We start from the raw sequence: 60,948 nt of genomic DNA on the forward strand, positions 1-60,948 counted from the left end.
TGAGGCAAAGATGACGGAGCAAATTACAGAGAGATCCTTGATGAAAAACTGCTCCAGAGCGCTCAGGACCTCAGACTGGGGCGAAGATTCCCCTTCCAACATGACAACGACCCTAAGCACACAGCCTAGACAACGCAGGAGTGGCTTCGGGACAAGTCTCTGAATGTCCTTGAGTGGCCAAGTCAGAGCCCGGACTTGAACCCGATCAAACGTCTCTGGAGAGACCTGAAAATAGCTCTTCCGCAACGCTCCCCATCCAATCTGACAGAGCTTTAGAGTATCTGCAGAGAAGAATGGGAGAAATTCCCCAAGCTTGTAACGTCATACCCAAGAAGACTTGAAGCTGTAATAATTTTCAAAGGTGCTTCAACAAAGTACTGAGTAAATGGTCTGAATACTAATGTGAATGTGATATTTCAGTTGAATTTTTTAAATAAATTAGCAAACATTTCTAAAAACTATTTTTTTCTTTGTCCTTATGGGGTATTGTGTGTAGACTGATGAGAGGAAAAAAACTATTTAATCAATTTTAGAATAAGCCTGTAACAAAATGTGGAAAAAGTCAACGGGTCTGAATACTTTCCGCATGTAGACACTGTTATGGTGCTGGAGATAATGAATAGGAGGTTGAAAAGTGGTGGAATTGCCCTTTAACTATGCAGTTCACCCTGTCTAGGTTATGAAAATAGATTAAGTCCAAGTTCCCGTGAGATACTGTGAGAATTTGCGGACTCACGGATACGGAGCCTCTGAAATAAATCCGGTCAAAGATCAGGAACTACTCCCTTCTTGGTAAAGTGAAATATCATTGAGTCTTAGCCTCACCCCGTCATCTCCTCTCCCAGAGTGGTGTTGGAAACAGGGAACGTGATGTCTAGAGCAGGAAAAGATGTGACAGTTAGACAGTTAAAGGGCAATTCCACCACTTTTCAACCTCATGTTCATTATCTCCAACACCAAACCAGTGTCTATATGTGAAAACAGCCTGTTTCTATGATCTGTGGTTAAAAAGACAAGAAGAAAGGTACTAAAAAAATAGTTATCTGTGACAAAAAACAGTGATTTTCAAAACCTGCAATGAGTTTCTAGCCAGAGGGTATTTTCTTGGTCCCCGCATCACCTCAAATCTCATATTGTTTGAAAATCACTGTTTTTTTAATGTTTTATCTTTTTATGATGTCATCAGGTATAACTATTTAACTTTATATTTTTTCCTATTTTTTTTTAGAAATGCGTCGTTTTCACATGTAGGCACTGGTATTGTGTTGGAGATGAAAATGAGGTTGAAAAGTGTTGGCGTTGTCCTTTAAGAGTGTGTGTGTGTGTGTGTGTGTGTGTGTGTGTGTGTGTGTGTGTGTGTGTGTGTGTGTGTGTGTGTGTGTGTGTGTGTGTGTGTGTGTGTGTGTGTGTGTGTGTGTGTGTGTGTGTGTGTAGGGACTGACTCACTGGTGAAGTTATTCTGTGTCTGTATGGAGTCTCCTATGAAGCTGTCAGTCATGTCCCCAAAGACGATACACATGAGAGGGAGGACCGTTCCATTAACCATAGCCATGATGGTCCCCAGCACAATCATCAACCTGTCCCAACCATCAGCAAACCTGAACTATAGAGGCATGGGGGAGGAGGAGCGAGAGTGAGGGGCAGGGTGGGGATATGAGGAAAGTGAGAGATTGGGAAGGAAAGAGAGAAAGGGAGTGAGAAGGGGCAGGGGAGAGGTAAGGGGATAAAGAATTAAAGGGGGGGAAGGATAAGTGGAGAGGAAAAGGGACAGAGATGGACAGATGCGCAGAGAGAGAAAGAGAACATATGAAGGTAATGAATATTCTGAGTCATTTTGTATGTAGAACTCCAGTACGTTTCTCCAGTGGTAGAGGCTCCTAACCAGAGGAAATTTAACCTTCAGCTATTCTACTGGCCCAACAGGGGACCAGAGGAAATGCAACCTTCAGCTATTCTACTGGCCCAGCAGGGGACCAGAGGAAATGCAACCTTCAGCTATTCTACTGGCCCAGCTGGTGACCAGAGGAAATGCAACCTTCAGCTATTCTACTGGCCCAGCAGGGGACCAGAGGAAATGCAACCTTCAGCTATTCTACTGGCCCAGCAGGGGACCAGAGGAAATGCAACCTTCAGCTATTCTACTGGCCCAGCTGGTGACCAGAGGAAATTCAACCTTCAGCTATTCTACTGGCCCAGCAGGGGACCAGAGGAAATGCAACCTTCAGCTATTCTACTGGCCCAGCAGGGGTCCAGAGGAAATTAAACCTTCAGCTATTCTACTGGTCCAGCAGGGGACCAGAGGAAATTCAACCTTCAGCTATTCTACTGGTCCAGCAGGGGACCAGAGGAAACTAAACCTTCAGCTATTCTACTGGCCCAGCAGGGGACCAGAGGAAATGCAACCTTCAGCTATTCTACTGGCCCAGCAGGGGACCAGAGGAAATGCAACCTTCAGCTATTCTACTGGCCCAGCTGGTGACCAGAGGAAATGCAACCTTCAGCTATTCTACTGGTCCAGCAGGGGAACAGAGGAAATTCAACCTTCAGCTATTCTACTGGCCCAGCAGGGGACCAGAGGAAATTAAACCTTCAGCTATTCTACTGGCCCAACAGGGGACCAGAGGAAATGCAACCTTCAGCTATTCTACTGGCCCAACAGGGGACCAGAGGAAATGCAACTTTCAGCTATTCTACTGGCCCAACAGGGGACCAGAGGAAATGCAACCTTCAGCTATTCTACTGGCTCAGCAGGGGACCAGAGGAAATGCAATCTTCAGCTAATCTACTGGCCCAGCAGGGGACCAGAGGAAATGCAACCTTCAGCTATTCTACTGGCCCAACAGGGGACCAGAGGAAATGCAACCTTCAGCTATTCTACTGGCCCAGCAGGGGGCCAGAGGAAATTCAACCCAACAGGGGACCAGAGGAAATGCAACTTTCAGCTATTCTACTGGCCCAGCAGGGGACCAGAGGAAATGCAACCTTCAGCTATTCTACTGGCCCAGCTGGTGACCAGAGGAAATGCAACCTTCAGCTATTCTACTGGCCCAGCAGGGGACCAGAGGAAATGCAACCTTCAGCTATTCTACTGGCCCAGCTGGTGACCAGAGGAAATGCAACCTTCAGCTATTCTACTGGCCCAGCAGGGGACCAGAGGAAATGCAACCTTCAGCTATTCTACTGGCCCAGCAGGGGACCAGAGGAAATGCAACCTTCAGCTATTCTACTGGCCCAACAGGGGACCAGAGGAAATGCAACCTTCAGCTATTCTACTGGCCCAGCAGGGGGCCAGAGGAAATTCAACCCAGCAGGGGACCAGAGGAAATGCAACCTTCAGCTATTCTACTGGCCCAGCAGGGGACCAGAGGAAATGCAACCTTCAGCTATTCTACTGGCCCAGCAGGGGACCAGAGGAAATTAAACCTTCAGCTATTCTACTGGCCCAACAGGGGACCAGAGGAAATGCAACCTTCAGCTATTCTACTGGCCCAACAGGGGACCAGAGGAAATGCAACCTTCAGCTATTCTACTGGCCCAGCTGGTGACCAGAGGAAATGCAACCTTCAGCTATTCTACTGGTCCAGCAGGGGAACAGAGGAAATTCAACCTTCAGCTATTCTACTGGCCCAGCAGGGGACCAGAGGAAATTAAACCTTCAGCTATTCTACTGGCCCAACAGGGGACCAGAGGAAATGCAACCTTCAGCTATTCTACTGGCCCAACAGGGGACCAGAGGAAATGCAACTTTCAGCTATTCTACTGGCCCAACAGGGGACCAGAGGAAATGCAACCTTCAGCTATTCTACTGGCTCAGCAGGGGACCAGAGGAAATGCAATCTTCAGCTAATCTACTGGCCCAGCAGGGGACCAGAGGAAATGCAACCTTCAGCTATTCTACTGGCCCAACAGGGGACCAGAGGAAATGCAACCTTCAGCTATTCTACTGGCCCAGCAGGGGGCCAGAGGAAATTCAACCCAACAGGGGACCAGAGGAAATGCAACTTTCAGCTATTCTACTGGCCCAGCAGGGGACCAGAGGAAATGCAACCTTCAGCTATTCTACTGGCCCAGCTGGTGACCAGAGGAAATGCAACCTTCAGCTATTCTACTGGCCCAGCAGGGGACCAGAGGAAATGCAACCTTCAGCTATTCTACTGGCCCAGCTGGTGACCAGAGGAAATGCAACCTTCAGCTATTCTACTGGCCCAGCAGGGGACCAGAGGAAATGCAACCTTCAGCTATTCTACTGGCCCAGCAGGGGACCAGAGGAAATGCAACCTTCAGCTATTCTACTGGCCCAACAGGGGACCAGAGGAAATGCAACCTTCAGCTATTCTACTGGCCCAGCAGGGGGCCAGAGGAAATTCAACCCAGCAGGGGACCAGAGGAAATGCAACCTTCAGCTATTCTACTGGCCCAGCAGGGGACCAGAGGAAATGCAACCTTCAGCTATTCTACTGGCCCAGCAGGGGACCAGAGGAAATTAAACCTTCAGCTATTCTACTGGCCCAACAGGGGACCAGAGGAAATGCAACCTTCAGCTATTCTACTGGCCCAACAGGGGACCAGAGGAAATGCAACCTTCAGCTATTCTACTGGCCCAGCAGGGGACCAGAGGAAAAGCAACCTTCAGCTATTCTACTGGCCCAGCAGGGGTCCAGAGGAAATTCAACTTTCAGCTATTCTACTGGCCCAACAGGGGACCAGAGGAAATGCAACCTTCAGCTATTCTACTGGCCCAGCAGGGGACCAGAGGAAATTCAACTTTCAGCTATTCTACTGGCCCAGCAGGGGACCAGAGGAAATTCAACCTTCAGCTATTCTACTGGCCCAGCAGGGGACCAGAGGAAATTCAACTTTCAGCTATTCTACTGGCCCAGCAGGGGACCAGAGGAAATTCAACTTTCAGCTATTCTACTGGCCCAGCAGGGGACCAGAGGAAATGCAACCTTCAGCTATTCTACTGGCCCAGCTGGTGACCAGAGGAAATATAACCTTCAGCTATTCTACTGGCCCAGCAGGGGACCAGAGGAAATGCAACCTTCAGCTATTCTACTGGCCCAGCAGGGGACCAGAGGAAATGCAACCTTCAGCTATTCTACTGGCCCAGCAGGGGACCAGAGGAAATTAAACCTTCTGCTATTCTACTGGCCCAACAGGGGACCAGAGGAAATGCAACCTTCAGCTATTCTACTGGCCCAGCAGGGGACCAGAGGAAATTCAACTTTCAGCTATTCTACTGGCCCAGCAGGGGACCAGAGGAAATTCAACTTTCAGCTATTCTACTGGCCCAGCAGGGGACCAGAGGAAATGCAACCTTCAGCTATTCTACTGGCCCAGCAGGGGACCAGAGGAAATGCAACCTTCAGCTACTCTACTGGCCCAGCAGGGGACCAGAGGAAATGCAACCTTCAGCTATTCTACTGGCCCAGCAGGGGACCAGAGGAAATTCAACCTTCAGCTATTCTACTGGCCCAGCTGGTGACCAGAGGAAATGCAACCTTCAGCTATTCTACTGGCCCAGCAGGGGTCCAGAGGAAATGCAACCTTCAGCTATTCTACTGGCCCAGCAGGGGACCAGAGGAAATTCAACTTTCAGCTATTCTACTGGCCCAGCAGGGGACCAGAGGAAATGCAACCTTCAGCTATTCTACTGGCCCAGCAGGGGACCAGAGGAAATAGAACCTTCAGCTATTCTACTGGCCCAGCAGGGGACCAGAGGAAATGCAACCTTCAGCTATTCTACTGGCCCAGCAGGGGGCCAGAGGAAATTCAACCTTCAGCTATTCTACTGGCCCAGCTGGTGACCAGAGGAAATGCAAACTTCAGCTATTCTACTGGCCCAGCAGGGGACCAGAGGAAATGCAACCTTCAGCTATTCTACTGGCCCAGCTGGTGACCAGAGGAAATGCAACCTTCAGCTATTCTACTGGCCCAGCAGGGGTCCAGAGGAAATGCAACCTTCAGCTATTCTACTGGCCCAGCAGGGGGCCAGAGGAAATTCAACCTTCAGCTATTCTACTGGCCCAGCTGGTGACCAGAGGAAATGCAACCTTCAGCTATTCTACTGGCCCAGCTGGTGACCAGAGGAAATGCAATCTTCAGCTATTCTACTGGCCCAACAGGGGACCAGAGGAAATGCAACCTTCAGCTATTCTACTGGCCCAGCTGGTGACCAGAGGAAATGCAACCTTCAGCTATTCTACTGGCCCAGCAGGGGACCAGAGGAAATGCAACCTTCAGCTATTCTACTGGCCCAGCTGGTGACCAGAGGAAATGCAACCTTCAGCTATTCTACTGGCCCAGCAGGGGGCCAGAGGAAATTCAACCTTCAGCTATTCTACTGGTCCAGCAGGGGACCAGAGGAAATTAAACCTTCAGCTATTCTACTGGCCCAGCTGGTGACCAGAGGAAATGCAACCTTCAGCTATTCTACTGGCCCAGGTGGTGACCAGAGGAAATGCAATCTTCAGCTATTCTACTGGCCCAACAGGGGACCAGAGGAAATGCAACCTTCAGCTATTCTACTGGCCCAGCTGGTGACCAGAGGAAATGCAATCTTCAGCTATTCTACTGGCCCAGCAGGGGACCAGAGGAAATGCAACCTTCCGCTATTCTACTGGCCCAGCTGGTGACCAGAGGAAATGCAACCTTCAGCTATTCTACTGGCCCAGCAGGGGGCCAGAGGAAATGCAACCTTCAGCTATTCTACTGGCCCAGCAGGGGACCAGAGGAAATGCAACCTTCAGCTATTCTACTGGCCCAGCTGGTGACCAGAGGAAATTCAACCTTCAGCTATTCTACTGGCCCAGCAGGGGACCAGAGGAAATGCAACCTTCAGCTATTCTACTGGCCCAGCAGGGGTCCAGAGGAAATTAAACCTTCAGCTATTCTACTGGTCCAGCAGGGGACCAGAGGAAATTCAACCTTCAGCTATTCTACTGGTCCAGCAGGGGACCAGAGGAAACTAAACCTTCAGCTATTCTACTGGCCCAGCAGGGGACCAGAGGAAATGCAACCTTCAGCTATTCTACTGGCCCAGCAGGGGACCAGATGAAATTCAACCTTCTGCTATTCTACTGGCCCAGCAGGGGACCAGATGAAATGCAACCTTCAGCTATTCTACTGGCCCAGTAGGGGACCAGAGGAAATGCAACCTTCAGCTATTCTACTGGCCCAGCAGGGGACCAGATGAATTTCAACCTTCTGCTATTCTACTGGCCCAGCAGGGGACCAGATGAAATGCAACCTTCAGCTATTCTACTGGCCCAGCAGGGGACCAGAGGAAATGCAACCTTCAGCTATTCTACTGGCCCAGCAGGGGACCAGATGAAATTCAACCTTCTGCTATTCTACTGGCCCAGCAGGGGACCAGATGAAATGCAACCTTCAGCTATTCTACTGGCCCAGCAGGGGACCAGAGGAAATGCAACCTTCAGCTATTCTACTGGCCCAGCAGGGGACCAGATGAAATTCAACCTTCAGCTATTCTACTGGCCCAACAGGGGACCAGAGGAAATGCAACCTTCAGCTATTCTACTGGCCCAGCAGGGGACCAGAGGAAATTCAACCTTCAGCTATTCTACTGGCCCAGCAGGGGTCCAGAGGAAATTAAACCTTCAGCTATTCTACTGGCCCAGCAGGGGACCAGAGGAAATGCAACCTTCAGCTATTCTACTGGCCCAGCTGGTGACCAGAGGAAATGCAACCTTCAGCTATTCTACTGGCCCAGCAGGGGACCAGAGGAAATGCAACCTTCAGCTATTCTACTGGCCCAGCTGGTGACCAGAGGAAATGCAACCTTCAGCTATTCTACTGGTCCAGCAGGGGAACAGAGGAAATTCAACCTTCAGCTATTCTACTGGCCCAACAGGGGACCAGAGGAAATGCAACCTTCAGCTATTCTACTGGCCCAACAGGGGACCAGAGGAAATGCAACTTTCAGCTATTCTACTGGCCCAACAGGGGACCAGAGGAAATGCAACTTTCAGCTATTCTACTGGCCCAACAGGGGACCAGAGGAAATGCAACCTTCAGCTATTCTACTGGCTCAGCAGGGGACCAGAGGAAATACAATCTTCAGCTAATCTACTGGCCCAGCAGGGGACCAGAGGAAATGCAACCTTCAGCTATTCTACTGGCCCAACAGGGGACCAGAGGAAATGCAACCTTCAGCTATTCTACTGGCCCAGCAGGGGGCCAGAGGAAATTCAACCCAACAGGGGACCAGAGGAAATGCAACTTTCAGCTATTCTACTGGCCCAGCAGGGGACCAGAGGAAATGCAACCTTCAGCTATTCTACTGGCCCAGCTGGTGACCAGAGGAAATGCAACCTTCAGCTATTCTACTGGCCCAGCAGGGGGCCAGAGGAAATTCAACCTTCAGCTATTCTACTGGCCCAGCAGGGGACCAGAGGAAATGCAACCTTCTGCTATTCTACTGGTCCAGCAGGGGACGAGAGGAAATTAAACCTTCAGCTATTCTACTGGCCCAGTAGGGGACCAGAGGAAATGCAACCTTCAGCTATTCTACTGGCCCAGCAGGGGACCAGAGGAAATGCAACCTTCAGCTATTCTACTGGCCCAGCAGGGGGCCAGAGGAAATACAACCTTCAGCTATTCTACTGGCCCAGCAGGGGGCCAGAGGAAATTCAACCCAGCAGGGGACCAGAGGAAATGCAACCTTCAGCTATTCTACTGGTCCAGCAGGGGACCAGAGGAAATTAAACCTTCAGCTATTCTACTGGCCCAGCAGGGGACCAGAGGAAATTAAACCTTCAGCTATTCTACTGGCCCAGCAGGGGACCAGAGGAAATTAAACCTTCAGCTATTCTACTGGCCCAGCAGGGGACCAGAGGAAATGCAACCTTCAGCTATTCTACTGGCCCAGCTGGTGACCAGAGGAAATATAACCTTCAGCTATTCTACTGGCCCAGCAGGGGACCAGAGGAAATGCAACCTTCAGCTATTCTACTGGCCCAGCAGGGGACCAGAGGAAATGCAACCTTCAGCTATTCTACTGGCCCAGCAGGGGACCAGAGGAAATTAAACCTTCTGCTATTCTACTGGCCCAACAGGGGACCAGAGGAAATGCAACCTTCAGCTATTCTACTGGCCCAGCAGGGGACCAGAGGAAATTCAACTTTCAGCTATTCTACTGGCCCAGCAGGGGACCAGAGGAAATTCAACTTTCAGCTATTCTACTGGCCCAGCAGGGGACCAGAGGAAATGCAACCTTCAGCTATTCTACTGGCCCAGCAGGGGACCAGAGGAAATGCAACCTTCAGCTATTCTACTGGCCCAGCAGGGGACCAGAGGAAATTCAACCTTCAGCTATTCTACTGGCCCAGCTGGTGACCAGAGGAAATGCAACCTTCAGCTATTCTACTGGCCCAGCAGGGGACCAGAGGAAATTCAACTTTCAGCTATTCTACTGGCCCAGCAGGGGACCAGAGGAAATGCAACCTTCAGCTATTCTACTGGCCCAGCAGGGGACCAGAGGAAATGCAACCTTCAGCTATTCTACTGGCCCAGCAGGGGACCAGAGGAAATTCAACCTTCAGCTATTCTACTGGCCCAGCTGGTGACCAGAGGAAATGCAACCTTCAGCTATTCTACTGGTCCAGCAGGGGACCAGAGGAAATTCAACCTTCAGCTATTCTACTGGCCCAGTAGGGGACCAGAGGAAATGCAACCTTCAGCTATTCTACTGGCCCAGCAGGGGACCAGATGAATTTCAACCTTCTGCTATTCTACTGGCCCAGCAGGGGACCAGATGAAATGCAACCTTCAGCTATTCTACTGGCCCAGCAGGGGACCAGAGGAAATGCAACCTTCAGCTATTCTACTGGCCCAGCAGGGGACCAGATGAAATTCAACCTTCTGCTATTCTACTGGCCCAGCAGGGGACCAGATGAAATGCAACCTTCAGCTATTCTACTGGCCCAGCAGGGGACCAGAGGAAATGCAACCTTCAGCTATTCTACTGGCCCAGCAGGGGACCAGATGAAATTCAACCTTCAGCTATTCTACTGGCCCAACAGGGGACCAGGGGAAATGCAACCTTCAGCTATTCTACTGGCCCAGCAGGGGACCAGAGGAAATTCAACCTTCAGCTATTCTACTGGCCCAGCAGGGGTCCAGAGGAAATTAAACCTTCAGCTATTCTACTGGCCCAGCAGGGGACCAGAGGAAATGCAACCTTCAGCTATTCTACTGGCCCAGCTGGTGACCAGAGGAAATGCAACCTTCAGCTATTCTACTGGCCCAGCAGGGGACCAGAGGAAATGCAACCTTCAGCTATTCTACTGGCCCAGCTGGTGACCAGAGGAAATGCAACCTTCAGCTATTCTACTGGTCCAGCAGGGGAACAGAGGAAATTCAACCTTCAGCTATTCTACTGGCCCAACAGGGGACCAGAGGAAATGCAACCTTCAGCTATTCTACTGGCCCAACAGGGGACCAGAGGAAATGCAACTTTCAGCTATTCTACTGGCCCAACAGGGGACCAGAGGAAATGCAACTTTCAGCTATTCTACTGGCCCAACAGGGGACCAGAGGAAATGCAACCTTCAGCTATTCTACTGGCTCAGCAGGGGACCAGAGGAAATGCAATCTTCAGCTAATCTACTGGCCCAGCAGGGGACCAGAGGAAATGCAACCTTCAGCTATTCTACTGGCCCAACAGGGGACCAGAGGAAATGCAACCTTCAGCTATTCTACTGGCCCAGCAGGGGGCCAGAGGAAATTCAACCCAACAGGGGACCAGAGGAAATGCAACTTTCAGCTATTCTACTGGCCCAGCAGGGGACCAGAGGAAATGCAACCTTCAGCTATTCTACTGGCCCAGCTGGTGACCAGAGGAAATGCAACCTTCAGCTATTCTACTGGCCCAGCAGGGGGCCAGAGGAAATTCAACCTTCAGCTATTCTACTGGCCCAGCAGGGGACCAGAGGAAATGCAACCTTCTGCTATTCTACTGGTCCAGCAGGGGACGAGAGGAAATTAAACCTTCAGCTATTCTACTGGCCCAGTAGGGGACCAGAGGAAATGCAACCTTCAGCTATTCTACTGGCCCAGCAGGGGACCAGAGGAAATGCAACCTTCAGCTATTCTACTGGCCCAGCAGGGGGCCAGAGGAAATACAACCTTCAGCTATTCTACTGGCCCAGCAGGGGGCCAGAGGAAATTCAACCCAGCAGGGGACCAGAGGAAATGCAACCTTCAGCTATTCTACTGGTCCAGCAGGGGACCAGAGGAAATTAAACCTTCAGCTATTCTACTGGCCCAGCAGGGGACCAGAGGAAATTAAACCTTCAGCTATTCTACTGGCCCAGCAGGGGACCAGAGGAAATTAAACCTTCAGCTATTCTACTGGCCCAGCAGGGGACCAGAGGAAATGCAACCTTCAGCTATTCTACTGGCCCAGCTGGTGACCAGAGGAAATATAACCTTCAGCTATTCTACTGGCCCAGCAGGGGACCAGAGGAAATGCAACCTTCAGCTATTCTACTGGCCCAGCAGGGGACCAGAGGAAATGCAACCTTCAGCTATTCTACTGGCCCAGCAGGGGACCAGAGGAAATTAAACCTTCTGCTATTCTACTGGCCCAACAGGGGACCAGAGGAAATGCAACCTTCAGCTATTCTACTGGCCCAGCAGGGGACCAGAGGAAATTCAACTTTCAGCTATTCTACTGGCCCAGCAGGGGACCAGAGGAAATTCAACTTTCAGCTATTCTACTGGCCCAGCAGGGGACCAGAGGAAATGCAACCTTCAGCTATTCTACTGGCCCAGCAGGGGACCAGAGGAAATGCAACCTTCAGCTACTCTACTGGCCCAGCAGGGGACCAGAGGAAATGCAACCTTCAGCTATTCTACTGGCCCAGCAGGGGACCAGAGGAAATTCAACCTTCAGCTATTCTACTGGCCCAGCTGGTGACCAGAGGAAATGCAACCTTCAGCTATTCTACTGGCCCAGCAGGGGTCCAGAGGAAATGCAACCTTCAGCTATTCTACTGGCCCAGCAGGGGACCAGAGGAAATTCAACTTTCAGCTATTCTACTGGCCCAGCAGGGGACCAGAGGAAATGCAACCTTCAGCTATTCTACTGGCCCAGCAGGGGACCAGAGGAAATAGAACCTTCAGCTATTCTACTGGCCCAGCAGGGGACCAGAGGAAATGCAACCTTCAGCTATTCTACTGGCCCAGCAGGGGGCCAGAGGAAATTCAACCTTCAGCTATTCTACTGGCCCAGCTGGTGACCAGAGGAAATGCAAACTTCAGCTATTCTACTGGCCCAGCAGGGGACCAGAGGAAATGCAACCTTCAGCTATTCTACTGGCCCAGCTGGTGACCAGAGGAAATGCAACCTTCAGCTATTCTACTGGCCCAGCAGGGGTCCAGAGGAAATGCAACCTTCAGCTATTCTACTGGCCCAGCAGGGGGCCAGAGGAAATTCAACCTTCAGCTATTCTACTGGCCCAGCTGGTGACCAGAGGAAATGCAACCTTCAGCTATTCTACTGGCCCAGCTGGTGACCAGAGGAAATGCAATCTTCAGCTATTCTACTGGCCCAACAGGGGACCAGAGGAAATGCAACCTTCAGCTATTCTACTGGCCCAGCTGGTGACCAGAGGAAATGCAACCTTCAGCTATTCTACTGGCCCAGCAGGGGACCAGAGGAAATGCAACCTTCAGCTATTCTACTGGCCCAGCTGGTGACCAGAGGAAATGCAACCTTCAGCTATTCTACTGGCCCAGCAGGGGGCCAGAGGAAATTCAACCTTCAGCTATTCTACTGGTCCAGCAGGGGACCAGAGGAAATTAAACCTTCAGCTATTCTACTGGCCCAGCTGGTGACCAGAGGAAATGCAACCTTCAGCTATTCTACTGGCCCAGGTGGTGACCAGAGGAAATGCAATCTTCAGCTATTCTACTGGCCCAACAGGGGACCAGAGGAAATGCAACCTTCAGCTATTCTACTGGCCCAGCTGGTGACCAGAGGAAATGCAATCTTCAGCTATTCTACTGGCCCAGCAGGGGACCAGAGGAAATGCAACCTTCCGCTATTCTACTGGCCCAGCTGGTGACCAGAGGAAATGCAACCTTCAGCTATTCTACTGGCCCAGCAGGGGGCCAGAGGAAATGCAACCTTCAGCTATTCTACTGGCCCAGCAGGGGACCAGAGGAAATGCAACCTTCAGCTATTCTACTGGCCCAGCTGGTGACCAGAGGAAATTCAACCTTCAGCTATTCTACTGGCCCAGCAGGGGACCAGAGGAAATGCAACCTTCAGCTATTCTACTGGCCCAGCAGGGGTCCAGAGGAAATTAAACCTTCAGCTATTCTACTGGTCCAGCAGGGGACCAGAGGAAATTCAACCTTCAGCTATTCTACTGGTCCAGCAGGGGACCAGAGGAAACTAAACCTTCAGCTATTCTACTGGCCCAGCAGGGGACCAGAGGAAATGCAACCTTCAGCTATTCTACTGGCCCAGCAGGGGACCAGATGAAATTCAACCTTCTGCTATTCTACTGGCCCAGCAGGGGACCAGATGAAATGCAACCTTCAGCTATTCTACTGGCCCAGTAGGGGACCAGAGGAAATGCAACCTTCAGCTATTCTACTGGCCCAGCAGGGGACCAGATGAATTTCAACCTTCTGCTATTCTACTGGCCCAGCAGGGGACCAGATGAAATGCAACCTTCAGCTATTCTACTGGCCCAGCAGGGGACCAGAGGAAATGCAACCTTCAGCTATTCTACTGGCCCAGCAGGGGACCAGATGAAATTCAACCTTCTGCTATTCTACTGGCCCAGCAGGGGACCAGATGAAATGCAACCTTCAGCTATTCTACTGGCCCAGCAGGGGACCAGAGGAAATGCAACCTTCAGCTATTCTACTGGCCCAGCAGGGGACCAGATGAAATTCAACCTTCAGCTATTCTACTGGCCCAACAGGGGACCAGAGGAAATGCAACCTTCAGCTATTCTACTGGCCCAGCAGGGGACCAGAGGAAATTCAACCTTCAGCTATTCTACTGGCCCAGCAGGGGTCCAGAGGAAATTAAACCTTCAGCTATTCTACTGGCCCAGCAGGGGACCAGAGGAAATGCAACCTTCAGCTATTCTACTGGCCCAGCTGGTGACCAGAGGAAATGCAACCTTCAGCTATTCTACTGGCCCAGCAGGGGACCAGAGGAAATGCAACCTTCAGCTATTCTACTGGCCCAGCTGGTGACCAGAGGAAATGCAACCTTCAGCTATTCTACTGGTCCAGCAGGGGAACAGAGGAAATTCAACCTTCAGCTATTCTACTGGCCCAACAGGGGACCAGAGGAAATGCAACCTTCAGCTATTCTACTGGCCCAACAGGGGACCAGAGGAAATGCAACTTTCAGCTATTCTACTGGCCCAACAGGGGACCAGAGGAAATGCAACTTTCAGCTATTCTACTGGCCCAACAGGGGACCAGAGGAAATGCAACCTTCAGCTATTCTACTGGCTCAGCAGGGGACCAGAGGAAATGCAATCTTCAGCTAATCTACTGGCCCAGCAGGGGACCAGAGGAAATGCAACCTTCAGCTATTCTACTGGCCCAACAGGGGACCAGAGGAAATGCAAACTTCAGCTATTCTACTGGCCCAGCAGGGGGCCAGAGGAAATTCAACCCAACAGGGGACCAGAGGAAATGCAACTTTCAGCTATTCTACTGGCCCAGCAGGGGACCAGAGGAAATGCAACCTTCAGCTATTCTACTGGCCCAGCTGGTGACCAGAGGAAATGCAACCTTCAGCTATTCTACTGGCCCAGCAGGGGGCCAGAGGAAATTCAACCTTCAGCTATTCTACTGGCCCAGCAGGGGACCAGAGGAAATGCAACCTTCTGCTATTCTACTGGTCCAGCAGGGGACGAGAGGAAATTAAACCTTCAGCTATTCTACTGGCCCAGTAGGGGACCAGAGGAAATGCAACCTTCAGCTATTCTACTGGCCCAGCAGGGGACCAGAGGAAATGCAACCTTCAGCTATTCTACTGGCCCAGCAGGGGGCCAGAGGAAATACAACCTTCAGCTATTCTACTGGCCCAGCAGGGGGCCAGAGGAAATTCAACCCAGCAGGGGACCAGAGGAAATGCAACCTTCAGCTATTCTACTGGTCCAGCAGGGGACCAGAGGAAATTAAACCTTCAGCTATTCTACTGGCCCAGCAGGGGACCAGAGGAAATTAAACCTTCAGCTATTCTACTGGCCCAGCAGGGGACCAGAGGAAATTAAACCTTCAGCTATTCTACTGGCCCAGCAGGGGACCAGAGGAAATGCAACCTTCAGCTATTCTACTGGCCCAGCAGGGGACCAGAGGAAATTAAACCTTCAGCTATTCTACTGGCCCAGCAGGGGACCAGAGGAAATTAAACCTTCAGCTATTCTACTGGCCCAGCAGGGGACCAGAGGAAACAGACCCCTCCCCAACCCCCCCTATTTCCACATTCATGTCTGATCTGGGTTCCAATTTTACACGCATGCAAGCACGTTGCACGCACACGTTCACATGCAGGCACACAGTCACATGCACACACCTTCGCAAAACCACACACACACACACACACACACACACACACACACACACACACACACACACACACAATACCTCAGGGCCCTGATAATAAATAGTCTACAGTGTGTAAAGCTGGAGAAGTATGTGACAGTTTGTCTCGGCTACTCACCAGAGCTATGGCGCCAATCATCGGCATCTTTGGCTCTTTCTCCTTTCCCCCCTTTTTCTCTTCATCTTTATCCTCTCTAGAAGAAACAGAATATCTACAACATCATTTTATAAATCAATTTTATATAATAATCTTTAAACTTTAAAAACGGCAGATAAAGTTATTAAGTTATTGAGTTTGTTAACTCAGGAACTAGACCGTAATTCCAATGAAGGAATAATAATACAAATCGATGTTATACCGACTATAGAAACAATTGTTGACAAAATACAAACACCCAAAGACAACATTCTCAGCACCTAAATATTTACCCAATGTCTCCGTTTTGCTCAATCTTGACTTTGGCCACGTCTATCTCGTCCTTCTTGCCCATGTCTGGGTCTTATGGCATGTAGGACACAATACAGACAGGTACAACCGTACAGGTGAGATCGCAAAGACGTATAACGGTAAGATATTTAAGCGTCCTCAAGAGTCTGGGGAAAGACAAACTTTGACACCTGCAATAAAGTATTTAAGGGGCTGAACTCATCATGGGCGTGCGTGTGAATTCATTGTTTAAACGATAACGAACTGGTTGCATGATACTGACTCCGGTTCATAATATCTTGACCACAGGACTAGAATGAGATTCTATATCTATGGTCTGGACTGGGTAGTGAATTAACACCCTCAATATGCCCCAGAAGTTTACTTCATATTTATTAAGCCTACTTTTGAAATAGTTTTGTAGTATAGGCTATAGTCTAGACTTGTCTTGTAGGCTGTTAGAAAAAGCAGTTGACATTACAAAGTGTAACGGAAGATCCGGTCGAGCGCATTAAAAATGCATAATGGTTGTTAGATAAACTCACCGCTTCTTTCCCGCCACCTCGCACAGGATCTCTCTCTTCCCTCGTTTCTATTTTTGACAATAGTTGGTCCACTCTCGGTGCTTACCCCCCAGCTCCGGTGCTGTCCTCTCTTTGTCTACCTCTGTTTCGTTCTCCCAATAGAGAAACAAGGGAGGCAGCAGCGCTTCTCTTATATCATAGTTACACAGGGGTGACATAATTTACTGCCGCGTGCCGCCCCTGCTCAAATCACACCTTCTGATGTCCACCAAACGTCTGTCTGTCCTTGACTTCGACGTCAGGAGCTGCTTTAAGGGAGGCCACAATGACCTATAGGGTAATGGCTGAGTGTGTGTCTTTGTTATTACATTAGATACCGAACATGCCCATCTCATGTTGCCGCTATTTGAGAGACAACCACCGCTACTCTACAAAAGTGATATTATTTTTCTCTCTCACAACATCGTGAACCAACAGTGGGCATCCATATAGCCAATGTCCAATCTCTTATAAAGAATGGAGAGCCTACCAGTTCAGCAAAATCAACATCTTATTGACTCTTTCATCTATTGACGTGCCTAGAACCAAGAGTGAACAATGACTATAAATGATCTAGGACTAGCCTATAGTAAAACTCCCGAGTGGCGCAGTGGTCAAAGGCACTGCATCTTAGTGCAAGAGGCTAGTCCTACTACAGTCCCTGGTTTGATTCCATGCTGTATCACATCCGGCCGTGATTGGGAGTCCCATAGGGCAGTGCACAATTGGCCCAGCATTGTCTGTGTTTGGCCAGTGTAGGCAGGCATTGTAAATAAGAATATGTTCTTAAATGACTTGCCTAGTTAAATAAAACATGTTTGAGTTACTATCACACTCCAATGCCCCTTACCTCTACTTGTAATTGTTCAGCTTTAGGCCAAAACAGTTTCTGTTATTAATTACATTGAGAACACACACTGTAAAAAAAAGAAACCCCACAAATCTATTGTTTCAACTAATTAAGTAACTGGTTCCACATACTATTTTTTTGTTTACTCAACTTTTGGGGCTAAGTGTTACCTGAACAACACCTTGGCCCAAACTTAGCTCCAACTTGAGAAAACATTGGCAAAAATGTAAATGTAAATGATGTGTTTTCTCAACTTGTTCATTCAACTATAAATGAACATTGATGATGTTATTTTTCCTCCAGTCTGAGTTAGTGCTTTGTCTTGTTCACTCTGTTCTAATGAGTTCTGTCAGCTTGTGTAGCATTGTAAAGGGATAAAGACTCCCACACTGCCATTTACCTCTCTACATTTGTTAATCATTGTCATCATCAGGGATTGGTACAGGGTTCACATACCCACAGACAGACAGTATGCTGGCCAGTGAGTTGCTCTTTTTGATAAAACCATTAACTTCCCCTCAGAATCTCTCTGGCCTTTCTTGGCCATTGATCAAGCTGGAATGACTGGACACCGGACAAAATATTCAACTACTGAAGGACAATGGAGTAAAAAAAAATGTATATCTCAATGACAAGCTAAACCAGAAAACATTTCTCTACTGAGATTCCAATCTCCATTGTCCTCCAAGACTGTCTGAATATAATTTATGGTTGGACTGGTAGATAATGTCAGTACACAGTGAAGGGACAGTAGACATCTTCCCTCGTGTTGGGCTGGTAGATAATGTCAGTACACAGTGAAGTGACAGTAGACATCTTCCCTCGTGTTGGGCTGGTAGATAATGTCAGTACACAGTGAAGTGACAGTAGACATCTTCCCTCGTGTTGGGCTGGTAGATAATGTCAGTACACAGTGAAGTGACAGTAGACATCTTCCCTCGTGTTGGGCTGGCTAAAAAGGCTAAAAGGAACAGGTGTGTGTTATTGTCCCTGAGTATGTGCATGTCAAAGACCAATTCAGATAACACATTACTGTTATACAACATTCAATAAAACACACACCAGTGTGTGGACCAAAGGTACCGTTAGTCAGGAGCTTCTCTACGCACACGCACACACACACACACACACACACACACACACACACACACACACACACACACACACACACACACACACACACACACACACACGGTTTATATGCTCAGCGATCATAATATGCTCTCCATCTTTGTCTCCTTTTCCTTCCACTTCTTTGTTTTATTGTTGATGTGATGAAGCACATGTTTACCATTAGTCTCAACCTGCAGGCCTATCCAGAGGTTGTTTTTTTTTTATTTATTTATTTTTTTATTTTATTTTTTTTATTTTTTTTTTAGGGGTGTATCAGAGGTTAAATCCAGAGGTTTTAGTCTCTTGGGTTATTTATGCCATACAATCAACTACCACTGTGTTCTCACGTTGAACCATGAAGTGTCACTCATTGACAATATCCTAATAAAAAAGGGTGTGTGTCACGTTCCTGACCTTATTTCCTTTGTTTAGTCTTGTTTAGTTGGTCAGGACGTGAGCTGGGTGGGCATTCTATGTTATGTGTTTCTATGTTGGGTTCATTCAACTAGCCTGATATGGTTCTCAATCAGGGGCAGGTGTTTTACGTTTCCTCTGATTGAGAACCATATTAAGGTAGACTGTTTCTCACTGTTTGTTTGTGGGTGATTGTTGCTGTGTCTGTGTTTGTTTCACCACACGGTACTGTTTCGTTTCGTTCGTTCGTTCATTTGTTCCTGTTCGTGCATTCATGTTTTGTGTTCTCAAGTTCAGGTCTGTTAACGTCGTTTATTATTTTGTAGTTTGTTTAAGTGTTTTTTCCGTCTTCATTTATAATAATAAATAAGTATGTATTCAACCCACGCTGCGTTTTGGTCCGATCCTTGCTCCTCTTCAGACGAGGAGGAAGACGAGCGTTACAGGGTGTCATACTGTGACATCACTTCTTGGGTTTCCGTCACACGCTGACTCAGTAGAAGTGGATGACATAAAAAGATGTCACCGGTTAATGAAGGATTGACCTAAAAACAACATATAGGCACTGGAGAAATATGAGTTAAAAGGTGTTAAGACAAAAAGCATGTTAGGATAGGTTAACTTCCTTGTTGTTGATGTCTTACTATAGGATGAATATATGAAGTATCCAGGTTTGTTCAGTCAATCTACAGACAGATCGAGGTTGTGTCTCACAAAAGTAGGTTAAGAATCCGTTACCAGTCAGTCAGATAAGGTCCCTCCTCCCTATCAAAACATCAGACACCAATTCATCCCAAAGACAATATACAATTTTTCTTCCTTTTTATCTCTGAATTGTTGGGAAAGGGCTCAAAGTAAGCATTTCACAGATCAAATCTACACCTGTTGCATTCGGCGCATGTGACAAAAAAAATGTGATTGGATTTGAATAATCTTCTATATCTATGAATCATTCACTGAAGCTCTTTCAACTGTTATTGTGGTACTTCAATAGGTTCAGATTTGTCCCTTTACTTGCTTTCTGAGAATCAGGAAGAGAGATCTGCTCTTTTTCTCTTGTTCTGATGTCAACCACAGAACTAGTGACTACACAGACAGGAGGTCAGAGATAGAAGCTGAGGTATGGAGCGCAAGTCTGTATTCTAGTCTTCAGGGTTCTTCTCAGGCTCAAACCAGTTCCAACCAGTTCTGAGGGACAGGGGAAGAAGAACAGGGTCAGAGATTCTGATTGGTAAAGACTGTTTAACCTTTATTCAATCAGAAAATACCCTTGAGGTTGAAAATCTATTTTGCAAGAGCAACCCACAGTGTGAGAAAAAATTGCAAAACTAGCCAGCAAGTGTTTTAGTAAGTTTGTAGGGAAAAAATGACATAATATATACTGTATATTCTTTTGGGGGGATTTTAGTTTTTGGTCAAAAAATGACTAAAATCACTAGGAATTCAGCTCAAAATTAGTTTGATTTAGGTAATCTGTTCACCTCATATTCCCATGAATAAAAGTAGACATATGTGATTGTGTCTCAATGTAATCAAGGTATGAAATTATTGTTATTTCCAAATACAATGGTATGAAATTATTGTTATTTTCAAATACAATCTAATTTTGGGCGTAGTTGTGGACAATTTGCAGTGTACAAATTATTATAATTATGTTCCAGCCCCCTGCCATCCACCATCCACCATCCAAAAATCGGGCCGCGGCTGAATCTAGTTGGCTACCCCTGCAGTAGGGGAACCTCTCGTTTAGTTAGAAAATAGTTTAACCCCTGAGATGAGGCATCTTGTTTCCACAGAGAAAAAAGTGACAACACAAAACACATCAAAACCGTTTTGATTGGTCTGTCTCAGTAGAGTTTTGATTGGTCTGTTTCAGTAGAGTTTTGATTGGTCTGTCTCAGTAGAGTTTTGATTGGTCTGTCTCAGTAGAGTTTTGATTGGTCTGTCTCAGTAGAGTTTTGATTGGTCTGTCTTAGTGGAGTTTTGATCGGTCTGTCTCAGTGGAGTTGTTGTCTTGGGGTAGATAAGTAGTCTATTGCATTTCATCAGTAGCCCAAAAACACTTTTTTCAATATCCATGAATCCCCTTAAACCTGGGGTGTCAAACCCATTCCAGGGCCTAGCGTCTGCTTCCTTTTCCTTTCAATTAACACCTAGACAACCAGGTGAGGGGAGTTCTTTGCTAATTAGTGACTTTAATTCATCGATCAAGGAGTGAAAACCCACGGAGTGAGTTTGACACATGTGCCTTAAACTCACCAAATGACCCTGTGGCTCTCCTCTGCTATAAACACCATACTGACTATTCCCACTGAGCGTGTGTCAGATCAGTGTCCAGGGCACTTCAGGAAAGGGGAGGAAGGATTCAGGTATTGGAACAGCTGCAGCTTACTCCATGGCCACTGGGGGTCCCCATCTACCTGAAAACTGACATTTCTAACACATTTATTTTTGTTTTATTCTCACATACACCAGATAGGTGTGGTTTTACTGGGTCAGCCATAGTAGTAGAGCACCCTTTGGGCAAATTAGGGTTAAGTGCCTTCCTCAAACGCAGAGCAACAGATTTTACCTTGTCAGCTCAGGTAATTGAACCAGCAACCTTTTAGTTACTAGCCCACCACTCTAACCACTAGGCTACCTGCCACCCTATCATATCATATCATAACAGAGAACACAGTTCGAACACGTTCAATGTGGCCTGTGGCCTGATTAAATGAATATAAAAAATCTTGCTTTGCTTTCTGTTTATTGTTGCAGCACCATTTCAGCGAGTCAAATTACTGTACATATAAATAGCCTATATTTGGCGAATAAAGGTTATTCTCATTCTGAACATCATCAATATATTACACAAAACAATAACCATATAGATTATATATACTGAACAAAAATATAAACGTGACATGTAAAGTGTTGGTCCCATGTTTCATGAGCTGAAATAAAAGATCAGAGAAATTGTACATATGTTACACCCCTGAAAAAGGGGGGAAAGAATCACAATTGTGATACGGAATGTTTACTCATTGAACTTGTAGTGCAATGAGAAAAAGACCGCGAATTCTCCGTGAACTTGAGTGGAGACCAGAGCAATCGATCTCAGGCTCATAGATTAAGAGCATTTAGTAGATCACAGATTAACACTTTTACCCACGACAACATAAAGTAATCAACATAACGTTTACACATTCCTCTCACAATTCGTACCCTTTGTATGCTTGATGGATTTTAACACAATTATATAAATGTTATCAATCTATCAACTAATACTGAATGCATGATCTTCTTAACCTTAGATGTTTTAAGATCCTCACATACTATGAACTTACTAATACTTTTTAATGTATAACAGGCTATTAGTATTTCCTTTAACCTGTCACACATACACAAAAAAATGATCTCAGATTTTGTGCACACATTAGTCTACATCCATGTTAGTGAGCATTTTTCCTTTGTCAAGATAATCCAACCACCTGACAGGTGTGGCATAACAAGAAGCTGATTAAACAGCATGATCATTACACAGGTGTACCTTATGCTGGGGACAATTAAAGGCCACTCTAAAACGTGCAGTTTTGTCACACAACGCAATGCCACAGATGTCTCACATTTTGAGGGAGCATGCTATTGGCATGCTGACTGCAGCAATGTCCACCAGAGCTGTTACCAGAGAATTGAACGTTAATTTCTCTACCATAAGCCTCCTCCAACGTCGTTTTAGAGAATTTTGCAGTACGTCCAACCGGCCTCACAACCACAGACCACGTGTAACCACGCCAACCCAGGACCTCCACATCCAGCTTCTTCACCTAGTCTGAGACCAGCCACCCGGACAGCTGATGAAACCGAGGAGTATTTCTGTCTGTAATAAAGCCCTTTTGTGGGGAAAAACTCATTCTGATTGGCTGGGCCTCCCCAGTGGGTGGCCTTGGCTCCCAAGTGGGTGGGCCTATGCCGTCCCAGGCCCACCCATGGCTGTGCCCCTGCCCAGTTATATCAAATCCATAGATTAAGGCCTAATGCATTTATTTCAATTGACTGATTTCCTTATATGAACTGTAACTCAGTAAAATCTTAAACATTGTTGCATTTTGCATTTATATTTTTGTTCTGTAAAGGTTGGACTTTAGACCTGCGGTGGCTTTTGTCTCACAAATAATGATAAAGGTAAACAAACCAGCAAATAGAGCTAGTAGCAGAGATCCAGATTCAGCACCATGGATAGCGGCCATCGGAACCACCCACGATCTGACATTTGAGAACCACAAGACTGGACAGCGGCTGATACCTCCTGGTGATCCTGTTGGAGTCATGTCCAACCTGGTCGTCAGGAAGGATCAGCCAGTCATGAAAAATAAAATGTACTACTTCAATATGGAGATATCCTCAATGGCGCTGCCCATGCTGCCACAGACACTATAATGGCACTGATACAAAGATGAGTCCTGAATCTATCTCTATGATTATTCTTCAAGTGATTCTCCCAGTAGCCATTGGCGTTGCTGCAGCTTCAGCCAGCCACTGTCCACAGTCTTGAAGTTGGAAGTCCCACCAAGTTAATTTAACAACATTAAAATGGCCCTCAATGGCGCTGCCCATGCTGATATAGCCTTTTGGCTACTAGAGTCCTCTTTCATTCTCTATGAAATAATAGGCAACTGGGCCTGTACAGGAAGTAGCCAAAACCTAAACGAACTCTCTTGTTTCAGCTAGCCTGGGTGCCAGTCTATTTCTACTCTCTTGTGAACTCTAAATGTCATAACTCCTTATTGAATTGGCATGCCAAGTGTTGGCTTAACAATGACAACACTGGAGTTGACATGAGCACAAACCAATCTGGGACCAGGGTATGTTTGGTGTGAAACATTTTCATTAAACCTTTTAGATGGGTGCAGATGTAGGAGAGAATAAAGTTATTTTTTATACTATTAGGATGCACACATAGAAAGTCTCTTTGTCTCCCAAGACCATCGAGGTTACCATCGGTAGCCTAATTCGCTCTAAACAGGAATTTAAACCGCTCAGACTTCCCGGCACTTGTTTTGGGCCTTTTAGCACAACCCCGTGACTGTTTCTCTCCCAAATTACTGGGTGATTTCTGTTCATCCACCTCCTTCTTGCCCTATACGTTGACTGTCAACGATCGAGCGTGCTGGTGTGACGCGGATAGAGCCCGCGGGCGGTGGCGTGCACTGTTGAACCCAACCTGCTGATTTAAAAGGAACAGGGACAGCAAATACTGCGCACCTACACCGGGGAGACAACTAACTGTGGCGAGGATGGCGTCACGTAGCCTGGGGCTGCATGTAGCTCGCAAACAGGACGCTGCCAGAAGCGGAGCTGTGGAGAGGAGGAATCTACTGACTGTCTGCAGGTAAAAGAATGCTCGGCTTGATTGTGTTAATTTACTAATTGGTGAGATGATAAATGACCGCATTCTCACGCGACTGGTGATTGTGTGTGGATGCTGTTGAAGACTAGGCTAATTGGTGGTATAGGCTATATTTCTAAATAGCGCACATAACCGACCATCCTTTGTCTTGCTTCAGTGGCATCGCGTTTACATTACAGTATTGATGGTGTTTAATCGACATGAACTGTAGCCTATAACGCCGCAGTAGTTCCGAGTGTTCGTCAATGGTCACACATACACACGCGCCGCCGCCACCACCACCTATGACCCTTAATCATTAATGGAATCACAGTTACCTTAATTCATTAATTAGGTGCCCAACTCCATACCGGTATAGTCTATAGATTTCACATGAACGAAGACAATTCAACACACCGCTATGAATTGGCACGGAACTGTGATGATTCTCTTAAATTATTAATCTGAAGTCTCATGCTCTTCGAACAGTATAAATAATAATCGTTTGGTGGGTGCTTATATTTGTCCTATTCCACACATGTATAAGTGTGTATTATACGAAAGTGTGTGTGTGTGTTTTTTAGATAGCTATAGTGATGTCGTTCTCTGTGGCTAACATCATGCTGTTGAACGCCCTATCAAGTATAGCTCCATCAGACCCAGCCGTATGTCCCCTGTGGTTCTAGTGAAGAGAGAGATTGGGTAGATGAGATATGCTACAATCAGTAGCCACATGAGCCCCTTTTTGCTGCTCCCACACATGACCACTGGTGTATCACCATTAAAGATCACTGGTGTCAGAAAGCAGGGAGTGGGCATTGTACTCACATGTCTCCAGGGCTGGGGTTTATTTTCATGGCCAGGTGGTGTATCTCATCTCCAAGCCATGGTTGGTGACAGGTGAGGAAACCACAACAGAAGAGTTATCAGGCTTTGTTTTCCCTTTCTGGAGTGGCTTTTCACAACCTCATTGTCAGTGTTTTCTCCAGGAATGTCACTTTTCTAAAACATTTAATGTGCAGTTCTTGTGATATTATTTAGTTGGTTTGGTGAACTATGCTCACGTGGTGAGTAACCTTGCCTGATTCCCGAAGACTCCTGTTAGCTCACTAAGCTAATGCCTAGGCTTTCTCAGTGAGCTAAATCAAGAGCTTGGGACTATAAGGTTCTATCTACATTTTGTCCAGATTGAGTTATTGACATAGCCTTGTTCTGTTCAATGTTCTCTACCTATACAGTAGTCTAAATACCCCAATTCATGTTAAGTGCAACAGAATACAAGATAAAAATCGCTGACACCTTTCAAACCAATGAGGGGTCGGGAACTTTAAAGCCAATTATCTCCGAATCATCATTTTGCAGATAGAACCTTAGAACCAAGCTCTCAAACTCTTAGTTGATGTATGCAGAGCACTTGGGTTCAATATATGTTAGTTTATAGTGAGCAACTGCTCTAGTCTTAATAATCGCTTTGGGTCATCAGGACCGACTCCACCTAAACCAATGATCTGAATAATGAAAATATAAATCCTGTGGAATGAGTTCAGATCCAATCAACCACTGCTGCAGAACATGAATAGATACAGTTTATTGGTATCATTGATTTAATATGCAGACAAGGCTGTGAAGTTCCTCTGTGTCCTCATCACTAAGGAATTATCATGGTCCACACACACCAACACAGTTGTGAAGAGGGCACGACAACGCCTCTTCCCCTCAGGAGGCTGAAAAGATTCGTCATGGGATCTCCGATCCTCAAAGTTCTACAGCTGCATCATTGAGAGCATCTTGACTGACTGCATCACCACTTGGTGTGGTAACTGCTTGACGTCCAACCGGAAGGCGCTAGGGTAGTGCGTAAGGCCCAGTTCCTCCCTGGGGTTGAGCTCCCTGCCATCTAGACCCTCTATACCAGGCAGTGTCTGAGGAAGGCCTTAAAAATGGTCGGACTCCAGCCACCCAAGTCATAGACTGTTCTCTCTGCTAACGCATGGCAAGTGGTACCGATGCACCAAGTCTGGAACCAACAGAACCCTGAACAGCTTCTGACCGCTAAATAGTTGGTCTGGGTAGCAATTGGTTAAATAGTTAACCATCTGCATTGACCCTTTTTGCACTAACTACGCTGCTGCTACTGTTATCTATTTTGTTGCCTAGTCACTTTATACCTACCTATACATATCGAACTCCATTACCTCGTACCCCTGAACATCCACTCAGTACTGGTACCCCGTGTATATAGCCAAGTTATCCTTACTCACTGTGTATTTATTCCTTGTGTTATAGAAAAATATATATTTTCTTTCTCTACATTAAGGGCCCGTCAGTAAGCATTTCACTGTTAGTCTACACCTGTTGTTTACAAAGCATGTGACAATTATTTTTGAATGTCATCTACCATGCTCTGGGAACTGTCATTTCTAATCACTGATGGGGGGGGGGATATATGAGGACAACCGTAACCGCTTTAGGTCTGAAGTTGATGAGGATTCAGTGGTACACAGGGTAGACGGGCACTCATTTAAGTTCTCCTGAGACCTCTGAGCACCTGTGTCTACATGTCATCAGATCTATGTGTGCCTAAATGCCTTCTTGGAAGTGGAGGAGTAGGCCACTAAAAGCATCTGGTGATGCATACTGTGTTTATTCTCTCTTTCTCTCACTCTCGCTGTCTCCTCCTCTCTGCCACTCCTCTCTCGGTCTTCTCTCAATTCAATTTCAATTAAAGGGGCTTTATTGGCATGGGAAACATATATGTTTACATTGCCAAAGCAAGTGAAGTAGATGATAAACAAAAGTGAAATAATTTTCATTGTTTAACGGTAAACATTACACTCACAGAAGTTCCAAAAGAATAAAGACATTTCAAATGACATTGTCTATATATAGTGTTGTAACAATGTGCAAATAGTTGAAGTACAATAGGGAAAATAAATATGGGTTGTATTTACAATGGTGTTTGTTCTTCACTGGTTGCCCCTTTCTTTTGGCAACAGGTCACAAATCTTACTGCTGTGATGGCACACTGTCATATTTCACTATGTAGGTATGGGAGTTTATCCCCAATTTATTTATTTTATTATTTGTGGATCTGTGTAATCTGAGGGAATTATGTCTCTATGGTCATACATTTGGCAGGAGGTTAGGAAGAGCAGCTCAGTTTCCACCTCATTTTGTGGGCAGTGTGCGCATAGCATGTCTTCTCTTGAGAGCCAGGTCTGCCTTCCTCAATAGCAAGGCAATGCTCACTGAGTCTGTACATAGTCAAAGCTTTGCTTAAATTTGGGTCGGTCACAGTGGTCAGGTATTCTGCCACTGTGTACTCTCTGTTTAGGGCCAAATATCATTCTAGTTTGCTCTGTTTTTTTGTTAATTATTTCCAATGTGTCAAGTAATTATTTTTTTGTTTTCTCATGATTTGGTTCGTTCTAATTTGTGTTGCTGTCCTGGGGCTCTGTGGGGTCTGTTTGTGTTTGTGGACAGAGCCCTAGGACCAGCTTGCTTAGGGGACTCTTCTCCAGGTCCGTCTCTCTGTAGGTGATGGCTTTGTTATGGAAGGTTTGGGAATCGCTTCATTTTAGGTGGTTGTAAAATTTTATGTCTCTTTTCTGTTTTTTGATAATTAGCGGGTATCGGCCTAGTTCTGCTGTGCATGCATTATTTGGTGTTTTACGTTGTACACTGAGGAAATATTTGCAGAATTCTGCATGCAGAGTCTCAATTTGGTGTTTATCCCATTTTGTGAATTCTTGGTTGGTGAGCAGATCCAAGACTTCACAACCATAAAGGGTAATGGGTTCTATAACTGATTCAAGTATTTTTAGCCATATCCTAATTGGTATGTTGAATTTTGTTTTCCTTTTGATGGCATAGAAGGTCCTTCTTGCCTTGTCTCTCAGTTCGTTCACAGATTTGTGGAAGTTAACTGTGGCGCTGATGTTTAGGCCGAGGTATGTATAATTTGTGTGCTCTAGGGAAATGGTGTCTAGATGGAATTTGTATTTGTGGTTCTGGTGAATGGACATTTTTTGGAACACCATTATTTTGGTCTTACTGACAATCTGTGCAGAAGATCTAGGTGCTGCTCTAGCCCCTCCTTGGTTGGTGACAGAAGCATCAGATCATCAGCAAACGGTAGACATTTGACTTAATATTCTAGTAGGGTGAGGCTGGGTTCTGCGGACTGTTCTAGTGCCCTCGCCAATTCATTGAGATGTGTGTGTGTGTGTGTGTGTATATATATATATATATATGTATATATACTGCTCAAAAAAATAAAGGTAACACTAAAATAACACATCCTAGATCTGAATGAATGAAATATTCTTATTAAATACTTTTTTCTTTACATAGTTGAATGTGCTGACAACAAAATCACACAAATTATCAATGGAAATCAAATTTATCAACCCATGGAGGTCTGGATTTGGAGTCACACTCAAAATTAAAGTGGAAAACCACACTACAGGCTGATCCAACTTTGATGTAATGTCCTTAAAACAAGTCAAAATGAGGCTCAGTAGTGTGTGTGGCCTCTACGTGCCTGTATGACCTCCCTACAACGCCTGGGCATGCTCCTGATGAGGTGGCGGATGGTCTCCTGAGGGATCTCCTCCCAGACCTGGACTAAAGCATCCGCCAACTCCTGGACAGTCTGTGGTGCAACGTGGCGTTGGTGGATGGAGCGAGACATAATGTCCCAGATGTGCTCAATTGGATTCAGGTCTGGGGAACGGGCGGGCCAGTCCATAGCATCAATGCCTTCCTCTTGCAGGAACTGCTGACACACTCCAGCCACATGAGGTCTAGCATTGTCTTGCATTAGGAGGAACCCAGGGCCAACCGCACCAGCATATGGTCTCACAAGGGGTCTGAGGATCTTATCTCGGTACCTAATGGCAGTCAGGCTACCTCTGGCGAGCACATGGAGGGCTGTGCGGCCCCCCCCAAAGAAATGCCACCCCACACCATGACTGACCCACCGCCAAACCGGTCATGCTGGAGGATGTTGCAGGCAGCAGAACGTTCTCCACGGCGTCACGTCTGTCACGTGCTCAGTGTGAACCTGCTTTCATCTGTGAAGAGCACAGGGCGCCAGTGGCAAATTTGCCAATCTTGGTGTTCTCTGGCAAATGCCAAACGTCCTGCACGGTGTTGGGCTGTAAGCACAACCCCCACCTGTGGACGTCGGGCCCTCATACCACCCTCATGGAGTCTGTTTCTGACCGTTTGAGCAGACACATGCACATTTGTGGCCTGCTGGAGGTCATTTTGCAGGGCTCTGGCAGTGCTCCTCCTGCTCCTCCTTGCACAAAGGCGGAGGTAGCGGTCCTGCTGCTGGGTTGTTGCCCTCCTACGGCCTCCTCCACGTCTCCTGATGTACTGGCCTGTCTCCTGGTAGCGCCTCCATGCTCTGGACACTACGCTGACAGACACAGCAAACCTTCTTGCCACAGCTCGCATTGATGTGCCATCCTGGATGAGCTGCACTACCTGAGCCACTTGTGTGGGTTGTAGACTCCGTCTCATGCTACCACTAGAGTGAAAGCACCGCCAGCATTCAAAAGTGACCAAAACATCAGCCAGGAAGCATAGGAACTGAGAAGTGGTCTGTGGTCACCACCTGCAGAATCACTCCTTTATTGGGGGTGTCTTGCTAATTGCCTATTTCCACCTGTTGTCTATTCCAATTGCACAACAGCATGTGAAATTTATTGTCAATCAGTGTTGCTTCCTAAGTGGACAGTTTGATTTCACAGAAGTGTGATTGACTTGGAGTTACATTGTGTTGTTTAAGTGTTCCCTTTATTTTTTTTTTGAGCAGTGTATATATACATACACACACACGTGCGCACACACAGTTGAAGTCGGAAGTTTACATACACTTAGGTTGGAGTCATTAACTTGTTTTTCAACCACTCCACAAATTTCTTGATAACAAACTATAGTTTTGGCAAGTCTGTTCGGACATCTACTTTGTGCATGACACAAGTAATTTTTCCAACAATTGTTTACAGACAGTGAAATAATCTATCACAATTCCAGTTGGTCAGAAGTTTACATACACTAAGTTGACTGTGCCTTTAAACCGCTGGGAAAATTCCAGAAAATGATGTCATGGCTTTAGAAGCTTCTGATAGGCTAATTTACATAATTTGAGTCTATTGGAGGTGTACCTGTGGCTGTATTTCAAGGTCTACAAGTCAGGTTCATCCTTGGGCGCAATTTCAAAACGCCTGGAGGTACCACGTGTACTATTGTTTGTACAGATGAATAAGTGTAAACACCATGGGACCACGCAGCCGTTGTACCGCTCAGGAAGGAGACGTGTTGTCTCCTAGAGGAATGTACTTTTGTGCAAATTAATCCCAGAACAACAAAGGACCTTGTGAAGATGCGGGAGGAAACGGGTACAAAAGTATCTATATCCACAGTAAAACGAGTCCTATATCGATACAACCTGAAAGGCCGCTTAGCAAGGAAGAAGCCACAGCTCCAAAACTATGTTTTGAGTAAAAAAGGAGGCTTGCAAACCGAAGAACACCATCCCAACTGTGAAGCACGGGGGTGGCAGCATGTTGTGGAGGTGCTTTGCTGCAGAAGGGACTGGTGCACTTCACAAAATAGATGGCATCATGAGGAAGGAAAATTCTGTGGATATATTGAAACAACATCTCAAGACATCAGTCAGGAAGTTAAAGCTTGGTCACAAATGGACAATGACCTCAAGCATACTTCCAAAGTAGTGGCAAAATGGCGTAAGGACAACAAAGTCAAGGTATTGGAGTGGCCATCACAAAGCCCTGACCTCAATCCTGTAGAAAATATCTGGGCAGAACTGAAAAAGCGTGTGCGAGCAAGGAGGCCCACAAACCTGACTCGGATACACCAGCTCTGTCAGGAGGAATGGGCCAAATTTCACCCAACTTATTGTGGGAAGCTTGTGGAAGGCTACCTGACACGTTTGACCCAAGTTAAACAATTTAAAGGCAATGCTACCAAATACTGAGTGTATGTAAACTTCTAACCCACTGGGAATGTGATGAAAGAAATAGAAGAGAGAATTATTTATTTCAGCAACTATTATTCTGACATTTCACATTCTCAAAATAATGTGGTGATCCTAAATCAGGGAATTTTTACTAGGATTAACTGTCAGGAATAGAGGTCGACCGATTTTTATGATTTTTCAACGCCGATACCGATTTATTGGAGGACCCAAAAAAAGCCGATGCCGATTTTAAATAAATAAAAAAAAATATATACATTGGGGAGAACAAGTATTTGATACACTGCCGATTTTGCAGGTTTTCCTACTTACAAAGCATGTAGAGGTCTGTAATTTTTATCATAGGTACACTTCAACTGTGAGAGACGGAATCTAAAACAAAAATCCAGAAAATCACATTGTATGATTTTTAAGTTATTAATTTGCATTTTATTGCATGACATAAGTATTTGCTTGCCTATTGTCCTGTAGCCCATCCCAGCCTTGTGCAGGTCTACAATTTCTTCCCTGATGTCCTTACACAGCTCTCTGGTCTTGGCCATTGTGGAGAGGTTGGAGTCTGTTTGAGTGTGTGGACAGGTGTCTTTTATACAGGTAACGAGTTCAAACAGGTGCAGTTAATACAGGTAATGAGTGGAGAACAGGAGGGCTTCTTAAAGAAAAACTAACAGGTCTGTGAGAGCCGGAATTCTTACTGGTTGGTAGGTGATCAATTACTTATGTCATGCAATAAAATGCAAATTAATGACTTAAAAATCATACAATGTGATTTTCTGGATTTTTGTTTTAGATTCCGTCTCTCACAGTTGAAGTGTGCCTATGATAAAAATTACAGACCTCTACATGCTTTGTAAGTAGGAAACACTGCCGATTTTGCAGGTTATCAAATACTTGTTCTCCCCACTGTATATTATATATAAAATATATATATTTTTTTTAATTATATATTTTTAATTGTATTTATTTGTAATAATGACAATTACAACAATACTGAATGAACACTTATTTTAACTTAATATAATACATCAATAAAATCAATTTAGCCTCAAATAAATAATGAAACGTGTTCAATTTGGTTTAAATCATGCAAAAACAAAGTGTTGGAGAAGAAAGTAAAAGTGCAATATGTGCTATGTAAGAAAGCTAACGTTTAAGTTCCTTGCTCAGAACATGAGAACATATTAAAGCTGGTGGTTCCTTTTAACGTGAGTCTTCAATATTCCCAGGTAAGAAGTTGTAGGAATTATAGGACTATTTCTCTCTATACCATTTGTATTTCATTAACCTTTGACTATTGGATGTTCTTATAGGCACTTTAGTATTGCCAGTGTAACAGTATAGCTTCCGTCCCTCTCCTCGCCCCTACCTGGGCTCGAACCAGGAACACATCGACAATAGCCACCCTCGAAGCAGCGTTACCCATGCAGAGCAAGGGGAACAACCACTCCAAGTCTCAGAGCGAATGACGTTTGAAACGCTATTAGCGCGCACCCCACTAACTAGCTAGCCATTTCACATCGGTTACACCAGCCTAATCTCGGGAGTTGATAGGCTTGAAGCACAGCGAAGAGCTTCTGGGAAAACGCAGGAAAGTGCTGTTTGAATAAATGCTTACGAGCCTGCTGCTGCCTACCACCGCTCAGACTGCTCTATCAAATCATAGACTTAATTATAACATAATAACACAGAAATATGAGCCATAGGTCATTAATATGGTCGAATCCGGAAACTATCATCTCGAAAACAAAACGTTTATTCTTTCAGTGAAATACGGAACCGTTCCGTATTTTAGCTAACGAGTGGCATCCATAAGTCTAAATATTCCTGTTACATTGCACAACGTTCAATGTTATGTCATAATTACGTAAAATTCTGCAAATTAGGCGGCCCAAACTGTTGCATATACACTGACTCTGCTTGCAATGAATGCAAGAGAAGTGACACAATTTCACCTGGTTAATATTTGCCTGCTAACCTGGATTTCTTTTAGCTAAATATATTTCTGTGTATTGATGTTTATGATTAGGTACACATTGGAGCTACGATACGCACCGCATCGATTTACCGCATCGACACGCTAGATAAACTAGTAATATCATCAACCATGTGTAGTTAACTAGTGATTTATGATTGTTTTTTATAAGATAAGTTTAATGCTAGCTAGCAACTTACCTTGGCTTCTACTGCATTCGCGTAACAGGCAGGCTCCTCGTGGAGTGCAACGTAATCAGGTGGTTAGAGCGTTGACTAGCTAACTGTCAGGTTGCAAGATTGAATACCCCGAGCTGACAAGGTAAAATCTGTCGTTCTGCCCCTGAACAAGGCAGTTAACCCACTGTTCTTAGGCCGTCATTGAAAATAAGAATTTGTTCTTAACTGACTTGCCTAGTTAAATAAAGGTTAAAAAAAGGTGTAAAAAAAATAATCGGCCTAATCGGTGTCCAAAAATACCGATTTCCGATTATGAAATCGGCCCTAATTAATCGGTCGACCTCTAGTCAGGAATTGTGAAAAACCGAGTTTAAATGTATTTGGCTAAGGTGTATGGTAACTTCCGACTTCAACTCTATATATCTGAGAGACTCTGGGTTGAGGTCAGTGATAAGGTAGTCTAGGGATAAGCTATAGGTGTACCTACCGTAGGAGTCCCCTAGAAGCCTACCATTGACTATGTACATACCATACTCAGTGTGCAACAGAGCTGCAGGAGTTGTGACCTGTTTTTGTTGTTGTAGTTGTGCCTAGGGGAGCATATGGGGAAGGGAATTTTAATTTTATCTTTATTTAACTAGGCAAGTCAGTTAAGGACAAATTCTTATTTACAATGATGGCCTAACCCAGCCAAACTCGGACGACGCTGGACCAAATTGTGTGCCGTCCTATGGGACTCCCAATCACGGATTCGAACCAGGTACTGCAGTGACGCCTCTTGCAGTGTCTTAAACCACTATGCCACTCGGGAATTATGTCACCTCCAGGTAGGTGTTTGTACCCCTGTGTGCTGAGGTGTCCGGTTCTGGCATTTAGGTTGCCACAGACTAGTATGTCCCTTTCCCTGGAAATTATAGATTTCCCCCTGCGGCATGTTGAAGCTGTCTTCATTAAAGTATGGGATTCTAGTGGGTGAATTTGGTATGTCTCCCTCTCTCTGTGTATGTAATGGAAAAAACTGAAACCTTATTGCCGGTCCTGTTTAGATAAAGCTTCGTCAACCCACTGCCACTTAACCTGCTACTGTGTGTCTGCTGTACAAGCCCCACAGCACAGAGATGACTGTTGCATCTCTGTCTGACCAACATGGAAATGAGGCCATTTAAGACTACTGAGATGCATCCCTCTACTCCAGAATCAACACACACACACACACAGTCATTTCCTGTGTTTGCTTCATTCCATTAAATCTCCTCGGTGCTTAATAACCTAGACACTAATTAGAGTATCTCTGGTCAGGAGCCCTATCGTTGTTGTCATGCCCCACAGTCTGACCTCTGTGCAATCTACCTATATGCTTATATGACAGTGATTTAAAAACAAATATATATAATAATAATTTGTATATTGTCAACGCTCCACTGAAAGTGTGCAGTAGAGATTGTTTCCTAAAGCCTGTAAATCATCTGTTCAGTCAGAGATGATCTCCTCTCCTAGAGTCACATTTAACAGCCTGTCAGAGAGAAACGTGCCGATCCGGTTGGAAACCAGTGCAGACTCAGTTAACTGTGTGTGTGCAGGTTTTCAGTGAAGACGTTGATTGACCGCTCCTGTTTAGACACGATAGACGACTCATCTCCAGAGTTCACCAACTTCGTCTCCATCCTGGAACAGATCCTCAGTCACAGACTGAAAGGTAGAGTAACACACACACATGTGCTAAAAGCCCTTCCCATCTGGACCACTGCAGGGTTGCTGGGTATAGGAGTCAATGTCACCTATAAATGTAGCACTCATTCTCTCCCTTCTTTCTGTCTCCCCCTCCCTTCTCCCAGGTCAGACTATGTGGTTTGGTTATGAGACTCATCGTAGTTTCTGGGACTATGTGAAAGCAGCCTGCAGTAAAGTCTCTCACAGCTGCATCCACAGCATTGAGAGCATGGAGAATGTACGCTCCTCCAGAGCTAAGGTGTGTGTGTGTGTCTGCACGAGAGAGGTTGCTGGTTATGCTGGAAAGCCTTGAGCCATGGACCTTAATGATAACATCAATATTCCCACGGATCTTAAACACACAACTCTCTCAGCCTTTTCCGCTGGATGAAATTACACACAGAACAAAAGACAGCTTTGTTCAGACGCTTTAAACAATAAATACTGTAGTGCTGTCCAAGAGAACGCCACAGCTCCGGCACAAGCACACGCACGTACGCACCCATGCATGCACACTTGCGTGCAGGTGCACAAACTCAATCAGCTGACTGGGGCTAAGTCGGAAGGGCAGTATGTATTTGTATTATAATGATGTCTGTTTTAAAGAGCTACTATGCAGGCCTGATGTATAATGGAAACTTAAGAACTCTGTGTGTGTCCACAGGGTCGGGCGTGGATCAGGCTGGTGCTGATGGAGAAGAGGCTGTCTGAGTACTTCTCCTCTGCCCTGAGGGACTTAAAAACCACCAGGTCTTTCTCTCTGGCACACACACACACAATGGCAATACAAAACACCAGACTGAGTTGAGTGTTTGTTTTAGGTGTTCTGAGGATGGAGCTAGTGTGTGTTCTGAGGATGGAACTTACTGTGTGTGTTGTGTAGGAGATGGTATGAGGATGGGGCCATCATGCTAGGTGAGGAGGCGGGGCTGCTAGCAGATACACTCATCAGTCTCAACACCATTGACTTCAGGTACTCGTATCATACTGTATATTATTTATAGTGTTGCTGAGTCAGAGCTCAGGTTACACAGTAAAGGTCTCAATTGAAGTGTATTTTCCTCTGGTGGTAGCTTCTGTCTGAAAGGGGAGGGGCTGAATGGAAGCTGCCCAGCGGTGATTGACTATACGCCCTATCTGAAGTCGATTCAGAGGTATGTGGGATTCAATCTTTTAGTCCTTTACCTGCTATTATGTACCCTTCCCCCTGTATGTGCCCTATAAATTGAACTCCTACCCCCTCTGTAGTACCCTCTGAAGTGTGCCCTTTCCCCCTGTGTAGAGAAAACAGCATCAGCAGTGATGAGGAGGAGTTGAGGACCCTGGGGAGCAGCGGCAGCGAGAAGAACACCCCTGAAAAGATGGCCGCCAGCACTGCGGAGGCCATCTTAACTGAGCAGAGCAGCTGGGTCTGCAGGTGTAAAAGACTCGAGCAGAAATACCGCATGGCACTGGAACAGAAGGTAACGTCTCAGTGTGTGTGTATTGTACGTGTGTGTGCTGCAGAACACTGTATTGCACTATAGAATGTAGGTGTATTTGTGCCTGAGACTGTGAGGTGTCTGAGGAATAATTGGAAAGTTAGAAATCAAAATGTCAGGCTAACTGTCAGTACTCTCTTGAGGAAATGGAAACGCACACAGCTTGATATCATTCATTCCATCCTCACCAGAGTACAAATTTACAGAGTACAAAATAGTGCCTCCTTCACCAAAACAAAAATCTTCCCTTTATCTGTTTTGCTACTGCAAAAAAATGTAATAATGCAACAACTCACTGTGTGTGTGTGTGCGCCAGTGTTATCTGGAAGAGATGGTTCGTCTGAGAGAGGCCCAGCTGTCTCAAGTGATTCCTCAGAACAAAGCTCTTCAGCAGAGACTAACAGACACACACCTCTCTCACACACTGGAGAAGGAACAACTAGAATACATCGTACTGGAGCTCCAGGACCAACTGTGAGTTTGTGTATCTGTGAGTGGGTGGAATGACCAGCTGTGAGTGTGAAATTTTAACCACAGCGAGAGGGCCAGGGAATGCAGGAGTAGTGCACACAGCTATGTCTTACTATACTTGTGAGGACTTCTTGGGGACCAACAACCTTCTCTGGGATATGTGGGACGCTAAAGTCCCACTTGGCCAAAATCCAGTAAAAATGCAGAGCGCCAAATTCAAATAAATTACTATAAAAATCAAACTTTCATGAAATCACACATGAAAGATACCAAATTAAAGCTACACTTGTTGTGAATCCAGCCAACATGTTGGAATTCAAATAGGCTTTTCGGCAAAAGCAAACGATGCTATTATCTGAGGATAGCAACAGAGTAAACAAAGAGAGAGAAGCATATTTCAACCCTGCAGGCGCGACACAAAACACAGAAATAAAAATATAATTCATGCCTTACCTTTGACGAGCTTCTGTTGTTGGCACTCCAATATGTCCCATAAACATCACAAATGGTCCTTTTGTTCGATTAATTCCGTCTATATATATATATATATATATATATATATATATATATATATATATATATCCAAAATGTCAATTTATTTGGCGCGTTTGATCCAGAAAAACACCGGTTCCAACTTGTGCAACGTGACTACAAAATTAATCAAAAGTTACCTGTAAACTTTGCCAAAACATTTCAAACTACTTTTGTAATACAACTTTAGGTATTTTTTAACGTAAATAATCGATAAAATTGAAGATGGGATGATCTGTGTTCAATACAGGATTAAAACAAACTGTAGCTAGCTTTCTGGTCACGCGCCTCTAACAAACAGTACACTTCAAGTGACCCTCGTTCAAGATGGCCGTACTTCATTACACAAAGGAAAAAACCTCAACCAATTTCTGAAGACTGTTGACATCCAGTGGAAGCGGTAGGAACTGCAAGAAGGTCAATTAGAAATCTGGATTCCCAATGAAAACCCATTGAAAAGAGTGACCTCAAAAAAAAAAAAAGAGAATTCGGAATGGTTTTTCATCGGGGTTTCGCCTGCTAAATAAGTTATGTTATACACAGACATGATTCAAACAGTTTTAGAAACTTCAGAGTGTTTTCTATCCAAATCTACTAATAATATGCATATCTTATCTTCTGGGGATGAGTAGCTGGCAGTTGAATTTGGGTATGCTTTTCATCCAAACGTGAAAATGCTGCCCCCTATCCTAGAGAAGTTAACTCCTAAACCTAACCCTAATTCTAACCTTAACCCTAAACCTAACCCCTAAGACTAAAATAGTTATTTTCACAAGGGAGGACCCGCAAAATGTCCCCACTTCTCTGAGGACTTATACTTACAGGTATAGGAAAGTGTGTGTGCGACGCAAGGTTGTTATTATTAGTTTTAAGCTTGTTATTTGAAGTTCAGTTAGTTTTCTGATCCACTTGTTCTTTTCATTTAGTTTATTTTATGAAGAAAAAAATATATGTTTTAGTGTTAGGGACACTATGGGCCAGTAATACATAAGGTGATGGGTCAGGTCATAGGTTAACCTCTACGTGATCGGTGTTTCCCCCCCCCCCCCCCCCCCCCCCCCCCAACGGGACGGTTGAGCCAATGTGATTAGCATGAGGTTGTAAGTAACAAATAAATTCCCAGGACATATATATATATCTGATATGGGCAGAAAGCTTAAATTCTTAATGTAACTGCACTGTCCAATTTACACTAGCTATTACAGTGAAATAATACCATGTTATTGTTTGAGGAGAGTGGCTATATATGAACTTGAAAATGTATTAATAAACCAATTAGGCACATTTGGGCAGTCTTAAACAGATATGCAATGGTTCATTTGGAACAGTCTAAAACTTTGCACATACACTGCTGCAATCTAGTGGCCAAAATCTAAATTGCGCCTGGGCTGGAATAATACATTATGGCCTTTCTCTTGCATTTCAGAGATGGTTAAAAAAAAAAACGCATGTTTTTTTTCTTTGTATTATCTTTTACCAGATGTGTGTTATTCTCCTACATTAATTTCACATTTCCACAAACTTCAAATGGTTTCAAGAATATGCATATCCTTGCTTCAGGTCCTGAGCTACAGGCATGTATGTCATTTTAGGTGAAAATTGGGAAAAAAAGGTCAGATCCTTGAGGTTTTTAAGTTAGGTTTAAAGGTAGACTCAGCAAGATGACGTAGATGCACCGTGTACACAGTAGTGCATCAATTTCCACAACTATGAGCGTGAGGCTTAACTTCTCCTCTGTTTTGGTCCCGTAGCTACCATGTTGCATCGCGCAAATCTCAATGGCCGTGTTAGAGCGGATCACTTTTGTCAAGCCTTTCAAAGTGTGTTGCATTGTGGGAGAAAAAATGGTCTGACTTGCGCCTACATGTCAACTGCATGAACATTATAAAAATGTGATCAAAGGTCATCGACTGCAAGTTTCTGCTCTTCACCAACTTAATTCTGCAGCCATCGCCTGTATTGTGGGAAGCTCTATTGCCAACCAATCATTAGGGTGTTTTTGTTTGACCCACGCGAACGTGACCAAAGACATGACAAACAGGAACCAATTTGCTGCGATTTATGTATACAGTGGATACATATAAATAAATGTGCTATTTGAGCCTCTCTCTCTAATTGATTGTACACTACTATACTATGATTTCAGTTTGAGTGTGAGATATGGGGAATAGATGTTTATTTAGACATAAAGAAAACATTTTATAAACGATGGCAACACTGCCATGTTGATCTGAGCCTTGCTGTTGGAAAACCACATTACTTTTGGCTGTCGGATGCATCTCCCCTGACTTCACTCCTCGACCTTTGGTCTACAGTCGGTTGCTTTCGGCCTTACCACTCAAACGCCCCCAATATCTGCGGTGCTGCTCATGGCGACGTCGTCTTGCTGAATCTACCTTTAAATATCAATGTGGCCTGCCAGATTCAGAAGCTTCAAAACCCCATTTTATTTGAGTTAATTTTGGAGTCAAAGATAATAGTTTGAAAAACTAAAGCTATACTCAAACAGATTTGTTCATTTTATTTCAGTTTACAGTTTTTTTTCATAATTGGTTTACTGTAATAACCTTGGTGTGATGACTTGGCCTGGGTGAATCATCAGAGGAGATGGTTTGGTGGAGGTTAGTCACAGAGTCTCTAAATTAATGGTGTGATCAATTTGATCTCTTCCTTTCCACCCTCTGATCAATATTTTAATTTGGGTTGTGAGGATTTCCTTATCTTTCCAAATGCTGGGGTTGAAACTGCAGTCATATCTCAAACCAATAATCAGTCAGGGGTATGGATTTACAGACACAACATGGAGAGAAGCGATTACAGGGGGACTGGGGTACGTAGCATATTTTGGGACAATGTTCCAGGAACACAAAATGAGTAGCTAGTGTCTTGACAGTAGAGGTTTATGTCTTTGTGCGTGTATATTTCATCCTGCTCAAGGACAGTGCTGAAGAACCATGACTTGAGGTCTAGACAAGAACTGACCGCACATCTGACCAATCAGTGGCCTTCACCCGGTGCCTTGGATACCATGCTGTACAGGAATAGGGTGGGGCAGTGGGAGGAGTATGTAAACAGGGATAAATTCCTATTCCACAACTTCCTCACTTCCTTACACGCAATAGTATGATTTTATACGGTCTACCCAAATGTGGTGACACAGTATATTTATATATACTGTACCTGTGAGAAGTGCTGTGAAAAAAATATGAATTTTAACATTCCAAATGGTTAGTCCAATGTAGCCATCACACTTTTTAGATGCATCCAGAGAGTCCGCTCTAATGTCTCTGTGTATTCTACAGGAAGAATTTCCAGAGTCTAGAGCAGCTGTCCCAGTCCTCTCTGGAGCCCTCACACACACTCAACCTGGACACTAGACCAGCCAGCTCACACTGGCACCACCATGGTGTGTGTGTGTGTGCATTTCTGTGCTATCCCCCACTACCAATAAATAATAGTTATTTTGTGCATGTGTTAACCCCCTCTTCTGCTCCCCAGGGAAGGAGGACACCTCCTCTCTGATAGGTCTGTGTGGGTCTCTGCAGTCAGTAGCCAGCAATAAGTCACTGGCCAGCCTGAAGTCCAGTGAGTGTCTAGCCAGCCCCACCACAGATGACCAGTCCTGACCTCACCCCGTCCTAGAACAAGAGACCCAGCACATGGTTTGGAGAAAGAGAGCCAGATTTGGATCCTGGAATTGGAACTCAGCCTTTTTAAATAACATTCCACCCCATCCCGTCCTAAACCCAGAGGTCTAACTTCGTCCCCAGGCTCAATTCATAGATTACCAGAGATGCAACACAGGTCGTAGAATCAGACAACTGTGCATAGAGATTTATTTATTGGAATTTCTATGACTAAATCACATGGAATCTGGATCCAGGAACTCTTGAGTTTAAAAAGAAATATTGAAGGAACTCATAGCTCAAAACATGGGAGCTGCAGTCAATAATTTGGAATTTACAACCCGAACTGACCCTGGAACCAGCGCTTCAGTAGTCAGTCCTTCAATGTAAGCGCAGAGCCGTTGGAAAAACCAGGACTATATTGACCAGGACCGACCCCATGTTTATTTATTAGTTTGTTGTATATCTGCACTGATGGGAAAACAACTGCATAGTTGAAAGCCAGTTCCGGGTAGGCATACTGTTGTCACCTATCTTATGTGTTCAGATCACTGCAGACCAAGGAGAATGCCACTTGACACTATTGACCAGACCTTTTGTGTCACTTAAAGGACTCCTCATGATGTAAACATGCTCAGCATCCCAGAGATTGACAACTTGAATGGCTTTCTTTAGGATTTATTTAGGGATGGGTAAGGAGTGTTGAAGTTTAGGGTTTGTTGTTTCTCAACAGTGTTAAAGCCTGTAGACTAGTGGTTCTGTTCATGCCTCATCAACTTGCAGGTGTTGTCCTGTTACCCTGGCAACTTAAGTGAGCTCTACTATAGATGGCCATGGTGGGTCCGACTCAGCGGCCAAAGAAATACATCTCAAAGAATGGACGTATTTAGGTATTTTATTCCTGCCAGAGGACTGGACTATCCTCATTATTTATAATGTTGAAGGGCCTTGAAATATCTAGAGGAGAACAGTGTTGCTTTTATGTTTTCTGTTTCTACGGTCAATCCTCTGGTACTTGACTTGCAGCCATAATCATATTATTGATGGCATTGACTATCTTATAAACCATCAAAATAAAGTCGGACACTCCATATATAAACTCCCAGTAATTTATTGGGTATTTACCAGCGTTTCGGCATCACTGTGCCTTCTTCAGGCACAGACACATTGGTAAATACCCAATAAATTACTGGAAGTTTATATATGGAGTGTCCGACTTTATTTTGATGGTTTATTTGCCATTAGTCAGCACCTCCACACAAACACATTGTTCTGGGTGTGCGCCAGTGAATGTTTTTTATTTTAATTGAATGTATCTCATCCACAATCCGTTTTGGATTTAACCACACAGTATTATGTTATATCTTTATGCGTCATAAAGGGTTTGTATTCTCAGGAAATGTTTCCTGTCCAACAGGGTTAGGTTGAACATAATAGGCTGTATTGGGGTTGCATTTTCTGTCTCTGACTGCTGTGAGATTTATTTTGACCAGAGGCATGTGGGGAAAGTGTTCAGGGTGTGTTCTGTCTCACACACACACACACACAGTTAATAGTATTGTGATATTGCACATTGATTTTATTACTTTTATTTATTTTCTCCTGCTATTTTGAATAAACTACTGTACTAAACAATATATTTAGTCTTGTGTTTTGTTTGAATTCTGTACCAATGTGTATGTTCATTCCCCATGTATACACATAGATCTCCATGTTTTTCCCCTACCACGACCCTAGTGTTAGAGCGGGATGTAACGTTTAACCCAGCAGGCCCCGGTCCAAAATAAAGTCCCTGACAGTAACATTAAACTGGTGTTTAATGACCTGTTCTGTCACCACAGGACTCAAATTAAGCACAACTTACTCCAGCAGCTACTGAGGAGTAGGCGGCCGCTCCAGCAACACATATTTAAATCACTAAACAAGACTGATACAAACAGCTGAGAAAACTAGAGATGAATATTTTATTTTTAGAAAATGACTTATAGATCCCCCCCACTCTCTCTCCTTAAGGAGCTGTCATGTCTTGAGTGCTGTCTCACAGATCAGTTTACATGGCAATGCACACATTTTACTGGCTTCACACACAGATCTCCCAGATATTCTATGTGTATCTGCTCTGTAAGACAGAAGACACAACACAGGACTCAAACTAACTGCAAAACTATTCATCAACACTGTGGTAAGAAAGCTGCTGACTAAACCAGGGTGAGTTTTGAAATTGAAAGTAACCTCCTCACTCCAAATGCCATTAGGGAGTGAGAAAATGGCCTCCCAGGCGTCTGTCCCAGAGAAGGATCTCTCCTGTCCTGTGTGCTCTGAAACCCTCAAGGAACCTGTTCTCCTGTCCTGTGGCCATAGCTGCTGTATAGCCTGTCTGGACTCATACTGGAAACAGATGGAATCATGGGAATGTCCAGTGTGCAGCATAAAATGCTATAAGGATTCGATGGATCTTGCTCTGAAGAACCTGTGTATGCCGGGTGAGAAAGTTTCAGTTAAAAAACATGTCTGCACAGCAAGCTACTCACACTGTTCTGTCTGGAGCATGAAGAGCCTATCTGTTCGGTGTGTGAGGGTTCAAGTAAACATAAAACACATGAGTGTATCCCAGTAGATGAGGCTGCTCTGGATCGCAAGGTACGATACAAAATATCTACTAACATATACAATACATTCACTATAACAGGATCATTCTCTCCTAGCAAATGTCTAGTGCAGAAGAGTTCCTTATCATATTCAGCTACCCTGTCGTACTTGTACAGCCTTGATGTTCTCTTTGAAAAGCAACATTTTTCGAAGGCCTTGTTCTGTTTAGATTGATTAGAATGTGACGTTCTCATAAATCCATCCAATTTTGCATGCAATCATTAAAAGATCACACAAGTAAATCAACAAAATGAATTGTAGGAAGAGCTCTTAGAGACAGGCCTGAAGCCCTTAGAGGAGCAGCTGGAGGGATTTAAAGAAGTTAAACAAAGCTTTGAAGAAACAGCAGAGCTTATTAAGGTAAGACTGCTTTGTAATGTTACAATGCAATATGCATATGAAAGTGTATCAGAATGATTTTTTTAGCATTTGGCTTGAGCCAAAAGGGGTCCCCTAAATGGACATAAATATTACCCAGAAATTATGTAATTGGACAAAAAAAGGGGTACACCTTCCCACGACTGAGCAAAAGCCTTAAACTAAGGATTGTGTGGTTTCATGAGTCTAGAAGTTGATTGTTATATCATGTGTATATGAACCATAGAGGCAACACTCAAGCCAACATTTTAAATAAACGATAAGCAACGAACGTTCCATACAGCCTCTTTAACAGTATGTTTTGAAAAACCTTTCAGATTGATATGAAATATAGTGTAATGCCTGATGATGATACACTGTCTCCAGAGCCAGGCCCAGAAGACAGAAAATCAGATTCAGGAGGACTTTGAGAAACTTCACCAGTTTCTACGATATGAAGAGGCAGCCAGGATGGCTGTCCTGAGGGAGGAAGAGGAGGAGAAGAGTCGGAGGATGAAGAAGATGATTGATGATATGAACAGAGAGATAGCAGCCATTTTAGACACAACGAGAGCCATAAAGAAGGACCTTGTATCTGATGACATCTCATTCCTGCAGGTAAGGACCAATATCTCTGTGTTGTCTAGAGGTTATTTGGGATAGATGTATTGATTATTAACTGATGATTGATTTCAGTGATTACATGTATTATTGATTCATTTGCTCTTTTGTTCACCTGCAGAACTACAAGGACACGTTAAAAAGGTAAGGCTACGTCCTATTTGTCCGCCACACTTCAGGTGAAGGATGAAGAATCTGGACCCTAACCCTAAGTGATTGGCCTCTTCTCTATCTCTGTTCCCTGTGGTTCTGAACCCAACCCCACCGTATCACTAACTCTTGGATATTCTTCTAGAGCCCAGTGCACAAGCCCAGATCCAGAGCTTGTTTCTGGAGCGCTGATCAATGTGGCAAAGCACCTGGGCAACCTGCAGGTCAGAGTTCTGGAGAAGATGCTGAAGTCTGTTCAATACAGTGAGTCTGATTTTATTCTTACCAATGTTCATATCTTCACAAACATTTTTAAATTGCATTCAGACAATTTCAGATAAAAAAATATCACTGATCATCTGGCAATAATGTCCCAGTAAATTAAAACAAACAGTGGATCTCTGGTTTTAAACATGTCTCTTTTTTCCTCTGTTCAGCGCCTGTGATTCTGGACCCCAACACTGCCCATCCATGTCTCATCCTGTCTGACGATCTGACCAGTATGAGATTCAGTGATGGGATACGGCTGCTTCCTGACAACCCAGAGAGGTTTGATAACTATCGAATGGTCCTGGGCTCTGAGGGCTTTGACTCTGGGACACACAGTTGGGACACAGACGTCGGGGACAATACAGTATGGTTTGTAGGTGTAGTCTATAAGTCTGTCCAGAGGAAGGGAGTGGTACAGACTGGACTCTGGCGTGTAGGCTATTATAATGAGAAATACTGGGCACGTTGTCCAAAAGGGCCACAGACTGTCCTGACACTGGAAAATAAACCCCATCGGATCAGAGTGCAGCTGGACTGGGACAGAGATACTGTCCTTTTACGACCTTGATAATAACACACACATACACACATTCACACACACTTTTACAGAGAGATTGTTTCCATACATCAATATTGGCAGCAATCTCTACGCTGCTAGGATCTTACCAGGGAAAGCCTCTGTAACAGTGGAACAGCACATTATACCTCCCCATGTTAGCCCTTCTTCCTTTTAACTTGATCAGTTGTTGTGGTACGCTGACGCAGCGGAAGGCACCACTACCTCCGTGATTTAGATTTGTTCGACAGGATTCAATTATGAATTGTATTATCATATGAATTATTATATGTTAACAACAGAAACTACTGGATTGAACCAAATCACAAATCTTTGCTGATCTAATAAAAACAATTGATTCAACAATTCAAATGTCAAAATGTGACTTTTATTCTATGTATTTCTGTACAAAGTTGGAAAACGTGTCACTGCAGGTGATCATTGAATATATTAAACAATAGAAATATATATCATTGCTACATGTTTTGAGAACATGTACAGGTTGTCACAGTTCATAGTCCATGTCTGGCTGACTGGGGATTGAATATGGGATTCTGGAAGAGGTGCAAGTTAAGAGTTGAATTTCAGGTTTAAACTGGCAGTCTGGCACTGAACAGAACATGTATCCTGAAGGACCTTGGGCCTTCTCTTCCAATAGGGTTGAGAATGAGGTGATAGCGTTAGGGTCATGAATTGAGAGAGAAAGCAGCAGGGAATGAGAGGGGGTTCTGCGGGACAGAGACTACTAACCAGAAGTTATCCCGCCTCATCCACAGCTTTGACACTCGTCTCTACTGTCCCTGACTCCACTCTCCGAGGGTGTCTCAGGAGGAGTCGGGATATCCATTTCAGACATGGGTATAATACACACGTGTACATGTGTGAAACAGGACAAATATACGCATCCATCAAATGATTATTATTACTGTCAGACCCCAGATGGCACAGTGCACACAACCCCCATACCTCAATAACTAACGTAATGGGATAAAACACTTGTCCAATGACCCCACCCAGTTTCTGGTTACAGACAAGTCTCTGATACCACCTACAGGCCAGTGTAATTAAATGCACTTCATAACATGATATTTTACCATGGGTGCACAATAAATAATTTTTAAGTAGTTATGAAAATGATAATACCTTCATGATTTGGCAAAAAAATATATATATTTCAAATACAATCTGTGCACTTTTACTATTTTCTCTTGTCACAATTAGTATGGTGATTTAGTGCAGTATACCTTGATTGAGAAATATAAGATAAAATATGAATAATATTGATTACCTACAAATATTTGTCTTCAACATTTGTTTTCATGTCTGCCAGTATTTCCTGCTTTGGAACAGAATCAAGTCCTGGCGTTCTTAGGTCCTAAACACCAACATTAGCTACTTCTAGCTAGTTACATGACATATCACACTTGAACACTTTATAACAGTGAGGGGTGTTGGTGTCTAAGCAGCTGGGAGGACACAGGCATGCAAAGTTACACCTGAAAATCTCTAAGGACCCAGGGAAAGGTAGAGGTAGCCAATACCTACTGTTGGCGATGGCTGATTGTGTTCTTGGTATTGTCTATGGTTGTGGTTTGTGTGTGTGAGAGGGCCTAGTCAGGTCAGGTGTTGCTGGTCAGCAGCCTCTCCTGGTTGTGCTTGCGGAAGAAGGCTTTCCCAAACTCATAACAGCTGATCATAATGGCACAGGCTGGGGCCACCTTGATCACCCTGGGCAGGAAACCTAGGAGATAAAAGTAGGAGAGGGAGTGAAAGGGGGGAGAGAGAGGGGTGGAGGAGAGCGAGTGACGGGGAGAGAGAGGGGTGGAGGAGAGGGAGTGACGGGGAGAGAGAGGGGTGGAGGAGAGGGAGTGACGGGGAGAGAGAGGGGTGGAGGAGAGGGAGTGACAGGGAGAGAGAGGGGTGGAGGAGAGGGATAAGGAGAGAAAGGAGGTCACCAGTTAGGAGACTAACCTGAGGTAACTGTGTGTTTTGGGTGAACTATCCCTGTAGCCTGACCTACCTACAAACAGTCCACCCACGCCGTTCTCAGCCACAATCTTGGTCATCACACTGAGAGTGGAGGAGGAGGCCTTGGACGACACTGCAGACACACATGACAACATAGCTGGGTTAGTAGTACAGGATCACTACACATCAACACATCACTAAAGATCATAAGGATGATTCCATGAATCAGGTGATCAGCCTGGAGTTCTATACCCACAATTCATAGCCTGGAGTTCCCCTATCTCCACCTGCCTCCTGGTCTTCACGACGTCGAAGGGAAGAGTTACTATGGAAGCGATCTGGAGGAAGACATAAACAAGGGTTAGAAATCACACTTATATTTGACAATGCTGCCCTCTAGCAGTATTAGATGGAATAACACCTTGTCAGCACAAGAAGAGTTACAGAGCTAGAATAACATTAGAAAGGTACAACAAACTATATCAGATATTCAATGTTCAATATATCTAGGTGCTCTACTAGACAGAACAGTTTGAGTTGAGAGGACAGCTAGAATACTCACTGATCCTGACACCGCTCCGGATATGAAGGTGATGGCAAACGTTGGCTCTCTGATGTTGTTGTGCTTACACAGCCACGCCTTCCCCTTCTCATAGTTATACCAGTACATGGCTGAGGAGGAAACAGACACAACATGGAACTCCTGTTATCAAACACTAAGAGACAGAGAGAATGAGAGGGAGAGGAGAGAGAGGAGGGAGCTAGAGAGAAGGAGAGAGAGGGAGCTAGAGAGAAGAGAGAGCGAGAAATAGAGAGTGTTGTATACCTGAGATAGTTATATAGTGATATACATTGTGTTGTGTCTACCTGAGAGAGATATAGTGATATACATTGTGTTATTTCTACCTGAGAGAGATATAGTGATAGACATTGTGTTATTTCTACCTGAGAGAGATATAGTGATAGACATTGTGTTGTTTCTACCTGAGAGAGATATAGTGATAGACATTGTGTTGTTTCTAACTGAGAGAGATATAGTGATAGACATTGTGTTATTTCTACCTGAGAGAGATATAGTGATAGACATTGTGTTGTTTCTAACTGAGAGAGATATAGTGATAGACATTGTGTTATTTCTAACTGAGAGAGATATAGTGATATACATTGTGTTGTTTCTACCTGAGAGAGATATAGTGATAGACATTGTGTTGTTTCTAACAGAGATATAGTGATAGACATTGTGTTGTTTCTAACAGAGAGATATAGTGATAGACATTGTGTTATTTCTACCTGAGAGAGATATAGTGATAGACATTGTGTTGTTTCTAACTGAGAGAGATATAGTGATATACATTGTGTTATTTCTACCTGAGAGAGATATAGTGATAGACATTGTGTTGTTTCTAACTGAGAGAGATATAGTGATATACATTGTGTTATTTCTAACTGAGAGAGATATAGTGATAGACATTGTGTTGTTTCTAACTGAGAGAGATATAGTGATAGACATTGTGTTATTTCTAACTGAGAGATATAGTGATAGACATTGTGTTATTTCTACCTGAGAGAGATATAGTGATAGACATTGTGTTGTTTCTAACAGAGAGATATAGTGATAGACATTGTGTTGTTTCTAACTGAGAGAGATATAGTGATAGACATTGTGTTGTTTCTACCTGAGAGAGATATAGTGATAGACATTGTGTTGTTTCTAACTGAGAGAGATATAGTGATATACATTGTGTTATTTCTACCTGAGAGAGATATAGTGATAGACATTGTGTTGTTTCTAACTGAGAGAGATATAGTGATAGACATTGTGTTGTTTCTAACTGAGAGATATAGTGATAGACATTGTGTTGTTTCTAACTGAGAGAGATATAGTGATATACATTGTGTTATTTCTAACTGAGAGATATAGTGATAGACATTGTGTGGTTTCTAACTGAGAGAGATATAGTGATAGACATTGTGTTGTTTCTACCTGAGAGAGATATAGTGATAGAAATTGTGTTGTTTCTACCTGAGAGAGATATAGTGATAGAAATTGTGTTATTTCTACCTGAGAGAGATATAGTGATAGACATTGTGTTATTTCTAACTGAGAGAGATATAGTGATAGACATTGTGTTGTTTCTAACTGAGAGATATAGTGATAGACATTGTGTTGTTTCTAACTGAGAGATATAATGATAGACATTGTGTTGTTTCTAACTGAGAGAGATATAGTGATAGAAATTGTGTTGTTTCTACCTGAGAGAGATATAGTGATAGACATTGTGTTGTTTCTAACTGAGAGATATAGTGATAGACATTGTGTTATTTCTAACTGAGAGAGATATAGTGATAGACATTGTGTTATTTCTAACTGAGAGATATAGTGATAGACATTGTGTTGTTTCTAACTGAGAGATATAATGATAGACATTGTGTTGTTTCTAACTGAGAGAGATATAGTGATAGACATTGTGTTATTTCTACCTGAGAGAGATATAGTGATAGACATTGTGTTGTTTCTAACAGAGAGATATAGTGATAGACATTGTGTTGTTTCTACCTGAGAGAGATATAGTGATAGACATTGTGTTGTTTCTAACTGAGAGAGATATAGTGATATACATTGTGTTATTTCTACCTGAGAGAGATATAGTGATAGACATTGTGTTGTTTCTAACTGAGAGAGATATAGTGATATACATTGTGTTATTTCTAACTGAGAGAGATATAGTGATAGACATTGTGTTGTTTCTAACTGAGAGAGATATAGTGATAGACATTGTGTTATTTCTAACTGAGAGATATATAGTGATAGACATTGTGTTATTTCTAACTGAGAGATATAGTGATATACATTGTGTTATTTCTACCTGAGAGAGATATAGTGATAGACATTGTGTTGTTTCTAACTGAGAGAGATATAGTGATAGACATTGTGTTGTTTCTAACTGAGAGAGATATAGTGATAGACATTGTGTTGTTTCTACCTGAGAGAGATATAGTGATAGACATTGTGTTGTTTCTAACTGAGAGAGATATAGTGATAGACATTGTGTTGTTTCTAACTGAGAGAGATATAGTGATAGACATTGTGTTATTTCTAACTGAGAGATATAGTGATAGACATTGTGTTATTTCTAACTGAGAGATATAGTGATAGAAATTGTGTTGTTTCTACCTGAGAGAGATATAGTGATAGAAATTGTGTTATTTCTACCTGAGAGAGATATAGTGATAGACATTGTGTTATTTCTAACTGAGAGATATAGTGATAGACATTGTGTTATTTCTAACTGAGAGAGATATAGTGATAGGCATTGTGTTGTTTCTAACTGAGAGAGATATAGTGATAGACATTGTGTTGTTTCTAACAGAGAGATATAGTGATAGACATTGTGTTGTTTCTAACTGAGAGATATAGTGATAGACATTGTGTTATTTCTAACTGAGAGATATAGTGATAGACATTGTGTTGTTTCTACCTGAGAGAGATATAGTGATAGACATTGTGTTATTTCTAACTGAGAGAGATATAGTGATAGACATTGTGTTATTTCTACCTGAGAGAGATATAGTGATAGACATTGTGTTATTTCTAACTGAGAGATATAGTGATATACATTGTGTTATTTCTACCTGAGAGAGATATAGTGATAGACATTGTGTTGTTTCTAACTGAGAGATATAGTGATAGACATTGTGTGGTTTCTAACTGAGAGAGATATAGTGATAGACATTGTGTTGTTTCTACCTGAGAGAGATATAGTGATAGAAATTGTGTTGTTTCTACCTGAGAGAGATATAGTGATAGAAATTGTGTTATTTCTACCTGAGAGAGATATAGTGATAGACATTGTGTTATTTCTAACTGAGAGAGATATAGTGATAGACATTGTGTTGTTTCTAACTGAGAGAGATATAGTGATAGACATTGTGTTGTTTATAACTGAGAGATATAGTGATAGACATTGTGTTATTTCTAACTGAGAGAGATATAGTGATAGACATTGTGTTATTTCTAACTGAGAGATATAGTGATAGACATTGTGTTGTTTCTAACTGAGAGATATAATGATAGACATTGTGTTGTTTCTAACTGAGAGAGATATAGTGATAGACATTGTGTTATTTCTAACTGAGAGAGATATAGTGATAGACATTGTGTTATTTCTACCTGAGAGAGATATAGTGATAGACATTGTGTTGTTTCTAACTGAGAGAGATATAGTGATAGACATTGTGTTGTTTCTAACTGAGAGAGATATAGTGATAGACATTGTGTTATTTCTAACTGAGAGATATAGTGATAGACATTGTGTTATTTCTAACTGAGAGATATAGTGATAGACATTGTGTTGTTTCTAACTGAGAGATATAGTGATAGACATTGTGTTATTTCTACCTGAGAGAGATATAGTGATAGACATTGTGTTATTTCTAACTGAGAGAGATATAGTGATAGACATTGTGTTGTTTCTAACTGAGAGAGATATAGTGATAGACATTGTGTTGTTTCTAACTGAGAGAGATATAGTGATAGACATTGTGTTATTTCTAACTGAGAGATATAGTGATAGACATTGTGTTATTTCTAACTGAGAGATATAGTGATAGAAATTGTGTTGTTTCTACCTGAGAGAGATATAGTGATAGAAATTGTGTTATTTCTACCTGAGAGAGATATAGTGATAGACATTGTGTTATTTCTAACTGAGAGATATAGTGATAGACATTGTGTTATTTCTAACTGAGAGAGATATAGTGATAGGCATTGTGTTGTTTCTAACTGAGAGAGATATAGTGATAGACATTGTGTTGTTTCTAACAGAGAGATATAGTGATAGACATTGTGTTGTTTCTAACTGAGAGATATAGTGATAGACATTGTGTTATTTCTAACTGAGAGATATAGTGATAGACATTGTGTTGTTTCTACCTGAGAGAGATATAGTGATAGACATTGTGTTATTTCTAACTGAGAGAGATATAGTGATAGACATTGTGTTATTTCTACCTGAGAGAGATATAGTGATAGACATTGTGTTGTTTCTAACTGAGAGATATAGTGATAGACATTGTGTTGTTTCTACCTGAGAGAGATATAGTGATAGACATTGTGTTGTTTCTAACTGAGAGAGATATAGTGACAGACATTGTGTTGTTTCTACCTGAGAGAGATATAGTGATAGACATTGTGTTATTTCTAACTGAGAGATATAGTGATAGACATTGTGTTGTTTCTAACTGAGAGATATAGTGATAGACATTGTGTTGTTTCTAACTGAGAGAGATATAGTGATAGACATTGTGTTGTTTCTAACTGAGAGAGATATAGTGATAGACATTGTGTTATTTCTAACTGAGAGAGATATAGTGATAGACATTGTGTTATTTCTAACTGAGAGATATAGTGATAGACATTGTGTTGTTTCTAACAGAGATATAGTGATAGACATTGTGTTGTTTCTAACTGAGAGATATAGTGATAGACATTGTGTTATTTCTAACTGAGAGATATAGTGATAGACATTGTGTTGTTTCTAACTGAGAGAGATATAGTGATAGACATTGTGTTGTTTCTAACAGAGAGATATAGTGATAGACATTGTGTTGTTTCTAACTGAGAGAGATATAGTGATAGACATTGTGTTATTTCTAACTGAGAGAGATATAGTGATAGACATTGTGTTATTTCTAACTGAGAGAGATATAGTGATAGACATTGTGTTGTTTCTACCTGAGAGAGATATAGTGATAGACATTGTGTTGTTTCTACCTGAGAGAGATATAGTGATAGACATTGTGTTATTTCTACCTGAGAAGGGCACGTCTCTAAGCAGTGTGGGTCCCCAGCCCCTCCAGAGAGACCGCCAGCCCTCGTTGCGTACTGCAGAGTGGATAACCTCACTCAGCTCCCTGTACGAACTTCTCTGGGACTGCATCTTAGTACGGATCAGCTCCAACGGACTGATCACTGTCACAGAGCCCACTGACTCACAGAGAGACAGAGAGAGAGAGAAAACACTTATAAGCACTACACACAGAAAGAGCAGTTAAACAGAGCAGTTAAACACATACATTTCTTTCTCACATGAAAAGGAGGCCATAATTATATCATGGCCCTGGAGAAGATGGCTGATGTTTTACGTGCTCCTAACCAACTGTTTTTTTGTTCATTTTTTGTGCTGTTTGTAACATATTTTTAAACTTATTTTGTATATAATGTTGCTGCTACCGTCTCTTAAGACCGAAAATAACTTCTGAACATCAGAAGAGCGATTACTCACCACCAACTGGCAGGCGCTTTTTTTCCTTTAACGAGCCCGACAAGCCTGACGTGAAGGACATACTGCTTTCCCGGGAACAGGCCCAAATCCCCGTCATTTGCGTGAAGAGAAGATGGAGAAAAAGAGGGCTGCCTTCTGAGAATTCGTAGGCCTTCCTTTCTACTAGCTAACGTGCAATCATTGGAAAATAAAATCGACGACAATAAAAACTGTAATATCTTATGCTTCACGGAGTCGTGGCTGAATGACGACATTATCAACATACAGCTGGCTGGTTATATGCTGTATCGGCAGGATAGAACAGCGGCGTCTGGTAAGACAAGGGGTGGCGGACTATGCATATTTGTAAACAACAGCTGGTGCACGATATCTAAGGAAGTCTTGAGGTTTTGCTCGCCTGAGGTAGAGTATCTCATGATAAGCTGTCGACCACACTATCTACCTAGAGAGTTTTCATCTGTATTTTTCGTAGCTGTCTACATACCACCACAGACCAATGCTGGCACTAAGACCGCACTCAATGAGCTGTATTCCGCCATAAGCAAACAGGAAAACGCTCATCCAGAGGCGGCGCTCCTAGTGGCTGGGGACTTTCACGCAGGGAAATTTAAATCCGTTTTAACTAATCTACCAGACGAGCTAAACTACTTCCAGGCAAATAACACTGAAACATGCATGAGAGCACCAGCTGTTCCCGGGCGACTCCGCAGCCAATGTGAGCAAGACCTTTAAACAGGTCAACATTCACAAGGCCAGGCGGATTACCAGAACATGTACTGTGAGCATGCGCTGACCAACTGGCAAGTGTCTTCACTGACATTTTCAACCTCTCCCTGTCCGAGTCTGTAATACTTAAAAATAAAGGAGAGCCGCACACTCTAGGAGCTCAGATGCAAAAATGTAATTACCAACGTTTCGACAGCCAAGCTGTCTTCATCAGGGTATAATCACAAACACTGCGGGATGACTCGTTTATATAGTGTCAAAAGACACACAGGTGTCTGTAATCATGGCCAAGAGTGGCCTAATATCATTGGTTAATTCTCAAATATTAAAATGGCATACAAAGAGCAGCATACAAAAAACAAATGGATAGCATACGATCATAGATTCATTTTAGACTACACAAGCTTACAAACAATTACAATGGCAAAGTCACAATAATCACAAGAATGGCTTCAGATCAAAGTCTACGTTGAGACCGAAGGGAGCAAGGGTCTTTAAGTTAAAGATCCAGGCAGCCTATCGTTTTAACAATAAATTATCAAGGTCACCCCTCTCCTAGAGTCTGTAATACCAACATGCTTTAAGCAGACCAGCATAGTCCCTGTGCCCAAGAACACTAAGGTAACCTGCCTAAATGACTACCGACCCATAGCACTCACATCTGTAGCCATGAAGTGCTTTGAACGGCTGGTCATGGCTCACATCAACACCATCATGCCGGAAACCCTAGACCCACTCCAATTTGCATACCGCCCTAACAGATCCACAGATGATGCAATCTCTATTGCACTCCACACTGCCTTTTCCCACCTGGACAAAAGGAACACCTATGTGAGAATGCTATTCATTGACTACAGCTCAGCGTTCAACACCATAGTGCCCTCAAAGCTCATCAACAAGCTAAGGACCCTGGGACTAAACACCTCCCTCTGCAACTGGATCCTGGACTTCCTGACGGGCCGCCCCCAGGTGGTAAATGTAGGTAACAACACATCCGCCATGTTGATCCTCAACACTCAGGGGTGTGTGCTCAGTCCCCTCCTGTACTCCCTGTTCACTCATTACTGCACGGCCAGGCACGATTCCAACACCATCATTAAGTTTACCGATGACACAACAGTGGTAGGCCTGATCACCGACATCGACGAGACAGCCTATAGGGAGGAGGTCAGAGACCTGGTCGTGTGGTGCCAGGACAACAACCTATCCCTCAACGTGATCAAGACTAAGGAGATGATTGTGGACTTCAGGAAAGGGAGGCCCGAGCACACCCCCATTCTCATCGACGAGGCTGCAATGGAGCAGGTTGAGAGCTTTAAGTTCCTTGGTGTCCACATCACCAACAAACTAACATGGTCCAAGCACACCAAGACAGTCGTGAAAAGGGCACGACAAAACCTATTCCCCCTCAGGAGACTGAAAATATTTGGCATGGGTCCTCAGATCCTCAAAAGGTTCTACAGCTGCACCATCGAGAACATCCTGACTGGTCGCATCACTGCCTTGTATGGCAACTGCTCGGCCTCCGACCGCAAGGCACTACAGAGGGTAGTGTGTACGGCCCAATACATCACTGGGGCCAAGCTTCCTGCCATCCAGGACCTCTATACCAGGCGGTGTCAGAGGAAGGCCCTAAAAATTGTCAAAGACTCCAGCCACCCTAGTCATAGACTTTTCTCTCTGCTACGGCACGGCAAGCCGTACTGAAGCACCAAGTCTAGATCCAAGAGGCTTCTAAACAGCTTCTACCCCCAAGCCATAAGTCTCCTGAACATCTAATCAAATGGCTACACAGACTATTTGCATTGCCCCCCTCTTTTATGCCGCTGCTACTCTCTGTTATTATTTAAGCATAGTCACTTTATTAACTCTAACTACATGTAGACATTACCTCAATTACCTCGACTAACCGGTACCCCCTGTATATAGTCTCGCTATTGATATTTTACTCTTTAATAACTTGTTACTTAAATTTCTTATTCTTTAAACTGCATTGTTGGTTAGGGGCTTGTAAGTATGCATTTCACTGTAAGTTCTACACCTGTTGTATTCGGCGCATGTGACTAATAACATTGGATTTGATTGAAAATAAGGTGTCTGTAGTTTCCATATTTATTTGAAATTTTGCAGGATGAAATCTCTTGAGATGCACCATCTCGTTTTCAAGAGTGTCCCAACATATATATATATATATATAAATATATACACACTGCTCAAAAAAATAAAGGGAACACTAAAATAACACATCCTAGATCTGAATGAATGAAATATTCTTATTAAATACTTTTTTCTTTACATAGTTGAATGTGCTGACAACAAAATCACACAAATTATCAATGGAAATCAAATTTATCAACCCATGGAGGTCTGGATTTGGAGTCACACTCAAAATTAAAGTGGAAAACCACACTACAGGCTGATCCAACTTTGATGTAATGTCCTTAAAACAAGTCAAAATGAGGCTCAGTAGTGTGTGTGGCCTCTACGTGCCTGTATGACCTCCCTACAACGCCTGGGCATGCTCCTGATGAGGTGGCGGATGGTCTCCTGAGGGATCTCCTCCCAGACCTGGACTAAAGCATCCGCCAACTCCTGGACAGTCTGTGGTGCAACGTGGCGTTGGTGGATGGAGCGAGACATAATGTCCCAGATGTGCTCAATTGGATTCAGGTCTGGGGAACGGGCGGGCCAGTCCATAGCATCAATGCCTTCCTCTTGCAGGAACTGCTGACACACTCCAGCCACATGAGGTCTAGCATTGTCTTGCATTAGGAGGAACCCAGGGCCAACCGCACCAGCATATGGTCTCACAAGGGGTCTGAGGATCTTATCTCGGTACCTAATGGCAGTCAGGCTACCTCTGGCGAGCACATGGAGGGCTGTGCGGCCCCCCCCAAAGAAATGCCACCCCACACCATGACTGACCCACCGCCAAACCGGTCATGCTGGAGGATGTTGCAGGCAGCAGAACGTTCTCCACGGCGTCACGTCTGTCACGTGCTCAGTGTGAACCTGCTTTCATCTGTGAAGAGCACAGGGCGCCAGTGGCAAATTTGCCAATCTTGGTGTTCTCTGGCAAATGCCAAACGTCCTGCACGGTGTTGGGCTGTAAGCACAACCCCCACCTGTGGACGTCGGGCCCTCATACCACCCTCATGGAGTCTGTTTCTGACCGTTTGAGCAGACACATGCACATTTGTGGCCTGCTGGAGGTCATTTTGCAGGGCTCTGGCAGTGCTCCTCCTGCTCCTCCTTGCACAAAGGCGGAGGTAGCGGTCCTGCTGCTGGGTTGTTGCCCTCCTACGGCCTCCTCCACGTCTCCTGATGTACTGGCCTGTCTCCTGGTAGCGCCTCCATGCTCTGGACACTACGCTGACAGACACAGCAAACCTTCTTGCCACAGCTCGCATTGATGTGCCATCCTGGATGAGCTGCACTACCTGAGCCACTTGTGTGGGTTGTAGACTCCGTCTCATGCTACCACTAGAGTGAAAGCACCGCCAGCATTCAAAAGTGACCAAAACATCAGCCAGGAAGCATAGGAACTGAGAAGTGGTCTGTGGTCACCACCTGCAGAATCACTCCTTTATTGGGGGTGTCTTGCTAATTGCCTATTTCCACCTGTTGTCTATTCCAATTGCACAACAGCATGTGAAATTTATTGTCAATCAGTGTTGCTTCCTAAGTGGACAGTTTGATTTCACAGAAGTGTGATTGACTTGGAGTTACATTGTGTTGTTTAAGTGTTCCCTTTATTTTTTTTTTGAGCAGTGTATATATACATACACACACACGTGCGCACACACAGTTGAAGTCGGAAGTTTACATACACTTAGGTTGGAGTCATTAACTTGTTTTTCAACCACTCCACAAATTTCTTGATAACAAACTATAGTTTTGGCAAGTCTGTTCGGACATCTACTTTGTGCATGACACAAGTAATTTTTCCAACAATTGTTTACAGACAGTGAAATAATCTATCACAATTCCAGTTGGTCAGAAGTTTACATACACTAAGTTGACTGTGCCTTTAAACCGCTGGGAAAATTCCAGAAAATGATGTCATGGCTTTAGAAGCTTCTGATAGGCTAATTTACATAATTTGAGTCTATTGGAGGTGTACCTGTGGCTGTATTTCAAGGTCTACAAGTCAGGTTCATCCTTGGGCGCAATTTCAAAACGCCTGGAGGTACCACGTGTACTATTGTTTGTACAGATGAATAAGTGTAAACACCATGGGACCACGCAGCCGTTGTACCGCTCAGGAAGGAGACGTGTTGTCTCCTAGAGGAATGTACTTTTGTGCAAATTAATCCCAGAACAACAAAGGACCTTGTGAAGATGCGGGAGGAAACGGGTACAAAAGTATCTATATCCACAGTAAAACGAGTCCTATATCGATACAACCTGAAAGGCCGCTTAGCAAGGAAGAAGCCACAGCTCCAAAACTATGTTTTGAGTAAAAAAGGAGGCTTGCAAACCGAAGAACACCATCCCAACTGTGAAGCACGGGGGTGGCAGCATGTTGTGGAGGTGCTTTGCTGCAGGAGGGACTGGTGCACTTCACAAAATAGATGGCATCATGAGGAAGGAAAATTCTGTGGATATATTGAAACAACATCTCAAGACATCAGTCAGGAAGTTAAAGCTTGGTCACAAATGGACAATGACCTCAAGCATACTTCCAAAGTAGTGGCAAAATGGCGTAAGGACAACAAAGTCAAGGTATTGGAGTGGCCATCACAAAGCCCTGACCTCAATCCTGTAGAAAATATCTGGGCAGAACTGAAAAAGCGTGTGCGAGCAAGGAGGCCCACAAACCTGACTCGGATACACCAGCTCTGTCAGGAGGAATGGGCCAAATTTCACCCAACTTATTGTGGGAAGCTTGTGGAAGGCTACCTGACACGTTTGACCCAAGTTAAACAATTTAAAGGCAATGCTACCAAATACTGAGTGTATGTAAACTTCTAACCCACTGGGAATGTGATGAAAGAAATAGAAGAGAGAATTATTTATTTCAGCAACTATTATTCTGACATTTCACATTCTCAAAATAATGTGGTGATCCTAAATCAGGGAATTTTTACTAGGATTAACTGTCAGGAATAGAGGTCGACCGATTTTTATGATTTTTCAACGCCGATACCGATTTATTGGAGGACCCAAAAAAAGCCGATGCCGATTTTAAATAAATAAAAAAAAATATATACATTGGGGAGAACAAGTATTTGATACACTGCCGATTTTGCAGGTTTTCCTACTTACAAAGCATGTAGAGGTCTGTAATTTTTATCATAGGTACACTTCAACTGTGAGAGACGGAATCTAAAACAAAAATCCAGAAAATCACATTGTATGATTTTTAAGTTATTAATTTGCATTTTATTGCATGACATAAGTATTTGCTTGCCTATTGTCCTGTAGCCCATCCCAGCCTTGTGCAGGTCTACAATTTCTTCCCTGATGTCCTTACACAGCTCTCTGGTCTTGGCCATTGTGGAGAGGTTGGAGTCTGTTTGAGTGTGTGGACAGGTGTCTTTTATACAGGTAACGAGTTCAAACAGGTGCAGTTAATACAGGTAATGAGTGGAGAACAGGAGGGCTTCTTAAAGAAAAACTAACAGGTCTGTGAGAGCCGGAATTCTTACTGGTTGGTAGGTGATCAATTACTTATGTCATGCAATAAAATGCAAATTAATGACTTAAAAATCATACAATGTGATTTTCTGGATTTTTGTTTTAGATTCCGTCTCTCACAGTTGAAGTGTGCCTATGATAAAAATTACAGACCTCTACATGCTTTGTAAGTAGGAAACACTGCCGATTTTGCAGGTTATCAAATACTTGTTCTCCCCACTGTATATTATATATAAAATATATATATATTTTTTAATTATATATTTTTAATTGTATTTATTTGTAATAATGACAATTACAACAATACTGAATGAACACTTATTTTAACTTAATATAATACATCAATAAAATCAATTTAGCCTCAAATAAATAATGAAACGTGTTCAATTTGGTTTAAATCATGC

At 43.8% G+C, this 60,948-nt stretch overlaps 2 protein-coding genes and 1 pseudogene across 6 annotated transcripts in view; 1 reads left to right on the forward strand and 2 right to left on the reverse strand.

The window, feature by feature from the left end:
• The window catches only part of LOC120048786 (ATP-dependent translocase ABCB1-like), a 47,108-nt gene extending 30,356 nt beyond the window's left edge, over nt 1-16,752 (reverse strand). The window contains exons 1-5 of one of the 5 annotated variants that reach the window (XM_038995005.1): nt 16,579-16,752; nt 16,036-16,099; nt 15,725-15,818; nt 1,447-1,603; nt 826-874 (exon numbers count right to left, since the gene is read on the reverse strand). In XM_038995005.1, coding sequence (XP_038850933.1) covers nt 826-874; nt 1,447-1,603; nt 15,725-15,818; nt 16,036-16,097 — 362 coding nt within the window. In that variant the 5' untranslated portion in view covers nt 16,098-16,099; nt 16,579-16,752. Of the gene's footprint in view, nt 1-825; nt 875-1,446; nt 1,604-15,724; nt 15,819-16,035; nt 16,106-16,578 lie in introns of those variants that run through there. The other 4 variants (XM_038995006.1, XM_038995004.1, XM_038995007.1 and 1 more) reach the window with 4 other exon arrangements.
• Nucleotides 16,753-35,082: 18,330 nt separating this feature from the next.
• LOC120047756 lies at nt 35,083-42,313 on the forward strand (annotated as a pseudogene).
• Nucleotides 42,314-46,292: 3,979 nt separating this feature from the next.
• LOC120047757 (solute carrier family 25 member 40-like) lies at nt 46,293-54,333 on the reverse strand. Its single transcript, XM_038993313.1, has 6 exons — nt 54,179-54,333; nt 53,707-53,880; nt 48,457-48,566; nt 48,151-48,232; nt 47,947-48,027; nt 46,293-47,667 (listed from the first exon to the last, which is right to left on the reverse strand). Exons 1-6 carry the CDS (start codon nt 54,273-54,275, stop codon nt 47,546-47,548), a joined length of 666 nt encoding a protein of 221 aa, XP_038849241.1. The 5' UTR covers nt 54,276-54,333; the 3' UTR covers nt 46,293-47,545.
• Nucleotides 54,334-60,948: the final 6,615 nt, after the last annotated feature.

Source organism: Salvelinus namaycush, chromosome 5, assembly GCF_016432855.1.
Source record: "Salvelinus namaycush isolate Seneca chromosome 5, SaNama_1.0, whole genome shotgun sequence".
Taxonomy (NCBI): domain Eukaryota; kingdom Metazoa; phylum Chordata; class Actinopteri; order Salmoniformes; family Salmonidae; genus Salvelinus; species Salvelinus namaycush.

Bases quoted from the DNA above. Each gene is read 5' to 3' on its own strand.
- LOC120047757 (XM_038993313.1), bottom strand. From the start codon at position 54,275: ATGACGGGGATTTGGGCCTGTTCCCGGGAAAGCAGTATGTCCTTCACG. The intron at 48,567-53,706 runs GTAGAAATAACA...TTTCCTCCTCAG, and splicing joins TAGAGACGTGCCCTTCTCAG to CCATGTACTGGTATAACTAT. The intron at 48,233-48,456 runs GTGAGTATTCTA...GTCTTCCTCCAG, and splicing joins CCGGAGCGGTGTCAGGATCA to ATCGCTTCCATAGTAACTCT.